This window comes from Panicum virgatum, chromosome 8N (assembly GCF_016808335.1).
Source record: "Panicum virgatum strain AP13 chromosome 8N, P.virgatum_v5, whole genome shotgun sequence".
Classification (NCBI taxonomy): domain Eukaryota; kingdom Viridiplantae; phylum Streptophyta; class Magnoliopsida; order Poales; family Poaceae; genus Panicum; species Panicum virgatum.
In genome coordinates, this window is record NC_053152.1 from 5,703,061 (window position 1) to 5,774,979 (window position 71,919).

Below are 71,919 nucleotides of genomic sequence, written 5' to 3' on the forward strand. Positions count from 1 at the left end.
CCAACATAAGTCTTTTTTGCACACTTTATCCTCACTCGTGCGCACACAGGAAGAAATTTTTTCTGCACACTTTGTCCTCACTCGTGCGCACCCAGAAAGAATTTTTCGGTCGGTTACCTATCCCCAAATTTCTCCGGGCCAAGCACGCTTAACCTCGGAGTTCTTTGGAGATCGGCTTCCGAAAAAGAAGTTGCAACTTGTTGGTATGAGTATCCTATTAATTCTATTAAGCCCTGGGTCGGAATATCACATACTCACTCTCTTAAGAGACCGACGTCCTCGTCGGTCAATCCTAAGCAAAAAAATGTTCTCTCTTGGCCACGTCCGTGCGTCCTGTGCCAACGGCGCATGTGCCACGTCCGTGCGTCCAGTGCTAACGGCGCATTCTAGATGCCCGCACACTGACCCGACACGCGCCCGTGCTCCATGCCCGCGCCCCTGAGCCGCACGCGCTCGTGAAACCGCGAGAGTCAGCTCTGATACCATTCTATAACATCCCGCCTCCCCGAGGCCGGGTCCGCTTACATCTGTCAGCTTATCCAGGACATAGACTACCCTCACAAACCAACACAAGTCTTTTCTGCACACTTTGTCCTCACTCGTTCGCACCTGGAAAGAACTTACCGGTCGGTCACCCATCCCCAAATTTCTCTGGGCCAAGCACGCTTAACCTCGGAGTTCTTTGGAGACCGGCTTCCGGAAAAGAAGTTGCAACTTGTTAGTACGAGTATCCTATTAATCCTATTAAGCCCTGGGCCGGGATGTTACATAAGGGTAAAAGAGACATTTCACTTTATCTAATAGAGAGAAAATGACTAGTTTATTTTAAAAGTTAATGGAATTGTATTTTTGGGAACGGAACATTCTTTTTGTGGTATTTTACATAAGGTAATGACTTAAATCCGGCCGGCCGCACGGTTGCCCAATTTTATGGCCAATTCGATCCACCGCTCGCGTACCATCAAACGGCCGCACGGTTGCCCGAAGGCATGCGTCGCGCCTGATCGGACAGGCCCACAAAGGAGCGTAGCGACAGCAGTTTTGTTAATTTATTCAAAACATCGGGACACGCGGTCTTCATTTCATTGCCTCCGCTCTCTCTCTCTCTAGGTTTCGTCTCTCTCTCCTTTTCCCCTCGATTCCATCCACCGGCGCATCCTTCTCCCATGGTGGCCAGCTGAATCCGGTTGCCACCCACGGCATACATCCGGCGAGGTGAGCCCCCAAAGCCCATCCACCTTGCTGCTTTCTCTCCGCAGTTTTTTCTCTAATTTGCTCTGTTTTTTGGTTCCATTGATGCGCCGATCAGCGAGGAGGGGGTGGGGGATCCCTCTGCGTGCTGCGGGCTAGGTGAATCGCAGGTCAGGCTTAGGTGAGTATTCTCTCCCACCTCTCGCAGTGCGCGCATCGCATCCCGCCGCGCACGCCCCTGAAATTTGCTCTGATTTTTTGCTTCTGATTTGTGTTTTGTCGATCCATCGTCGCGCTGATCAGCGATTTTGTGGCGGGATCCCTCGCGGTGTTTGTAGGCATACGCGCGTGGTGCGGGAAGCGTGGATCAGGCCAAGGTGAGTCTTCTCTCTGCAACTTTCTGCATGCATGTTGGATTCAGGCGAGGGGTAGGTGCGAATGTGGGTTTCCATTCATAGTTCTATGGTGTTGCTTACGATGATAGGTGCGAATGTGATATAAGCTGTGCATGTGCCCCCAGCGCGCCCATGTTTTTTATGTGTTTTTAGTGCACCACCACTTATGGTCATCTGTAATCAGGGGGGTGGAAAACACAGGTTCATAATCAGGGGTGATTAGAAGCATGGATTACCAACAACAGGACCTAGATTTTCGCTAGGGTGTGTGTTAGGGGTTGTGGGGCTAGAAGCAGATTATTGTACACTGGCAATAATATGATCTTACATAGGCAATAATGTTATATGATTCAGGCAATAATATTATATGATTCAGGCAATAATGTGTGTCGGTTTAGGCAATATTATTATATGCATTAGGCAATAATATGAACTTATACTGGGCAATAACATGATATGTTACCTAGAAGGACACACACACTTTTTCCACTTTTTTCTGTAGTTATGATATTTTTTTCTGCAGATGTGCTTATGATATAGTCTTTTTATGGGTGCAGTTTTTTTTCCTGCTTCTCTTATTTTTGTCACAATGCCGAGAGGGCAGAAGCAGCAGCGAAGACGCCTGCCGTCGTCTGATGAGGTATTTTTCGACCCCCCACCCCCTTACCCCATGTCGATAAGGATCATCCACAACTTTTTTTTTCTCCCACACTGATATGCCATATGTTTTTTTAAAGTACGAAGGCATAGAGCATCCCCGTCTAGGCTGTTCAAGCTTTACAGTACTATGTCGAAGGAGCAGAGGGATATGATAGATGGTGTCAATTTTGGCGGGCTACTGAAGATCTCTTGCCCAACAGTGCCAGCAGATCTCGCCAGTTGGCTCATGGAGGACTGTTTTGACCCTGAGTCATCAGAGCTCGTGCTCCCTGGAAGGGGAAGGATCTCAGTGACAACAGAATCTGTGGCTGATATTTTTGACTTACCAAATTGGGGCGGTGAAGTGAAGTATGAGCTTGATGTCGAAGCTATCAACTTTATACAGAGCAAGTATGATCTTGATTGTTCAGCACCCAAAATCGAAGAAATTATGAATAGGATCAAGGGAAATAAGTTTGCAGATGAGGATTTTTTGAGGTCCTGGTTGATGATTGTTGTATCAACATTCCTGTGCCCTCCAACTAGTCTGGGTATCAGTCCAAGGTGCTACCCACCATTACTTGATCTTTCAAGCATCAAGAAGTTGAATTGGTTCAAGTTTGTCATTGACCAGCTACAGGATGCTGCACGAAACTTAAACAAGAAAAATTCAGTGCGGGGTTGTGTTTTTCTACTTGTGGTATGTTTTATTTTTGCCCCCATGATCCTTTTTTTTATCCCACCTATTGTTTGATAACACCCCTCCATTTCTTTTGTCAGATTCTTTATGTTGACTCATTAGCGGTTGATAATGTACAAATCAGCACTACACCGCCTAGGGTTGCTGCATGGACGAGGGAACGTTTGGATCAGGTGATCAAGCTGGACAGGAATAATGATGGCTCATTTGGCAAACTTAAGGTACTAAATTTTTTGGTTTTTCCCCCTCTATACTTTTTGTTTTATTTTTTCCGACCTCAATTTTTTACTTGCTTATTTTGTTGTCAGATCAAACAGTCAGGCCGTTCAGTCATCCAGAATTCACTTTTCAACATGGAAGATATATGCAGATTTGTAGCATCAAAGGCTCCACAACAGATGCCATCAGAGGTTAGGCATCCTATCCATTCAAAAAGCAATTATACCATTTTTCATTGGCAATTATACTTATGCATTATAGCATCTTTTATAACTTCGATAAGCAATTTTTAGTGACACAAGTATTACTGGCTCATCTCTAGGCAAAATAAATATAGTAACTAGGCAATTATACTTATGCATTGTAGCATCTTTTTTTACTTCGATTAGCAATTTTTTAATGACACAAGTATCACTGGTCCTCTAGGCAAAATAAATATAATAATATTATTATTTTTTAGATAACATGTTTCATAATGACACAAGTTTTTTTTAGATAGGCAATTATACTTATGTTTTTTTGTGATTTTCTCTTTGTACTGCAGAAGAAGAGGAAGATATCAGAAGCTGTATCAAAGGTTTTAAGCGGAGTCACCGACTTGCTGGGTGGATTTATACAAGACATTGCTGCAGCAGAATATGCCCCTGAACCAATCTTGAGAAGATCGAAGCGGAGGAGGGGAACTAACAACTGCCAAACTGCTGATGATGATGAAGATCAGATGGGGCTGATCCAGACTATGCTGAAGACACTGAAGAGCAAAACAGCAGCACTAAAGATGACGGTTCAGATCCGAAAGATGACGATTTAGATCCGGAACTTGAGAATAAAGAGGATGGAGAAGATGCCGACGACCTTGAAGATTTAGTCGCCCTTGCAACTCGGTTTAAGAGGGCACAAACAAGTGCAAGGAAACCTGATACCGGAAGCGCAGCAGCTTGCAGTGACAGCATCATCAATGGCAACACAACAGCGGTAGCTGTGGGCCACCCAGATAAGGTCCAAGACAAATTGTACAACAGGCGGTCAAGGCTAAGGCTACCAGCCAAGGAAACAACCACACAACAGACCAGCAACAAGATTTTGGATGCTGGGTGCAGTTCCAAGGACATCAACATTGCCAATGTTTCTGTACAGCATGGGGATAAATTGATGGCTGAAGGGAGAAGCTGTAGGGAGACAAATACTAATCATTGTGCTGCTAAGCAAGCAATAAAGATTATGGGTGCAGGAAGCAGTTCTAGGGAGGGAAGTGCTACCAAAAAGAGTAGTTGGGACTTCCCTGTTCCTGACTGCGATATCATGAAGTTCATTGAGGAACCAACACCACCAAAACAAGGAATACATCATGTTCAAGCTGAAGAAGCAAGGAGCGCAGATTCAGTGTCTGCATGGTCACTGGACGGATTTGATGAAGCTGTGTATGAGTCATGGGAGGCATTGGCTATTAGGATATCTAATGAAACAAAGGCCAATAAGAATCAATCCCAAAAATCATGTGGTATTCTGCAAGGATCTAGTGACAGCAAGGAAGCACCGGGCACTCTGCAAGGTTCCAGTGACAAGAAGGAAGCACCCAAAATCAACAAAGCTGAAGTTATAGACACATAAGCATCAACCTCACAAGGTGAGGCAACTCTGCAAGAAACAAAGCAAAATCATAATGCAACAGCAAAACCGGGTTCAGGAGAAAAGTCCATCACACCTGCTTATGCACCCCCACGGATGAGGGACCTCAAGACTGCCGCTGCACTACAGTCTCCTTTCATCAATATTGGAAAGAAGATGTCAGTCAAATGCAGCAAAGATGTCTTGAGAGTATACAATGCTTTTTGTTTGTGCTCGGGAATGTCCACACGGTCAAAACAAAGGGAGTAAGTACATCTCCTGCACCTCCACTACATTTTTCTTTTTTTTCAAGCTCATTTCTCCTTTTATGCCTGGTTTTGATTTATTTTTTGTTTTTTCAATCCGCAGTGCAGTCTTCATCAACTACTTATTCACCTACGCTACCTGGGGGCACCTTGCTGATTCAATAAAACCTAGTGGAAAGCTACTCAATACCATCGCAGAGGTTCGTATATATGTAATGAATGGCAAGAAGACAAGAGGCGCAACCAAACGTATAATGCCACTTCACATTTCAGTGAGCCCCTCTTCCCCCTCCCATCCATGTGTGTCCCTTTTTTTATCAGTTTCTGTATAGCTAGTATTTTCTAACTTGTCATTACCCTCCCTCCCCTCTTGAGAAGACATTACTGCAAAGAAACGATGGGAAAGCAGCTGCACTGAGACATGTTTTCGAAAAGAGAGACGAAGGCCAAAGCCCAAACAAAGGACCAAAGGCCATGATGACTGGAAGCCCGTTCATGCACATCCACCCTCCAATGAAGCCCAAAGGACAAAGCCCACAAGATGAGATCAAGATACTTCGGGGCTAAGAAAAGCAAATAGAGATTTAAGGAAGGATTCTCCGTCCTATCCTTTCCCACGAAGATATCTCGAAGATAATGACGTCCAACGGGGTGCAATCGTGAAAGGGATAAACTCCAGAAGATTCCAGAAGACTTGGGGAGAAAGGAGAACGCGAGGCAGCGAAAGAATGGGCCAGGCTGGCCGGCCTAGGGCCTTTCCAGAGTGCCTCAGCCTCCCCTTCGACCTAGGGTTTCTTGGGGCTATTTAAAGCCCCCTCCCCGAGGCTCATGCATCAAGTCATTCGGGAGACGACGCCAAGGAGCAGAGAAGATAGAGAAACACCTTTTGGAGAGCCGAGGGTCGTGCTAGTTGTCTAGGGGCTACCCTAGCTGACGTGGGAACCTTGCAAGGAAGACCACGTCGGAGTTCTGGAGCTAGGATCATCAAGATCAAGGTAGGCCCCGGTTGTGATCTTGTGATGTACAATCATTCATGGTGAAGTTGCTTGTGATTCTGAATCCTTAGCGACCATGTTCTCTCTTTCGATTTCATTCTTTTCTTTGGGTTTGCTTCATCCTTGATCTATTATCGAGATAGATCGCTTAGCATGAGCTTGTAGTCGTGGTGGCTAGAGGTTCATGGCGGAACTACCAAAGGGGGTTCGACTTGTTTGTCATGCTTCGGGGTAGCTTAGTCCAAAAGGGGGCGTCGTGACAGGGCGTTGCTTTAGTAAGACGAGTTAACGAAGAATTGGATTGGAGATTTTGGTTTAAAGATGCTTTTCATTGAGATTCACATCTATCTTGCTTCACTACATCAAGTTTTGAACTACAACATGTGAATGATCTAGGTGATCTAGATTGGTTATCTCTAACTTTCTCTTGCTACCTTCGGTGTTTGTCGCTTTTAGTAGATTAGATTCGTTTTACACCATCTCAACACAAAGAATTCTCTATGTTAGTAGATTGTTTCTTGTATCTTTGGTTCCGTGGATTGATAAACCTTGGGGGAATACTCTAAGGGAAAAGCTACATGATCCGTGCGCTTGCGGTATACAAATTGGGGTGCTAAGGAGCGTCAACAAGCTTTTCTGGCGCCGTTTCCGGGGAACCATCGATTTAAGATCTAATCTTACTTGCTTTCGTAAATATTTCTTTTTCTTGATTTTTCTTTTTGACCTTTTTTTTGTGCTAAATAAAAAAATGGATATATTCCACGAAAATCAATCTAATCTAGAGTTTGCTTTATTTTGCTTTATTTTTCTTTTATGTTTTAGATCTTGTATATTCATCTTTTAGATCTCGTATATATTTTTCTTTTTCTTTTCACTAACCCCTAACAGGAGATGGATGGGAGCCTCTCCAACAAACCCAAAAATTTTGTGGGTGATCCAGAAAAACTTTACAGGCAAAGGAGACGCGAAGCAGGATCAAGGAAGTTGGAACTAGTAGATCCAAAAGACGAAGCCGATGGTTTATCATCTTCACCTCAAGTGACTCCACCAACAAGTCCAAGGGAGGCGCCACTTCACCAAGGGATGGCGCTACCGGAGCCGGAGCGTACGATCGGAGAGCTATGCACTCCGGACGTTCGGGACTTGCCGATTCAAAACCTCGACAACATCGGAGTTCCGTTCGAGATCAAGACTTTCAATCATAAGGATGGTGCAAAGCTCGCCCTTCACTGGAAAATAAGATGCTAATCTACATCTTTAAGCGTTCCTCCAACTATGCCGCACCTTCGACATGCAAGGGATGACTCAAGATCAAATAAGAGCGAGGCTCTTTCCGTTCTCTCTACTTGGGAGAGTGTTGCAATGGTTTCATTCTCTACCGCCGCACACGGTGCAAAATTGGGAGTCCTTGATGAAGGAGTTCATGACGGAGTTCTACTCGCCGGGCAAGACCCAAGTTTTGCACAAAAAGATTGCTACATTCGCACAAGCCCCAACGGAGACTATTGCGGAAGCCTATGAGCACTTCAACGACTACATCCGCGCCGTACCTCATCACAAGTTCTCAAGGGAGGATGTGGTCCAGAAGTTCTATCAAGGCCTCACTACTACATCAAGGGGGGTCATTGACGCATCGGCCGGAGGTTCGATCATTGAGCTCACGCCGACTCAAGTTTGCAAGCTATTCAAGAAGGTGGCGGACAATGAAGAGTGTATTGCAAGTGGAACGTGAAGAAGTGCTAGAAGGGAAGATCGACTCGCTCATGAGGAGGTTGGAGAAGATGGAGGTGGAAAAGAGAGAAGCCCAAGCTATTGATTTGAAGGCGGCCAAAGCAAGGTCTACATGTGAAGAATGTGGAGAGTACGGCCATGTCCAAAAGAATTGCCCGGAGGAAGCCAAGATGCTCGACTACATGAAGAAGGGAGAATGGATCCCGCAATCCAACTTCCGCTACAGGCAAGGTAGACCTCAATTTAATGCAAACTCTTCCATTCAAAACTCGGTGCCTCTTCGTATACAATTGAAGGAGTTCATGGAGGAGCAAGGCAAGATCAACAAGGACACCGTCACCAAGTTCAAGGCTATGGACAAGGTCTTAGAGAATATTGATGGCAAGGTGACGGAGGTCGGGAGCTCTAACCTTCAAGTACTCAACATGATGAAGATGCTAGAGACGCAAGTAGCCCAGCTCGCCGGATGCTAATCTAGCAATGAAGGGAAATTGCCCGGGCAACCTCAAAGTCCGGAGACAGCAAAGGCAATTCAAACTCGCTCAGGAAAAGAGACCGAAGAACCCAAACACACGGCGGGAGCAAGGAAGCCTAAGCCAAGAGTTGAAGTGGAGACCATCATCAAGGAGAAGGCACCTACTCCTATGCCGGAGATAGTCACCGAAGAGCCGGAGTTTGAGCTAGATGATAAAGACACCAAGATTCTTCCGCCAAGGCCACGATACCGCAAAGGTAAACATGAAGATGAGCATTTCGACAAATTTGTTGACATGGTACGCAGGTTGAGCATCAACATGCCGCTCTTGGATGCTCTACAAGTTCCAACATATTCTCGCTACTTCAAAGACATCATGGGAAACAAGCGCGAGATACCGCCAAAGACGTGCCCGTGAAGATTGGAGAACACTTAGTCCCCATTGACTTTGTGATTCTCGATATGGGAGAAGGGGGCAAGGCGCCTCTCATACTTGGGAGGCCTTTGCTCAAGACAGCAAGGGCGAACATCGACATTGGCAAGAGCGAGATCAAGTTCGACATCAATGACACCACAAACGAGTTCAAGTTTCGTTCACGCCTCGAGGTATGCAACATGATCAATGTCAAATATGTTCCGCCTCACCACCGTGACACAGAGGAGAAGTCAACGAAAGAGAAGGAGCCGAACAAGAAGGAAGCGAAGAAGGAGAAAGAAGTCGTTGCGTCTATCGCGACGAAGAAGATCGCTACACCCATCAAGATAAAAGCTAGAAGCCCGCCTGTGAAGACCAAAAAGACGACTAAGCCGGAGGACAAACCTGCACCAAGGGGTGTGCGGAAGTGGGTATCCAAGACTGCAGCGCCATCACCGAGCGTTGGTCCGAAGTGAAGAAGAAGAAAGTCTAGCTATAGACTATAAAGCTGCCGGGAGGCAACCCGTTCGTCGAGTCAAGAATAAAGCTGCCGGGAGTTCAACCCGTTCGTCGAGTCAAGAATAAGCTGTCGGGAGGACAACCCGTGAGAGGTTTGGGTAAGTGAGTCGTGAATTTTGCTACGCAGGAACATGATAAACTTTTGAACAATTGGTCGTTCGGTCGAACAATTTGATTTGCATTTTATTCGCTCGGTCATTTTGATTTTGTCTCTTATTTTAAACCAATGACATGAACCATTCTATGATTTATTTGCCTCTTCTTGAGAAAGCCACATCCAAATTTCCATACCTATTTTTGGCGACCGTCCTCTCCATGATGGCCGAACCAAGTTGAGATAAAAAGACATGAGTAGAGCCGCGCTTTGTGTATATTATTTAAATTCTTGATGCGTAGGTTCGCGCAAATATAGAGAGAATTTTCAGTTTCATTACCATAGGACTAGAATTTTCCTAACTTTATTTGTTCCCTTTTTCAAAATTTCTCTCTCATTTTGGCAAAATTTGATCCTAAACCCAAGAGCCACGGTTGAATTCAAGATTGTTCGCTATCAATTCATGAAAGTGAATAGTTCCGGTACAACCAAAAATTAATGTAGTCGGAAAATATTTTATCGACTCACAAATGTAAAGATGTTTTGATTCCCCTCCGATTATTTATTTAAGCTCATTGCATGCTTCGAGTTAATTCTGAAATTTTGAAGTTAGAGGAAGATTCAACATCTAAGCATGATTTGGAGAAGGTTTATGTGCTTGATTAACATCTATTGATCAAAGTGAATTCACGGGAAGAGATTGTGCTCTCTACCTACCACCACATGCAAATAATCCAAAGAAGGGAGCAGCCATGCATGGGAAGGACATGAAATTTTCAGCAAAGATGGCACCATGTGATGAATGATGAAGTATGGGACAAGTGAATGACACAAAGTGAAGAAATAATATTGCAAGTGGAAAACAAGGACAAGGAAGGAGTGGTGCACGGGTTTTGGATGGTGGAAAGCATAAAAGATGTACTGGACAGAGGCAAGGAATTGCAACAGGAAGTCACCAGAGAAAGATGAAGTCGAGGAGGGCCAGGAACACCCTAGGCCGGCCGGCCTGGCCTATTTTTATGCCCTCTGGTGCTCCTGTTTCACAGGTATGCACCTCACTCAATTCCTTGTTCGTGTTCTTCAAGTTCATTACCCAGAAACTTAAGCTAGAGCTCTGAAAAAAATTTGTTCACCAAAATCAACTCTAAAAATTTCCGAAGATTCGCCACAAATCCTAGTTTGCTCCACTCCTCGATATATTGTTCTCCCACCGGCAAGAAACCCCCGGTGTGTTTGTTTTTGAGTGTGTGCAGCAAAGAGTCACCATGAGTGGCTTCATGAAGTTCGTCACCGGGAGGAGAAGGATGCGTTCATCAACATCCGACGCATCGGAAAGTTCTTCGCGGAGGCACCCGGTCGCCAAGTCTCTGCGGGGCATGGAGGTAGACAACCCCGCACCGAGGAGAGACATGTTACTCCTTGGTGGGATGAGAGACCCAAGAAGTTCCTCCATGAGATTCACCAAAGGCGCGCCACCTCCTCCACGGCATTCGACAAGATCATCCGCACCACCGCCATACAAGCCCAAGAAATCCGAATACGGGTTTACCATCTTGTCAAAGGAAGAAGAAGAAAGGCTCAAGTTCATGGAGGGAAAGCTCTGAGCAAACTATGATTTCGATGATGAAGCATTGGAAAAGTTGGGATTCCATCATGACATCTACAAGCTCTTGGAGAACATCGGTTCGAAACTATTTTCCGACGGTGTTACGGTAGACATGCAAGAAGAAGTGGCTTTGGAGATGTTCATGACACTAAAGAAAATAACAGAGGTGGAGGATGATGAAGAAGTGCCATGTCTGAAATTTCGGCTCAAGAATGAAGAAAAAGTCATCACTTATGGGGAGTTTTCTCGGGTTCAAAAGCAATGCAAGTGAAATGGTGGAAGTCGAAGATGGAGAGCTCGATCAGTTTTGGACGAAGATAGCAAAAGATGTCAATCACCAAAGGAAGAACATAAGTAATGTGATCCTCCAAATATTCCACTCTTGGGTGAGCAAAAGAATCCTCGGGAGGATGAGAGAATCAAAGGTCACCGACCAAGAATTAAATTGGATGTATGCAGCATTGGTGAAAAAGCAAGAGATTGATCCCACCTACATCATGGTTGATAGATGGGTTTGTGAAGCATCATCTGGCACGAGAGAAGTTGGTTTGGGGTGTTATCTCACACTAATAGCCCGAGCCATGAATCCGAGTTAGGGGTGATCCAAAAATTTTATGTCCCGGGAACGGATATAGGGATTGAACATTTGAGGCAAGGTCATTATATTGGAGGGGATGAAAAGAAGGGATTCATTATTTCCGAGACTGATATTTCCCTCCCTGATCAAAGGCTAAAATTATTCACAAGAGGAAGGACTGATTTGCGAGTTGAAAACATTGGAGCAAAAGTGAAGAAAACAAAAAGAGAAAAGTTGATTGAAGGAACATCGGCATCGGCACGACAAGAAGATTTGGAGGTAAAACTTCCACCACCAAGTTCCACTTATTGGAGAAATGAATTTCAAGGTACATCAAGTGGACAAGGACACCCGCAAGAATGGACGAGTCAATGGGAAGGAAACCAAGATCAAGCATGGGGGCATGGTGCGGCGGCACCCCCACCATTTAGCAACTATGGCTACCCACCCCCATCATACCAAGGAGAGATACCCAACCCGTCATTTGGAGCACAATTTTTTGACCTCCCTCAACCGGAACAAGGAATGAGGATCATGGGTGCCTATGCAAGAAGAAACATGGAAGACATAGACGCCATCCAGAGGCACACGAGCCAACTAGAAGATGGAACCGCGGGAATTGCATATCAAATGGGATTACTAGGCCTAGCGCCACCGGAACAATTTAATGGAGGAGCATTTCAACAATATTATGACCAAGGATACCACGTAAGAGGCAATCAAGGAGAGTGATCGACGACAAGACCATGAATAAAATGCTCGCATGTGTGGTTTGGATTTTTCTATTCCTTTTCATTTATTTTCAGCATGTGTGCAAGTTTGTGTGTGCGTAGCAATTTTCTGTTTTATTTTTCAGCATGTGTGCACTTTGTTTTCTTTTGCTTTCATCACCATGATAAATAAATGCATCACCCATGCTTTAATGTTATGGTTAGTAATGATGATAGAAAATTTGTGTCATGTTAAAATATGATGATCGTTGCTGCCTTGTCTACTTTCTTGTGCTTGGTTTATGCATGATTAAACTAATGCTCTCTCTAATATGATCTGAAAAATTAATTAAATGCCGGCTAATTCTTTTGTGGAGGTTACGATAAATTAAGACCCATATCTTTTTATTCTTTCTCTCTTACTTAAGCTTGTCAAGGAAAATTTAATTTGGATTTAATTTTGAACTAACCTTGTCAATGATACCTTTTGCAATTGCTCTACCCTTCTAAAAGCCTAAATGATATATCATGACAAACCATAGTGCAAGATTTATTTTCAGGTGAATTAATTCAAGATTTATCTTCTTTGGTACGTGACTAATAAGCTGACCATTCCGTATTTTTGTGTACCTCTCTTTTGCTAGCCATTTTATCCATGCATTGTGAGTTTCTACACCAGGAACATCGCAAACCTCGCTGGATATCCACCCTTAACCAAAAACACCTTTTTGTGAAACACCTCCTTGACGACAACCTATATATTGAGTATCTATTATTATTTCGACGGAAAAACAGTGGAATCAAGAGCAAATTTCAGTAAAACATAAGCTTGGGAAGCATCAAAGAGTTTGGAGCAGAAAAATCTGAAGAAGTGGAGGCCTACAGGCAGTAGGCCGGCCGACCTGGCCCTTCTACTCCTCTGTTGGCTTCAATATTTTACGAGGAGATGCCCCCTTGAATTCCAAAGTTGAGTCCAGAGAATTGATACGAGTTATGTGCACTCACTCCATCAGGTTATCATCACTTCATTGCTTGAGGACAAGCAAACGTTTAATCATGGGGGGAGGTGGAGTAAGTGCATTGTGTTGCCAATGGTTCTGAGGAGCAAAAAGAAAGAAAAAAATGAATGATGATGAAAAGCTCCTCAGTTCCTTTAGCTTCATTAAACTCCAGGTACTTTGAAGATTATTCCATACTCAATTATTCCAACCATGTGCAATCCGATAACAAGGACTTCAGCTGTGCCTTGGGATCAACCGTTGTCATTTGCACATGTCCACCATCTAAAGTGTGTGTTCCATTCTCTCCCTCTCCACAAGAAAATTATTTTCCAATGGTCTTTTTGATGAGTCTCGGTAAACCCATAAGAAGTATTTCTTGTTTTAATAATATCTTGATTATAATATCTTTTGTTAGGACTAACCTTTCCAGAGCTCCAGATAAAACCTCACACATACATATGAGAGAAAGAAAGGAGAAAGTTCTAGCAAGATTGAGAGACAAGATGAGCTAAGAGTTTCCATGAGCAAATTGCAATGAGGTTTAAATTATTGATCTTGGTTTAGCATTACTTATGGAACTTACTTTCTTAAGTCTGAGACTTGTTTAATTTTGAGAGCATGTGCTTAATAATTGTGGGGAAGCATTTAACTTGTATCTACCTTCTATATTGAAAAGGCTGGTTACAACTTGAACTATTAACTGCAAAATATTTTTGGGAGCATTGTGTTTTCTCGTGTATGATCAAGTGCAGGGATTGGACACCGAAAGGCAACACTGATTTTTTTTATCAAAGACTTACTCGAGGACGAGCAAGGTTTAAGCATGGGGGAATGTTGGCGCTCCTTAAGTATCCATTTTATCCCCTATTTAACTTTGATAATGGCATGAATTTAATATCAAAATCACTAACCATCCTAACCTCAGCCCAATTATTGGTCGTTTTCACATTTGCACATATATTTTGGAGGTACTTTATTTTTGCAGGTTTTTGGCCAATTTTGGAGCATGAAATGACGAGGCCCATGATCACGCGGTAACACGAAGAAAGATGAAGGCCAAAGCCCAAACAAAGGACCAAAGGCCATGATGACTAGAAGCCCGTTCATGCACATCCACCCTCCAATGAAGCCCAAAGGACAAAGCCCACAAGATGAGATCAAGATACTTCGGAGCTAAGCAAAGCAAATAGAGATTTAAGGAAGGATTCTCCGTCCTATCCTTTCCCACGAAGATATCTCGAAGATAACGACATCCAATGGGGTGCAATCGTGAAAGGGATAAACTCCAGAAGACTCCAGAAGACTTGGGGAGAAAGGAGAATGCGAGGCGGCGAAAGAATGGGCCAGGCCGGCCGGCCTAGGGCCTTTCCAGGGTGCCTCGGCCTCCCCTTCGACCTAGGGTTTCTTGGGGCTATTTAAAGCACCCTCCCCGAGGCTCATGCATCAAGTCATTCGGGAGATGACGCCAAGGAGCAGAGAAGATAGAGAAACACCTTTCGGAGAGCCGAGGGTCGTGCTAGTTGTCTAGGGGCTTCCCTAGCCGACGTGGGAACCTTGCAAGGAAGACCACGTCGGAGTTCTGGAGCTAGGATCATCAAGATCAAGGTAGGGCCCCGGTTGTGATCTTGTGATGTACAATCATTCATGGTGAAGTTGCTTGTGATTTCGAATCTTTAGCGACCATGTTCTCTCTTTTGATTTCGTTCTTTTCTTTGGGTTTGCTTCATCCTAGATCTATTATCGAGATAGATCGCTTAGCATGATCTTGTAGTCGTGGTAGCTAGAGGTTCATGGCGGAACTACCAAAGGGGGTTCGACTTGTTTATCATGCTTCGGGATAGCTTAGTCCAAAAGGGGGCGTCGTGACAGGGCGTTGCTTTAGTAAGACGGGTTATCGAAGGATTGGATTGGAGATTTTGGTTTAAAGATGCTTTTCATTGAGATTCACATCTATCTTGCTTCACTACATCTAACTTTGAACTACAACATGTGCATGATCTAGGTGATCTAGATTGGTTATCTCTAACTTTCTCTTGCTACCTTCGGTGTTTGACGCTTTTAGTAGATTAGATTCGTTTTACACCATCTCAACACAAAGGATTCTCTATGTTAGTAGATTGTTTCTTGTATCTTTGATTCCGTGGATTGATAAACCTTGGGGAATACTCTATGGGAAAAGCTACACGATCCGTGCGCTTGCGGTATACAAATTGGGGCGCTAAGGAGCGTCAACATATGCACAGAATGCAACAACACAAATTTTACCCTATGTTATTTTTCTCCATTTTTTACTTTTTTTCTTCTTCTGCTCACTGTCCTGCTTTTCTCGGTTTAGTAATGCCCTTCTTTTATTGTTGTTTGTGGCAAAACATACACAGATTTTTTTTCCCTGTCTTGCAAAGGATGGTTCGCAACGGACAAGAAATAGGGCACTATTTTCTGATCGTGCTCAACCTGGGCAATAACAGGTTTGAAGTCCTAGATTCCATGAGGTCAATGGAAGACAAATCATTGGAAAGCTGCTACATCACCATCACCTCCGGAATAAAAAGGCTGTGGGAGATGCATTACGCTGGCTCAAGTAAGGCAATCGGCGATTACGAAATTACTGAAATTCAAGTCCAAAAACAAAAAAAACAAGTATGTGTCTCCTCACAGCTCATCATCTTTCTTCCTTTTTGCTTCCCACTTTTTTTCACCCCCCCTACTGATTTTCTACATTTTTTTGCCCCCTGTGGATGCAGCCATGATTATGGATTTCATATGCTCATGCATTGCCAACACTGGGATGGCCGTTCTTCATGCAACCTCGAAGAAAAGGACATTCGTGCAATCAGAATGGTATTCACACAGAAGTGGCTCAGATTTGAAGAAAATGATGCAGACTGGGACAACATCTTAAACCTGAAATAGGTAAGTTTCTTGCATCCCAACATAAACTCTTCTCAGAGATAGCTTACAAGCATTTTAGGTATAGCTTACAGGCAGTTCAGGTATAGTCTACAAGCATTTTAGGTATAGCTTACAGGCAATTCAGGTATACCCTACAAGCATTTTACGTATAGCCTACAAGTATTTTAGGTATAGCCTACAAGCATTTTCTGCAGCGATACGTTACAAAGTAGATATACCAAGACACATTTTTCTCCTAAACAGCAGCTCCTCCATATTCTGTTAGTTTTTCAACTTTTTTGGGGGCATTTTGCAGCATTATGATCAGTGGATTTGCAAATGCTGCACTTGTTCTTTCACTTCGATTGAGCATTCATCCCCTTCTTAAGCCTCTTCTCCTTCTTGCGCCCTTTGACTATCAATCTCGGTGGGTTGCCTACGATATCCAGCACTGCACCTGTACCAGCAACACAGGCACATTATTTTTTCAAGATATGTATAGCACAACTACAAGGCACTGCACTAGGGGTTTTATTTTATTTTTTCATGTTCTTTTATACCTGCTTGCATTGTTGGCAAAAAAACATGTACTTTCAACATCAACCACACTAGATGGACCAGAATGCACTTCAGGATCAGGAGCAACAACACCATGTGTGCTAGCAGCAGTATCATTAGCAAAAATAATAGACATATTAGGCACTCTAGAGGGCTCAGGGTTTGCAGAGACCTTCTGCTTGCCAGGCCTCCTCTGTTTTTTAATGTCATCCAGCTCAGAGCACATCATTTTGATGTGATTGTCCACAAGAGTATAAGTTTCTTTTGAAAGACAACCATCAATAGCCAAAGCTGCAAATGCTATAGACAGATTGGTGAACCACAAAGTTTTCTTATTATTTAGGGGCATCCCATGGGCTATGAAATCAGCAGGCAAATGTGTGTTAGAATTAGCATCTTCATTCTCAGGAACAGCTTCTTGTGTCCACCTTTTTAGAATGTAGCGTTAAGGTATTGCCTTCACACCCAACCTTGTTAGTATCTTCATGATGTGGCAACAAATAATCCCATCTCTATCAAATTTGCTGCATTCACAGTAATAGCTCCCCTCTTCCTCAAGTGCAGTCACTAGATATGTCCTCTTGCCATGTCCATAGACATAGTTGTTGTTAGGGACTAGCAAAAATTGAAACTGGCCTTCAGGTTTCACATCATATTTCGCTGTCTTTTCAAACTCTTTTGAGAACCTGTATAATAGGTTCTTAGTGTACACAGTAGATGCGTGCTTCTCAATAGGGTATCTAGACCACCTTCGTCAATCCCTATCATCTGTCTTAAAGTCTTGCCCATCTTGCTCAACCAAACACTTATCTTGAATTTTCTGGTATTGCCTCACAAAGTGCAACACAGACATATGTGGGTTCACATATTTCTTCAGCACAGCGTTAAAACCCTCACTCCTTTGAGTGGATTGCAAGAACGGGTAGAAGCAATGAATGTAGTATGCTGGTACAAAACTGCTCCTGAGCGCGTATAGGCGCTGAAAATGCTCATTGTTTTGTAAACCATACTTGGCCACCATAGCTTCCCATGCTATTTCAAATTCACCGGGGGTCACAGTGTGGTTCATGCATTCTTTGAAGTCCCCCTCCAGCTCTTCATCCTTTTCTAGGATAGGACCTATCATACCAGTAAACTTGTCGAAAATGTTCTAGCGGCAGTTTCGGTGTTTTGTATTTGGAAATGTAGAAGCAATTGCACTCCTCATGGAAGCATCTTGGTCGGTGATAATGCTCACTGGTGCCTTACCTTTCATTGCCACCAGGAATATTTCAAATAACCACTTGTAGCTAGGTGTCTTTTCATCCCTTAGGAAGGCACAACCCATCATAAAGGACTGTCCATGCCTGTTGATCCCAATGAAGGGAGTAAAGGGCATGTCATACATATTTGTCATGTAGGTTGCATCAAAAGACATACAATCATGGTATGACTCAATGTAAGCATGCCTAGCTGCTCCATCAACCCAAAAAAAGCTGTCAACCCTATGCTCATTATCAAGTTTGATCTTGTAGAAAAACTCAGGATCTTCATTTTCTAGCTCTTTAAAGTAGTCTAAAGTCTCTTGCATGTCCTTGTACTTTTCTGTTCTTCGGATGGTGGAGCGGAAGTTGCCAACATCCTTCCCTTCATACGGAACTAGCTGCGCAGACCCATAGAACTCATTCATCAGCTGCATTATGCGCCCAGTGCTTAAGTTGCAACAATGTAATAAAATCCTTCTCTGTTTTAGGGATACCTTTGTGAGACCTCATGAAATTTTTCAAGGAAGGTTTCACAATAAGCTCATGGTTGTGATTTGGAGCAAAGAAAATTACATGCCATCTATCAGCTATCAGTTTGATAACCATCCTCGCCTTGCAATCTGTATGATGCATCCTCTCCCTTTTCCGCTTCTTTCCACCAACCAACTTTTTTCTCTTCTCAGCATCTTCATCGCCATGTCCTTTGTTGCTATTCTCAGGTTTGAAGCCCCTCTTTTCATCATTGCTGTCATCAGATTCATCAGCAGGATCGCCCTCTTTTGCTTTCCTCCCATGCCCTTCTTTGTTACAAACAAATATGACTTTATGCTGCTCCCGCGTCAAACCTGACAGTCGTGAAGTGCTTGTACGAATTGAGAAACCAATCCTTCCTGCATATGAGTTGTAGAACTTCCTAGCTTCCAGCTTACTTGAAAAGATTTGCCCAGTGTATGGAATTGGAGGTGTTGACCAAACCTTTTCCACATCTGCTACTCCTGTGGTGGTATCAGCAATTATTTGCACATCTTCAAGGTTTTCAGCCAGATTACAGTTGTCAACAATAGCTTCAACTTTGCTCAAAACTTGATGACTTGTAACCTGCACAATGTCATGCTCTCCCCCCAACGTTGTAGCTTTGAACTGCCTGAGTACAATATGAAGGATTTGCATCTGAGCAATCCAAGAAATCATAATAAAATTCTGGTGGGATTTTGTTTAGATCCATTTTTATCGTCCTGCTTCTCTCTTTATAAACCTGCAGCATACAAACTTTTTTCAATTAGACAATTTATGTATGAAAGCAATTCACAAAACCTGCAGTTTTTAATCCCCCAAACTGCACAAATTACAAACCTGCAGTTTTTTAGACTTTAGCGTCATTTATGTATGAAAGCATTAATTTAAGACATCTTTTTTAAGGCAATAATGTTTGGTCATAATGTTTCTACAAATAGGTAGATCATGTGTTTTCTATGTTGAGGCAATTCTGCATGTTACTATTTCAGATTTTCTCCCTAAAGACAGAATCCAAAACCACTAATGAATGTCTGTTCTTCTGAATCAGGATGACACAACAGTACATAAGGAGATGGGGGGCAACAAGGTGCATCAGTACAGATTTTTCGACAGTAGCATCTCAATTTCTGTGGAAAGCAAGTTTTCCAGCATCACAAAACAAACAAATCTGTGGTGGTTTTGTGTTCTTGGGGGGGTGAGGGTGGGGATGTGCTTTTTGCCCCCATCGACAGATGATCTTGCACATACAAAAATGTCTTTTTCGGAGGATTTGCGTGTACCTGGTAGATCTGCCTTTTTGTTGCAGACCATGATCTTGCTATTCTTTGTCTTCTACGTTGTTGTCGCTTTTTCTTGCAGCGCTTTCTCTAGTGGCGGCGGCGGCAGAGGAATTGCCGAAGCAATTTTTTTCTAGCGTGTCCCCCACGGGTGAGAGGGAGAAAGGGTTTTGTGGGTGGGGCCAAAAAGATTCCCGAGGGCGCGCGCGCAACTCTGGTTGGCGCCAAAAAGAGTCTGGGGTTTACCCGGGCCGCGTGCTACTTGTGGGGTTACCGAAACAGGTACTGCCAAATATAGTATATTTTCCAAATATGGATGGGCTTTACAACTAGGTATTATTACGGCCGGTCGTAATTAGCCGGGTCCTTTACATAATGACGATCTTTCAATGGTATTTTCCGGAAATGATGATCTTTTGATGCTATGAAATCAATTTTCTCTACTAGAAAATTTCTTGAAAGCTATTCTAGTTTCATATTTTGTGGGAGGGTGCCATGTCCATGCCTAGAAAAGTCGGAAGTTAGGTCAGTCAAGTCCACTGGTGGCTGGCATTTTCATCATCTCATGGTACCGGCAAGCCTCCTCACAACGCACCACCATCGGCTAAGCTGGTAGAAAATAGGAAAGCAGCTTTTGACTAGATGTACCATATCGATTGTGGTTCCAGTATATTCCTCTGCTCTGATCCTCAAGTACATACATTAGCATGTTTGATAGATCGATGCTAATCAGTGGACAGGTGAATCAGCATAGACAATACAAGATCATGGTGGCTCTATCGACCGTAGTCCGAAGATGATGATCAATCTCTGATGGCCGGCTTTTTGTGGTGCCTCCGCGCCCAGTCGCCTTTGCTCGGCTTCGAGCGACCGCCTAGAGGTATGCATCTCTTGCCTAACCTTATCAGCTTCAGTTCATGTGTGTGATTTGTCTTGCTCCGATCAGCTTTCTGCCTACAAGTTGCACGCATGATATATCTCCTCCTCTATCGCCGCTTCTCGGACACCTCTTCCTCTCTCTTCGTTTAATTTTGCGCTAATCACGGCAGCCTCCTGTTGGGGACGCCACCTTCGCCCGTCGCCGAAGGCAGTCAGCTGCGAACAAGGAAGCGGAAGAAATGGCCAAGCAAATTGTGAAGGCGAGGAGTGCGTGCCCGGAGGCCCAGGAAGCGAAGGGTACCGAGCGAAGGCCAGTCCCGCCCGAAGACAAGCGAAGAGGCGGCGCACACGACGAAGGGACGTGTGACGAAGCGGCTCCTAGGGCCTCTTCTCCGAAGTAGCGAAGACCCTCGATTGGCGAAGGGACTCAAAGTGAGACAGCCCCACTGTCAGAGATCTATACGGAGTGTCCAGCTGTAATTCCACTAATTTTGTGTCGACTGTTGTAACATTGCAAATTTGCCCAGAGAATATTCCCAGATGCTGGCGGTTAGGGGGTAGTTAGGAGATTTTGGCCAGGGAGTAGTTGAGATTTTGGGCTATAAATACCCCCTATTTGAAACTGTGGAGGAGGATTGAATACAGTGCAATTACTCCATCGCTTTAATTTTCACGCTGCCATTGTGCCGGTTTCTCCCTTCTCAAGGCTTCGCCTTCCTTCACAAGAGCTGTTGTGACCTCTTCGTCCTGGAGAGTGTTTTACACTAACACCTCCCGTGCGGCGTAGCTCGTTGCTCAGATTGAATCTTGACAAAGCTAAGTCTTCAGTCGAGTTAGCATCTAGTCGGCAAATTTTTCAAATCATTGCACCATAGGGCAAGATGAAATTCAAGTCTTCGGATAAGTCAGCAACCTTCCAAATCATAGATCGCACGCCATAAGTCCTTTGTCTCGAACCATGTCATCTTCTTTGACTGGTCAACCGCACAGTCACCATTTTATTTTTTTATTCTAACGGCTGAAACCTGTTTCGTGTCACTTATCTGTTTGACTGTTTCTAAGATAACTCCTCTTTGGACCTTCTTATCTGTGTCGCTGCTCTGCCTTTATATGAACTTAACCCATGGCATTTGATGTATTTATCTTAAGGAAAAGTCCGATTTACATACTTAAACTATCGCAAAAGTCTGATTTTCAACCTTCAACTATAAAACCGGTCAATATAGGCTGTCCAACTGTCAAAACCAGGCAAATTTTGCCCTTAAGGTGGTTTTGAGGGTGGTTTGCATTTTCTTAAAAAAATCAAATTAGATCCTCGGTGGTTGTAGTAGTGGTCGCCGGAGGAGCGCCCTCAACGGTGGCCGTAGGCACCGGAGGCGCGCCCTTAGCAACCAACAGCATCCTCGCCAGCGCCAAGGAGAGTGTCGTGTCGTCGTTAGTTCTGTCCACAGGGAGAACAGAGCCTGCTGGTTTAGCAGGGACATTGGTGAAACCTGACACTGTGGCCTGCACAGTGTCATGACATCAACAACCACACCCACGGGGGATGCGGATGCCAGAGTATATTGTTTTAATTCCAAATTTATGTAATGATATGCACATAAATGAATTTTGTTAGAAATATGTTTGTTAGCGATCAATTAGCCAACTAATGATGTCAATAGAGTTGCTAATGGCGATGAGACACAATCATTCTGATGCTGTCATTCCACCCCCTTTGACATGGATATACATGTTATCACAGCTCTGGTCGATACAATGAATGATTCTTTTTTGTGATTTGTCTCCCCTTACAATCTCGTTTATTACTTTCAATGTGGTAGTAGCATGCTCTTTGAGTGATTGGTGCGAGAACAAAACAATTCGGTCAGAGTTGGATAAGTTTGACTTACGACAAAACAAACACTACTTTAAAAAAATGAAGGGAATAACTGATTACAACTCACGTTATTGTAGGATTCTGAAAAAAGTCCATACATCTAGATATCAAGTTGGTCACTCAAGGCTGCAGTTTTTATACTCACCATTCAGAGGCTCAACTTCCACTTCTGTTGGATTTTGCTGATGGAACAGAAAGAATATCTGAAGTCCAGATAGTTGGAGGAGATCCTTCAGGTACTTTCTGTATCAAAAAAGAATTTTCTAAAATTTGCTGGCTGTCTAATTAATTTATGTCTCAGTTGTATTTATCATATAATCAAGCTCTGAATTTGTGCAAGGTTGCTCACCATGGAGACTATCACAGTTGGGCAGCTTCTCTTTCTTCTAATTATTTCCAGTGCAAAAGTTGTCATTGGCTCCTTCAATGGCAATGAGACAGATCGTCTATCATTGGTTGAATTCAAGAAGGCAATCACTCATGATCCACAACAAGTCATGTTGTCTTGGAATGACAGTACTCACTTCTGTAATTGGGAAGGGGTCTTGTGCCGTGTGAAGAATCTACATCATGTCACTTCCCTTAACCTCAGTGGTCGTGGCTTAGTAGGGAACATCTCTCCATCAATAGGAAATCTAACTTTCTTAAGATATCTATTTCTTCCAAACAATGGGTTCATGGGACAAATCCCTTCGCCTCTAGGTCATTTGCGTCGCATCCGGTATATCTACTTAAGTAGTAACACACTCCAAGGGGAGATACCTGTCTTCGCAAACTGTTCTAGTCTCAAGGGGATATGGCTGGATGACAATTGCCTCGTGGGACAAATGCCTACATATGCTAATTTGCCTCCTCTCATTGAGGCACTGCAGATTTCCTATAATAATCTTACTGGAAAAATTCCACCATCTATTTCTAATATTACAGCATTAATTCGAATCAGCATTGCATCTAATAATTAATATTGATGGAGAAATCCCAAGCGAAATTGGGAAGTTTCCAATGCTACAAGTCTTTTACTCTTCGGGGAATAAGCTATCAGGAAGATTTCAACCAGCCATCCTTAATTTATCTTCTCTTGTAAAACTCAATCTTGCCTCCAATTATCTCAATGGAGAGTTGCCATCCAATATTGGTAGTTCCTTACCCAATCTACAAATGTTTGAATTATATAACAACCTATGTAAAGGGAATTTCCCAATTTCATTGGTAAATGTGTCTAAGCTATTCGTGCTTGACATGTCAAAGAATAATTTCACTGGGGTGGTCCCTAGTTCTATTGGCAAACTGAAGGAACTGTCCTTGTTAAATCTTGAATTCAATCAATTCCATGCACATGACAAGCAAGACTGGGATTTCATGCATAGCCTATTTAATTGCACTAAGTTACAAGTATTGTCATTAGATGCGAATAAGCTTGAAGGAAAGATACCAATTTGTTTTGGCAACATATCCATGTGGCTTCATACTTGCTTCTTGGAAGGAACAAAATATTGGGGAGTTTTCCTACTGGTATAGAAAACCTTCGCATCCTGATAGCTCTTGGGTTGGAGGAAAATCAGTTTACAGGTCCCATTCCAGAAGGGCTAGGAAACCTGAACAAATTGCAAAAATTCTCTTTATTCAACAATATCTTTACAGGGAGTATTCCGTCCTCCCTTTCAAACTTATCTCAACTGGGAGAGCTCTTTCTGGACTACAACAAGTTGGATGGGGAGATTCCCCCAAGCCTGGGAAACCTCAAAGTCCTCGAAGTATTGGAAATTTCAACCAACAATCTTCATGGTAGCATACCAAAGGAGATTTTCAGCATTCCTACAATAAGAAAAATCGGGTTATCTTCCAATAGCCTAAGCAGACCACTTCCTCTTGAAATAGGCAAAGCCATGCAACTACAAAATCTGTATCTTTCAACAAATAACTTGTCCAGCACTATCCCTAGCGCATTGGGCAACTGTGAAAGTTTGGAAGACATTGAGCTGGATCAGAATTCTTTTGTTGGCAGCATTCCAGCATCATTAGGTAACATATGCAACTTGAAAGTACTCAATATGTCTCGCAATCAATTATCAGGATCTATACCCAAGTCTTTTGGTGATCTGCCATTTGTTGAGCAACTAGATTTGTCATTCAACCATCTTGAGGGTGAAGTCCCAGAAAATGGTATATTCAGGAACGCAACTGCTATACATATCGATGGAAATAAGTGGTTATGCGGTGGGCCAGAAGTGCTACACCTACCAGCGTGTTCTATTACACATACAAGTTCTGCAACTAAGAAAAAAGGATTGATAGTGCTAAAAGTAGTGATCCCATTAGCCAGCACAGTGTCACTTGTTGCGGTCATTGCAGTTCTCTCGCTATTGTACAAGAAAAGACAAAAGAGAAAAATTATGACCATCCCTTCTTTTGGTAGGAGTTTTCCCAAGGTTTCCTATAATGTTCTTGCCAGAGCGACTGATGGGTTCTCAGCATCCAATTTAATTGGCAGTGGAAAATATAGCTCTGTATACAAAGGTGAGTGTTTTCAAGATGGAAATGTGGTTGCTATAAAAGTTTTCAGCCTACCCACAAGAGGGGCACAAAAGAGCTTCATAGCAGAATGCAATGCTTTGAGAAATTTGAGGCACCGCAATCTAGTTCCTATCCTTACTGCATGCTCAAGTATTGATTCTGAAGGAAATGATTTCAAAGCTCTAATATACGAATTCATGCCAAGAGGGGACTTAAACAAAGTGTTATATCCAAATGGAGGTGATGAAAACTCTTCAAATTTAAACCACATTACGCTAGGTGAAAGATTAAGCATTGTCCTGGATGTAGCAGATGCATTGGAGTATCTCCACCATAATAGCCAGGGGAGTATGGTTCATTGTAATTTGAACCCTAGCAACATTCTTCTGGATGAGAACATGACAGGTCATGTTGGAGACTTTGGACTTTCAAGGTTCAAAGTTGACCCTACAGCATTATCTCTTGGTGATTCAAACTCAACTTCTTCAATTGCAGTTAAAGGAACCATTGGATATGTAGCGCCTGGTAATGACAACTTTTTCTTATCTATTCTTGCTTTGTTTCCTGTTTAGACTTATTTGATCATGTACATGTGAATTAAGACACTTGGTGTCAGCCATCTACAGAATATGGAGGGGGTGGCGAAGTGTCGACGGCAGCAGATGTTTACAGCTTCGGAGTTGTTCTCCTCGAAATATTCATTCGAAAGAGGCCAACGGATGACATGTTCAAGGACGGACTGAATATTGTAAGTACAGATGGCCATTCGGGCCACCCGGCCCGGCCCTGGCACGGGCCCGCCCTAGCCCGCTCTTTACCGGGCTGTGCCTAGCCCGGCCCTATATCATAGCAGGTTGTGCCGTGCTAGCTCACGGGCTTCCCCGACGGCCCAGGCACGAGCCCGTGGGCCTGTTTCGCGCCGGGCCGGCCCGACAAAGCCCGGCACTACAGGTAAAGCCGGGCCGCCCGGCGCCCGAAGGGGAGAGGCGGCAGGCCGACAGCTGATGCGGCGGAGTCCGAGGAGGAGGCGGCGGCGTCCCGGCGGGCCGGAGATGACGAGGCGGCGGCCGGCGGGCGGGGCGGAGAGGAGGCGGCGGCGTCCCGGCGTGGCGGGGAGGAGATGACGAGGCGGCGGCCAGCCGGCGGGGCGGAGAAGGGACGGCGGTGTCCAGGACTCCAGGCGGGCCGGAGATGACGAGGCAGCGGCAGATGAGGAGGTCGCGTCTGGCTGGCGGGGCGGGACGGGGGGCGGGGGGGCGCTGCGCCTGCGCCCTGCGCCGGCTGCGCGGACGAGGTGCCGAGGGGGGCACGGGGCCAGCCCGAGCCGGCCAGGGGGCTACGCGGATGGGGGCTGCGCCGCCTAGGGTTTGGGGGCCACATATATACCACTCCTTGGCTGTGGGGTGGGCTGGCTGTTGGAGTTAGTGGGCCGACATCGGGCTGGCCTGCTAACTCCGTGCCGGGCCATGCCAGCCCACGGGCGGGGGTGGCGGCCCAGGCCCGGGCACGGTTGACGGGCCGTGCCAGCCCGGGTCCGGTGGGAAGCGGGCCGTGCCGTGCTTGGGCCGGGTCAAATTTACCGTGCTTTGGGCGGGCCAACGGGCTGCGGGCTGCATGGACAACTATAATTGTAAGTTTTACAGAGATGAACTTCCCTGATAGGGTATTGGAGATTGTTGATCCCCAGCTGCTACAAGAATTGATCCTTGGTCCAGAAACTCAAACAACCATCAATGAAAAAAATCAGTGTCTGACTTCTGTGCTAACCATTGGGCTGCATTGCACAAAGACATCCCCAAGTGAACGCATCATTATGCAGGAGGTGGCTGCAAAGCTGCATGGGATCAAGGATGCATATCTCAGGGGAAACTGATAAATAATTTCAGTAATTTTAGTAAAATCTCAATAAGATGCTGAAGACTTATCAATAAAACTCACACAGAATGTGTGTACTGCCAAGTGATATTGAAACTGTTTCTGATATTCGCAAGTGTGGTTATTTCAACTTTCAACCTTTGTAAGATCTTCTCCTTGAAGGTTCTGCATTACATTATTTCAGCAGTCTAGTACTACTGATAAAAGAATAGACCTCAGACACGTTTGCTAATTTGCATTTACAAATGGTATTTTGCAGGGTGCTTATTCTGAAGAAGATAATCTGCAACCATCAATTGTTTGCGATGTTAGCATTGTACGAGCATGATAAGACATTGTTGAGTTCAGATTTGCAGTGCTTGGACCAAGCCATATGATTTCAAAGCCTTGGTCTATGAGTTCACATGCATTACTGTATTTGAATCAAGATGAAGCAAACACTTCAGCTATGGGCTGCATTAAGTTAGCTCAAAGGTTAAGCATTGTGGTGGATGTTGCAAATGCATTAGAGTACCTCCACCATAACCACCAAGAAACTATTGTCCACTGTTATCGGAAGCCTAGCAACATTATTTCGAGGAAATAGTCCATTTTTGACCATCCAACCATCGCCCGAGTTTGATTTTGGCCATGCAACTCCAGACCATCAAACTATCAAAACCGTTTATATTTGATCATTCGGCTGTTTTGAAAGATGGTTTCGCTTACGTGGATGACACATGGCAGTGGGCCCACATGTCAACCCAGTTTCCTCGTCTCTCTCTCTCTCTCTCTCTCTCTCTCTCTCAGCCCCCTATTCGCGGCTCCCAGCAGCGCGGCAGGCGGAGTCCGGCTCCTCCCCGGTGGCGGCCCACTCTCCTCCCCTATCTCTCGTGGCCGCACGATGAGCGGGCGGGCCACGTGCCCTCCCAAGAGGGCCTCTCCCGATGGCGCGGCAAGCAGAGGACCACAGAGGTGGTCGAGGCAGGTGGCGGCCCCTCCTGCTGCTCTATTCTCCCCGGCAAGCAGGGGCTCGGAGTAGGGACAGAGCAGCCACCGCATCCATGGACGACTCCCTCCCTCCTCGGCCTCCTCCATGTCGCCGCCTTCCCCTTCCTACTCCTGCGCGGGCCGGTCGATTCGAGCTCGTGGCCGATGGCAGAGGAGCGGGCCGGATCCCAGCGGCAAGTGCCTCGTCGGTCAAGCTGCGGGGAGCTAGTCGAGGAGCAGGGGGGGCTCTGCTGCAGGGGCGGAGCTCGGCGGGGCAGGGATGGAGCTCGGTGCAATAGGGATAGCACTCGCGTGCAGAGCAGGGGTAGTGCTAGGTGGCGGGAGCAAGGGAGGGAAGCTCAGATGGTGCGGAGGCGGAGCTCAAGCATGAGCTTGGCAGCGCAGGGGCAAAGCTAGGCGGCGTGGGAGAGGGATCGTGGCGGGAGGGAAGAGAAGCCACGGACGAGGGGAAGGAGATCAGCGGTAGGGGTCGTGGCCGCGGTGCGGGAGACGGCGACCACGAGGCTGGACACGATCGTGCTGCTGGAGGAGGGGATGGCAGGCCATGGGCGGGATTGCATCATCGACATTCGAGTGAGCTCAAGCTCCACCGCGAGCCAGCTCCGCTGGGCAAGCGAGCTGCTGCTCCACCGCGGGCCAGCGCCGCTGGGAAAGCGAGCTACTGCTCCACCGCGGGTTAGTGCCTCCGGGCACGCGAGCTGCAGCTCCACCGCCGGCCAGCGCCGTCGGCCGGGCGAGCTGCAGGTCCACCGAGGACCAGTGCAGCTAGCCGAGCGAGCTCAAGCTCCACCGCGGGCCCGCACCATCGGGCCAGCGAGCTGTAACTCCACCGCAGGCCAACGCAGCCGGGCGGGCGAGCTGGAGAGATGCGGAGGGAGGGCGGCGGCCGGTGCAGGGTGAGAGGAGAGGAGAGGAGAGAAGATAGGGAGAGGAGAGAGGAGGGCTGTTATGTGGGCCCACTGCCACATGCCATCCACGTCAGCGAAACTACCTTTCAAAACAGCCAAATGATCAAATATGAACGCTTGTGATAGTTCGACGGTCAAGGATACCCGATTTTGAAGTTGCATGACCAAAATCAAACTCGGACAATAGGTGGATGGCAAAAAATGAACTTTTTCCTTCTTTTGGATGACAATATGACAGCATGTATCGGAGACTTTGGTCTTGCAAGGTTCAAAGTTGATTCAATAGCATCATCACTAGGTGAATCGATCTCAACTTCTTCAGTTGCTATAAGGGGAACAATAGGATATGTTGAACCACAGGTAGTGCTAATTGTCATAATGCTACGTGGTTCCTCTACTTAACTTTGGACTGAACATTCTTGTTTTCTATCCACAGAATATGCTGCAGGTGATGGAGCTTCAACTGCTGGGATCTTTATAGCTTTTGGATTGTGCTACTCGAAATATTTTTGCGCAAGAGGCCAACTGATAATATGTTCATTGATGAACTGAACATTCTGAGATTTGTTGAAACAAACTTTCCTGACAGGATATGATGTTACGGATTGTAGATCCTGAACTACAAGAAGAGCAGCAAGATTTCTCGCGAGAAACTTCAGCGTCCATAGAGAAGAGCTTGGAGTGTTTACTCTAGTGATAAACATTGGACTTGACTGCACTAAGGCATCCCCAAACGAGCGCATGGGAATGAGGTAGTGGCTGCAAAGCTGCACGGAATTAAGGAGCCATATCGGTAGGGAAACTTAGGTAGGATACATTTTATTCCTGTAATAATAAGGGAAAAGTCTGATTTTCGCATTCGAACTATTGCAAAAGTCCAATTTTCAACCTTCAATTATAAAACCGGATAACAGAGGTCATTCAACCGTTGAAACCGGACAAATTTGGCCCTTGGGGTGGTTTCGGACGTAGTTTACCATTCTGTGAGAATTAAAAATATTTATATTAATATAAAATTTCGTAATTAATTTACTTTAAAATAAAAAATATGAAATGGGTATTGAAAGTTTTCTGAAAATATAACCAATCTATTGCATGATACTTGTCTGTTATTCAAATCCCACTTTTATATTCATAATATTTGGTTGGTTGTAGTTATGAGTATTATTTTTAAATAACTAATATTCAAATATAGAAGTAATAGATATGTGGTATTTTTCTAAAAAAAATTGGTACTAGTTTCATATTTTTCTAATTTAAAGAGAACTAGTTTTAATTTTTTAGATCTAATTAGAATTTTCTATTTTTTAAAAAAAAAACCAACTTCAAAACCTAAGGGCAAAATTATCCGGTTTGGATAGTTGGGTGGTCTCTTTTATCTGGTTTTGTAGTTGAAGGTTGAAAATTAAACTTTTGCAATAGCTTGAGGGGGTAAATCTGGCTTTTCCCATCCCAAAAAATAATATGATATGGTTTTCTTTGTTTACACAAGGATTGTCCCGATGAGCGCGGACAACTGACTCTGAGCCTTGCTCCTTTGCAGATCGGTCTGGTTAGTAGGAACGGAAAATGGGGCTGGTGACTGCTTGAAGCTTCAGCACCGAGCATGTGTTTCGCTGTATTACAATTCACAACTGTTACTTCAGCACCCAGGTTTTCTAGGTCTGAACAGAACATATCGAAGGCTCCGTGAGTTGACTTTCAACGGCCAGAACGGAGTAACAAATACTGGCTCACGCTTATCTGATCCCGAAAAAAAAACATCCTAATTGTTGCTCAGCTGTGCATGTGTGAAACCTCAGCATGTGAAATGCCGATCGTAGTCCTTGTGTTCACTTCTTGTGAGTGTTTATTTCGCTGTGTGTACTTCTACTATATGACCTTTTTATATGTCGGACTATAGTACCGCTCTTCCAAATGTCGTCCTCTAATCTACTTCACGTGCTCTGAAGTCTGTATGAACCCAGACGCTGTGCACTGAGAAATCCATGGCGAAAAAGAAAGGGATGTATTAAACATATATTCGCAGGATCGCGAAGATTGCCAGCTCTCCTGCGTATTATAGAAAAAAAAAGGAGAGCCGTCGATGTTGACAGCAGGAGTCCACTAAGAAATCGTGAGAAGTCAGAACTGGTTGACTTTAGATGCGTAGCGTACCCGAAGAGACTAGTACCTTATTAGATCTTATTTTGTTTAGTTCGCGAAATTTTTTTGAGTTTTGGTACTTTCGTTGTTATTTAGAAATTAATATCTAATTATAGATTAATTAGATTTAAAATATTCGTCTCATTGTTTACAGTTAATTATGTAATTAATTATTTTTTTCAACTGCATTTAATACTCTATGCATGCATGTATCCGAAGATTCGATGTGATGAGTACTCTAGGAAAAATTTTAGGAACTAAATATGACCTTACTACCTATCGTCATCTATAAAAAAACACATAGAAAATAGTCTAGTACGGCATGATCCCAATGGAGATGAGATGTGGTCGCCGCGAAGATGTACTGAGCCTCCTCTTCTTTCGGCGATCGAGCCGGAGACGTTGACCGCCGGCAGAATTGCCCAAAAAATGCATGCTGAGCTAGCACCCATTCGAGCGTGTGTATCAAGTACTAGCACTCAGGCAGCAATAAGCTGTAGTCAAGGAGTTCAGTGACTCGGACTGTAACCCTGCAGCTACTGCTTCGCCGGCTACTGCTCTACTGATCAGCAACTGTAAGCATCTCATCTTCAAGTAACCTTTTTCTGCTCATCTCATTCGTCTAGCTTGAACCTCCTCCTTGATGCTTCAATACTTCATTCCATCGTTCACTTTAAATAAAAAGTAAAAGCTTTGGTTCCTTATGGTTCTGAAGAAAACCTCTTTCGTTGCAGTGGCGGCAATTTCCATGTTTCGTGAAGCCAGAATCTTGCTTTTCTAGAGGGATAAACACAGATCAACTACGGTGTGAACTCACTCAGGTATTTCAAGTAACCAGTAACTGAAAGCCAGCGGCCCACATTTTTCCAGCTATCTGAAATTTTCTCTGTTCATGTCCATGATTCTAGGTATACGTAGTAAAGGATATCTTAACAAAATTTTGGAGCTTGTCACCATGAAGGCTGCAGCAGTTGGACAGTTTCTTCTGCTGATCATGGCCTGCAGCGCTGTCACCTGCAGCTCCGCTGATGCAAACGAAACAGACCTGTTATCACTGCTTGACTTCAAAAGATCAATCACGCTTGATCCACAGAAAGCCTTGGCCTCGTGGAACCACAGCACCCACTTCTGCAGCTGGGAAGGCATCCTCTGCACAACCACCATCCCACGCCGTGTCGCTTCCATTCGCCTTGAAAGGCGAGGCCTAGTTGGCCGAATCTCTCCTTCGCTTGGCAATCTCACATTTCTAAGGAACCTCTCCCTTGCGACGAACCGGTTCACCGGAGACATCCCTGCATCCCTTGGCCACCTCCAGCGACTGCAGTACCTGTTCCTGAGCAACAACACGCTGCAGGGGACGATACCGAGTTTCACAAACTGTTCGAGCCTCAGGGTGCTATGACTGCACCGGAACGGTCTTGTTGGGCCGTTCCCAACAGAGTTGCCCGCTGGCCTTCGCCAGCTGCAGATTTCAGTCAATGGCCTTGCTGGAACCATCCCTGCTTCTCTTTCCAATATCACAATGCTGAATGCGATTAGCTGCGCTGACAATGACTTTGAAGGCAGTATCCCAGATGAGTTTGCCAAGTTGCAAAACCTGCAGCAGCTGTACTTGGGTGCCAACCAGTTGTCAGGCAGGTTTCCTAGGGCCATCATGAATCTTTCTGCCCTCACTGACCTCAGTCTTGATCTCAATCAGTTTAGTGGGGAAGTGCCCTCACTGACTTTAGTTGCTGGAGTTGCCTGTCAATTTCTTTCAAGGTCAGATCCCTCCTTCATTGACAAATGCTTCCAATCTGTACTACATTGAGATATCCAGGAACAGTTTCAGTGGAGTGGTACCTAGTAAAATTGGCAGACTGAACAAGCTGGAAATGCTGAATCTTGAATATAATCAGCTGCAAGCAGAGAGCAAGCGAGATTGGGAGTTTCTTGACAGCTTAGCCAACTGCACAGAGCTAATAGATTTCTCGATGACTGGGAATCTTCTACAAGGCCAGCTACCACCTTCAGTAGGCAACCTTACCAATCAGCTTCAGTATCTATACTTTGCAGAGAATCAGTTGTCAGGGGAAATTCCTCCTGGTATAGCAAACATTCATAACCTGTACATTGTATCACTGGCTGTGAACCAATTTTCAGGTATACTTCCTGAATGGCTTGGGTCTCTGAAAAATCTGCAAAAGATGTCACTAGGCAGCAATTTCTTTAGTGGGACCATTCCATCATCCTTTTCAAATCTAACTCAACTGACAGAACTAAATCTAGAGTCGAACCGATTGGTCGGAAAGATACCCCCAAGCTTCGGAAACCTTCCAATCCTTAAAGTGCTGAACATTTCCAATAACAAGCTTTATGGAAGCATACCAAAGGAACTATTCAGAATCCCAACAATCGTGCAGATCAGCTTATATGTCAACAACTTAGATGGAATGATTCATCCCGACATTGGCAATGCCAGACAACTCACAGATTTGCAGCTTTCGTTAAATAATTTGTCTGGAGAAATTCCTATCACCTTGGGTAACTGTGAGAGTTTGGAAGGCATCGAGTTTGATCACAATGCTTTCAGTGGAAGCATCCCAGTTTCATTACGAAACATAAGAACTCTAAAAGTTCTCAACTTGTCTCACAACAACTTAACTGGGTCAATACCAGCATCTATCGGAAACCTACAATTTCTTGAGCAACTAGATTTGTCATTCAACAAACTTAAAGGTGAGGTACCAACAAAAGGGATATTCAATAACAGAACAGCCATGCGGATTGATGGAAATCAGGGGCTTTGTGGCGGGCCACCAGAGTTACACCTACCGGCATGTCCTGACGTGGCTTTGGATTCAGATAAGCGCAAACTTTCGATTATACTGAAAGCAGTGATCCCAGTAGCCATAGTAGCAACACTTGCTGTGGTGATTTCTGTTTTGCTGTTGTTGCGAAGGCGAAAACAGACGACCAGATCTATTTCTTTACCCTCATTCGGAAGAGAAATCCCGAAGATTTCTTACAGTGACCTTTTCAGAGCAACAGAGGGCTTCGCAACATCCAATCTAGTTGGTCTGGGAAGCTATGGTTCTGTTTATCAAGGGAAACTGTTTCAAGATGAAAATGTGGTTGCCATCAAGGTCTTTAATCTAGAGACAAGAGGAGCACAGAAGAGCTTCATCGCAGAATGTGATGCTTTGAGAAATGTTCGGCACCGCAATCTAGTTCCTATCCTTACTGCTTGCTCAACTATTTATTCTAATGGAAATGATTTCAAAGCCTTAGTATATGAGTTCATGCCACGAGGAGACTTGCATAACTTATTGTACTCGACTCGAGAGAGTGAAGGCTCTTCATATTTGAACTGCATCCCCCTCAATCAAAGGTTGAGCATTCTTGTGGATGTATCTGATGCTTTGGCGTATCTACACCATAGCCACCAAGGAACCATTGTACATTGTGATCTGAAACCTAGCAACATTCTCCTGGATAATGAAATGGTAGCCCATGTCGGAGTTTTTGGGCTTGCAAGGTTCAAGTTTAGTTCCGCAACATCATCTGCTGTTGACTCATATTCAACTTCAACAGCTGCAATCAAGGGAACCATTGGATATGTCGCTCCAGGTATTGTCCCTAATCTTTTTTTTTTCTAGTGAAATAGTGGAATTCCTTCATTATTACTCTGTTTATCTGAACCAAACCATTCCGGCATGCAATTTACAGAATGCACAGGGGGAGGTCACGTCTCAACTGCCTCAGATGTCTACAGCTTCGGAGTTGTTCTCCTCGAGATATTCATCCGACGGAGGCCAACAGATGACATGTTCAGGGATGGGATGAGCATTGCAAAGTTCGTAGAGATCAACTTCCCTGAAAATGTGTTGCAGATTGTTGACCCACAGCTACTGGAAGAGATGGACCTTAGCAAGGAGACTCCTCCAATGGCCATCAAAGATGGTGGAGCACAGGCTCTACAGTCTGTGTTGAGCATTGGACTCTGCTGCACCAAGACATCGCCCAGCGAGCGCATCAGCATGCAGGAAGCGGCTGCCAAGCTGCACGGGATCAGGGATGCATATCTAAGAGGAAACTGAATGACCAGCTCAGTAAATTATGTTCTCAAATCTTAATGAATGCCTTGCAGAATATTTTGTCATGTATTATGTTTTTCTTGTTCAGTTCTCAAAAGTCTGCATTATGCTTCACAAATTCTGCAACTTGAGCATGCCAACAACAGGCTCACATAGTTCTCTTCATATAACTGTCAGTAGTCAACTGATAAAAGCAAAGATCGTAGCAAGCGTGTGCTTGCAACAAAGAAAAGAATGTATACAACAACATAGCCTTTTTTTCCCAAACAAATTGGGGTAGGCTAGAGATGAAACTCGAAAGAAATAAGTTCAAGGTTCAGGCACATTGATAGCTAGTCTCCAAGCGCTCCTATCCAAAGCTATCTCTTTAGAGATATTCCAATCCTTAAGGTCTCTCTTAACCGACTCATCACACATCAGTTTAGGTCTACCTCTACCCCCTCTTTACATTATCGACCCGCTCAAGAACCCCATTACGTACCGGCGCCTCAGGAGGCCTTCGTTGGACATGTCCAAACCATATCAGCCGATGCTGGGTAAGTTTCTCCTCAATTGGTGCCACTCCGACCCTATCCCGAATAACTTCATATCGGACTCTATCCCTCCTTGTGTGCCCGCAAAACCACCGCAACATCCGCATCTCTGCTATACTCAGTTGCTGGACATGTCGCCTTTTTGTAGGCCAACATTCAGCACCGTATAGCATCGCCGGACGAATTGCTGTCCTATAGAATTTGACTTTTAGCTTTTGTGGCACCCTCTTGTCACAAAGGATGCCAGAAGCTTGAAATTCTATGCCTAACATCTTCATCAATGTCGCCATCCTTTTGTAGCACCGATCCTAAATACCGAAAAGTATCCTTCTGTACCACCACTTGTCCATCTAGACTAACGTCTCCCCCGTCATGCCTAGTTGCGCTGAAATCGCACATCATGTACTCGGTCTTGGTCCTACTAAGTCTGAACTCTTTCGACTCTAACGTGCGTCTCCACAGCTCTAACTTTCTATTAACCCCTGCCCTACTCTCGTCAACTAGCACCACATCATCAGCAAAGAGCATACACCAAGGGATCTCACCTTGTATATCCCTTGTGACCTCATCCATCACTAAAGCAAATAAATAAGGGCTCAATGCTGACCCCTGGTGTAGGCCTATGTTAATAGGAAAGTCAGTGGTGTTGCCATCACATGTCCGGACAAACGTCATCACATCCTTGTATATATCCTTAATGAGGGTAATGTACTTAGTTGGGACTTTGTGCTTCTCCAAGGCCCACCACATGATATTTCTCGGTACTTTGTCATATGCCTTCTCAAGGTCAATGAAGACCATGTGCAAGTCCTTCTTCTGTTCCCTATATCTCTCCATCAATTGTTGTATTAAGAAAATCGCCTCCATGGTTGACCTTCCAGGCATGAACCCAAATTGGTTTTGGGTCACACTTGTCACTCTTCTTAGGCGATGCTCGATAACCCTCTCCCAAAGCTTCATCGTATGGCTCATCAGCTTAATCCCACGGTAGTTAGTACAACTTTGAACATCATCCTTGTTTTTGAAGATAGGTACTAATATACTTCTCCTCCATTCTTCCGGCATCTTATTTGACCGAAAAATGAGATTAAAAAGCTTAATTAACCATACTATTGCTCTATCTCCTAGGCATCTCCACACCTCAATGGGGATACCATCAGGGCCCATCGATTTACCTCCCTTCATCCTCTTCAAAGCCTCCCCGATCTCTACCTCCTGAATTCTCCTCACAAAACGTCTGTTGGTATCGTCAAAAAAGTCATCTAACTTAAGGGTAGGGCCCTCACTCTCCTCATTAAACAACTTGTCGAAGTACTCTCTCCATCTATCCATGATCTCCTCATCCTTCACTAGCAGTCGATCTGTCCCATCCTTAATGCATTTGATTTGGTTGATATCCCTTGTCTTCCGCTCGCGGATCCTAACCATCCTATAAATGTCATTCTCCCCTTCTTTCGTGCCTAGCCGCTGATACAGGTCATCATACGCCTTACCCTTTACTACATTCACAGCTCGCTTTGCAACCCTCTTCGCTAATTTATAGCCCTCGATGTTGGATGCACTCTTGTCAAGGTGGAGGCGCTTGAAACACTCCTTCTTCTCCTTAATAGCCCTTTGCACCTCGTCATTCCACCACCAGGTGTCTTTCCCCTCCTGTTTGCCTCCCCTACTCATGCCAAACACCTCTGAGGCCACATTCTGAACACATGTTGTCATCTTTAGCCACATATCATCTGCGTCTTCTTCTTCTTCCCAAGACCCCTCATCTAGCATCCTTTCCTTAAACGCTTGTGCCGCTTCCCCTCTAAGCTTCCACCACTTTGTTCTCGCAATCTTGGCACATTTGTCCCGGTGGACACATACCCAAAGACGAAAGTCCGCCACCACAAGCTTGTGTTGAGGGACAACACACTCCCCAGGTATCACCTTACAATCTAAGCAATCACGTCTATCCTCCCTCCTAGCAAGGATAAAGTCGATCTGGCTCGAGTGTTGTCCACTACGAAACGTCACAAGATGATATTCCTTCTTCTTAAACACGGTATTCGCTATCAACAAGTCGTAGGCTAACGCGAAGTTCAACACATCCTCCCCCTCTTGACTCCTGCTACCGTACCCAAAACCCCCGTGCACTCGCTCGAACCCTACATTAGTCGTACCCACATGGCCGTTGAGATCTCCTCTTATGAAGAGTTTCTCGCTGGTAGGCACGGTATTAACCATGCTATCTAGATCTTCCCAGAACTGCATCTTGGTGCTCTCACTAAGGCCTACCTGAGGGGCATAGGCACTGATCACATTCAAAACCGAATCTCCAACTACCAACCGGATTAGGATAATCCGGTCGTCTTGCCTTCTAACCTCTACGACTCCATCCTTAAGGCTCTTATCAATCAAGATGCCTACACCATTCCTACCCGGAGTTGCTCCCATGTACCAAAACTTGAAGCCAATATCCTCAACCTCCTTCGCCTTCTGGCCTTTCCATTTAGTCTCCTGAACCCATAGAATATTTACACACCTCCTAATTGCTACATCAACTAGCTCTCGCAACTTACCCGTTAGGGACCCTACGTTCCAGCTACCTATACGAATTCTAATTGGCATCGAAAACAAAAGTAGAAAAGAATCTATAATCACTTTATTATTTGATACATGACATCGAATCAGATAGAAATCAGGATTCATGAAATCAGTAAGTATAACAAAGCTCTTTGTTTTGTAAGCTAGAACAACACAAAGCTACACAATCCTGTCCATATAGGGTGGATACCTCTACTACCACCTGTCATAATAACTTGCCAACACCTGAAAATTGTTGGGAAGGTAGCAAAAATTGACTTCAATGGGAGCTTTATGGTATATGTGTGGGGTGATATACATGTGGCACAAGCGGCTAGCTGCTGCCACCCTTTTGTTTTAGGGTAATCTTGTCTCCTAAGCTGAGCGCTATTCCTTGGGTCTTGCTCCTAATTCTGATGTAGCCGCTCAACTTGCCATCGGGCTGCTTCTCAATGCTGATGTTCACCAGAGCGTCCTCGCCAAACACACTCTTGGCATAAAGGTTTGCAGCAAGGAACCCACATTCTCCATCAAGTGCAGATCTGATGTCAAATTACCATATACAAAAGCAGAAAAAAAATGAGAAATCATTAGCAAACTTAGTTAAGTTAAATGTAAAGAAATAAGCCTTCACATGATCTAGCCTCAGAACTTTAAAACTCCCACATCTCAGCACTCCGTGAAAAATTAGCAATGTTCAGTGAAACAATTTTCCAGTTTTCCAACAACATTACCACCATTAGAAACAGTCCAAGTGAAAACACATGCAAGGCAACATGCCATATCAATCAACCATGCGCTTCCAATAAAGCAGGTACATGTCTTTTGCTAATGATCGCTGAGTGAATAGGACATTTCTATGTACCATCAATGTTAAGGGGTATTTGGATATCTTAAGGAATAAAATGTGAAACAGTCCATACCTACAAGCAAGGAGAGAACAGAGACAAAAAAAAAAAAAGGAAGAAGGGGAAAAAAACTAAAAAGGAAGAACACACGCTCACCCCTTCCTCCCCAGCATGAACAGCATGCAAGTTTGTGTGATTTCTGCCCAATTATTAGTCGTAGCAGGAAGAAAAAAAAGTAAAATGACCTACTATGCTTCCAGGCTTAGGAAACAGACTAGAAACCATATTGAGCCTTTGATCAGCCCTGTATGCTGAATACAGCAACGTGATTACTCTATATAGGTTATTTGGCATATAGAAAAGTAATAATGTCATCAATTTACATTTATGGTAGTATTATTGACAAAACTATGATTTAGCTATTTTTTGGCACTTTACAGGGGTCTGAAACTCCAAATGGCTATGACACCGCAGATAAATATTTTTTTCAAAAAACTAGCACAGATGAATCTAGTATTTATATAAAAAGGGCAGGTGCAATTCTAGTATATGGTCCAAATTAATTGGAACTTACAGTGGTGTTAGACACTTCATGTTTGTTGACTTGATAATATGATCTAAGAACTCCTTCTCATCCTGAATCACTGTATTCACCGCCACCTGATAAACAAAGAAATAATAGTCATAATAATAATTAATAAGGCAAACGAATCAGATACACACAATGAACAGAACTATCTCTATGTATTATTTTAAATCAACCATATCTAATCATTTCCCATCCAGAATATTAAGGCAATTGATACAACAAAAGTAGAATAAAGCAACCTATTAACTTGTCCAGCTTGAACATAAAGGACCAATAGAGATGATGATTATGGTAATTCCTTGTCCTAAAGATTCTTTCAGTTATGCTCCACATTCAAACACCCCCAAAGTCGTTACCAAGTAGATGCTTGATATTAATCAATGACTTTTAGAAAAACAAAATTAATCGTGCAGAGGTATTTTGCTCAAATGCTCATTTATGGGAACCTATATTATGGCACAATTTCAGCAAAGATAACAACTAGCTGACACAAATACTAGCAACATCATGTGTCAAAAACAATATATATTATCTTGAAAAAAGCAGACAATTTAAAAAAGATGCATATTACCTTATTTTCCCACTCAAATTCTGCCCACATGTTCCGGAAAGCAACATCAGCACATGTTGCAGGTGAGATGTAATCCATGATATCAATGTGAATATCGTTTAGGACCACCACTGATCGTTCCATCACATTTGATGTTTCATAGACTATGTTACCGAATATAACTCCAGTCTCTGTTGATGAAACCTTGATATTGGCTCGAATTTGCTTGCTTGACTCTGGGGCCAATGTATAGTTTTGGGGGCGGTCAACAAGTTTTAAGTCGCCCATTGTTGCCAACTCCAAGCACAAGTTCTGAAGTGTCTCTTTTGTTCGGTTTATGACTGTTACATCAAGTACAATATCATAATGATGAACAGTTACAAATGCTTCAGCATAGACTGGATCGCTGAATCCGGTCAACTGAAGAATTCGATTTAGTTTGTTGGTATCATCTGCATCCTTAGTGAATTGACCGGTTGCAGCCTTCAAATCATCTTGAACTGCATCTTCCAACTCAAGTTGGCTCATTCCCTGCAAGAAAAATGCCAACTTTAGCAGTGCATGAAAGAAAATCAAGGGTGTATCCAGTGCTTAAACTTTATATAAAATTATCATGAATCCAGAAAAGGTTGTGCTTATGGTTTTCCTTTCATGTTCATTAAATAAGATCAAATATTTATGCCAAAACAAGTTGTAGTCAAAGGAAGATTTTACCCACAATATTAAAGATGAATTAATAACAAACTTTTACATAGTATGGACCATCATAAGTAGGAAACTGTTGATATCAGTTTCTACAGAATTATGTTTAGATATGCACATCCTATTATTCATTGACCCAATAAAGACCAAGGTTTTAACTTGAGTCTACTACCTTACTAGAGTAAAAACATGTTTCAGCATTTACAATGTGTGAACCAGAAAAATAGAAAAACAAACAATACCTCCATATCCATGAGACCATGACCCTACTTACTAAGAGAGTAAGAGACTCAATTTAAGACCTATTGGTTGGTACAGGAGAAAAATGTTAGCTTTTGTTGTCTACAAATACATAGAAAACTAAATGCTTTAGGTTATCAGTACCCACACTAGACAGAGAACAGAATATAGAGTTTCAATAGAGGACAAATAAAAATAGAAGAGTACACTCTCACCATCCTGCTCTTTAGGTGATAGAAATCAATAAGATCATCTGGTTGGGCATGAGATATCTGTGCCTTAGCCTTCATCTCCTCAGTCTCCCTAAATTGCTTCTCAGCAAGCATGTTGACAAAGCTCTGGCGACATGACTGCAACCAAACCTTCCTAACATCATCACCAGGATTGCATAGAATCCTCACACAGAGAACAATCCTAGCATGTGAATCATTGTCAATAGGGTGTGGGAGGTAAGATGACTCTCCCAACTGCAGAATGGACACCATGATCAACAAGGCTCCAGTAGAAGCCTTGTTTGCTTCAACCTTTGATGGCTGAACCTCCTCCAGCCTCAACACAAGCTTGGTCAGATTACTGGCAACAGCAGCAGCCAAAAAGAAATCACCAGACAGAATAAGAGATCTGAGATTTTGGGTGGAAGCCAATGACCCAAGAGACGCTGCTGGAGCTGAAATAGCAGTCTCAGTGGCAGCACTCTGTGTGGCATAAGTACCATCAGCAAGAACAGCAGGCCTTCTTGAAGACACAGTGACAGAGTTCACCACTGGCTGGGATGGCTTGGAGGAATCAGTTGTCTCTCCTTCCTCAGAGACAGTGTAGAACGGGAGATCCCCAACACATTGCTTGATAGTGGAAATGGCGCTCTCAACCTCAGACAGCGACAGGGCGTACTCTGCAAGGATCCAGAGAGCACAAATGCAGACACGGGATGCCCGGATCTGATAGAATGTGTCAATTAGCCTCTGGATAATGGATACACGGAGCTTGGGGTTGGTCTCTATGATCTCACGCACAAACAAAACAACATCATGTGCCGCAGCAACATTAGGGTCCCCAAGGAAGTCCATGAGCAGATGCACAACTGATGCAGCCACCTCTGGGTACTTCTTGGCACAGGAATGAATGGCCTGCACCAGCATCTGGCGGTATTCACCACCCTTCTCAACCTCAGCAGCCTGCGTCTTAACCACCTCCTTCTTGAGGTAGAGCACCACCTCCTCCACATTCCGCGGGGTGAGCAGATCCAGCACTAAGTCAAGCACCTTCTTCCTGACATCCACATTGGGGCTGCCCAGTGCACGCAGCACATCCATGACCACATCCACCATCACCTCCCTATGCGAGGCGCGCAGCTCGTGCAGACGGTCCAGGATGATGAGCTTCACATTGTTGTCGCTCTGCGAGGAGAGCAGCTGGCAGTATGTGTTGGCGGCGGCACGCACTGCGGTGGGCGCGGAAGAGAGGGACACGAGCGCCCCCGCGCACTCATAGACGACGGCGGAGCTGGGCGCTGAGAGGAGGGAGATGATGATCTTGATATACCTCCCCTTGTCGGCTCGGCCCCCCTTGGGGCCGCAGACCTTGCAGATGAGGTCGACGGCGGCCATCTGCAGCAGATCGGGCCACTCCGCGACGCGGTCGGCGTTGGTGAGGAGGTAGGCAACGGCGCGGTCCTGCGCGCTGGCGAGGAGCATGAGGAAGGCGTTCCTGCGCGCGGCGGCGTCCTGCTCGGAGGCGAGGGAGCGCTCGACGAGCTCCGGCGCGTCGGGGATGAGCTGGTCCCCGTGCTGGCGGCGGTAGATGGCGGCGACGGCGGAGAGCGCGTGGCGGCGCACGAAGTGGTGGCGGTGGTCGAGGTTGGCGAGGATGGAGGGGACGAGCGGCTCGAGCAGCTCGGGCTCGGCGAGGCGGCAGAGGAAGCGCAGCGTGACGCCGCGGATGTACTCGTTGGGGCTCTGGAGGTTGTTGCGGAGGTTCTGGCAGATGAGGATCATCTCCGGGAGGACCTTGCCCGTGGCGGCGTCGCGCTTGTCGACGGTCTCGAGGTAGAGGAGGAGGAGCTTCTGGACGGCGTGGTCGTCGCAGGACTGGACGTAGCGGACGACGGTGATGAAGAGGTGCGGGAGGGGCTCGCCGTTGAGGAGGAGCGAGATGGCGCGGCGCATGGCGTCGGCCTTGGCGGGGCCGTCGCCGGACTCGAGCTCCGCCTTGATCTCGTTCGCCATCGCCGGCGAGCCCTTATCGAAGTGCACCAGGAGGGTGCACGGCTTCTCCATGGCCGCCGGATCGGCCGATGTCGGGGGATCTGGCTGGGCCTCCTCCAGGGAGGGGAGATCGGATCTGGGACGGACGAGGAAGACGAGCGCGTGAGATTGGGAGAGCGCGGCGGACCCGGTGATGGAAGTAAACGGGTTGCTTCGCCTAGTCGAAATGGGCCTTCTTCGAAAGGCCCCCAGTGAAGACAATGGGCCGCCACAAATTAACAACGAAATCCTCGGAACGTGGGATTGTTTGTTTTATCTTGTAGAGATTTCAAAACGAAATCCGATTGATTTTGTGTGCTATTTTTTCATTTACTTTTTTCAATATAAAAGATGAAAGAATTGAATACAATTCTAACCCACTCTAACCCACCCACTCATCTCACAAAGTACCTCTTTTAGACCTACATGGAAGATCTTAGTGCTTGACCAAACCTCAAAACACCGTCAAGGAAAATGTTTCTGTCCAATTTCTTAATTTTTTTGTCACCGCGCCAATTATATACCCGCCCGCGTATACCCACGTTGCTAATTTTGGTAATGCGCAGCAATTCAGGTGGCAGGCTTAATTTTTTTCCATAAATTGTTGAGGCTTAATTTTCTTTCTAAAATTAGGTGAAGCAGCAAATCAGGTCCGCTGCCTGCTCCCTCGTGACCTGCCTCCCCCCGCCCCCCCCCCCCCCCCCCCCCACACTCGAGCTCGCGGCACTGCAACCCCGTCTGCCTCCCCACGTTTGTTTCCACGTGACTGGAGGGACGGCAGTGATCCCCTCGAGCTTCAACAGCGAGGCCCGGGACGGTGGCGACCCCTATGATCGGAGCGACCTCGGTGGCCGGAGAGACCGTGGAGATGTTCGCCGGGAGCGAAAAGGCGAAGGGTGGTTCGACGACGTGGCCACGCGGCGGTGGCGGGGAGGAGGGAGCGACCGCCGCTCACCCACGACGACAACTGCGGCTTCCTCAGCTTGCTCCAGGGTTCGCCTTACCGACGGTAAAGCGATTTTCGCCAACTAGCGGTATCGGTAAACCGGCGGTAAATCGCCGGAAACCGCTAGAAACCGCTCGAAATGACAATTCAAATTCAAAAAACCGGTAACCGTTGTTTACCGACCAGTAATCGCTGTTTACCGACCGGTAACCGTAGGTTTTAACCGGTAAACACCGTATGACTTTGGAAAATTGAACAGATTAACATGAACAAATGAACACACATATAGCTAAAATATATACGTACATATGAACAAATGAACACACATAAACAAATGAACAAATGAAAATATATGTACATATTTGAAATATGAACACACATATATACATATAGCTAAAATGAACAAATTAACATCCAACTACTATGAACAAATGGATCCATATAGCTAATATGAACACATGTTTTTGAATATAGCTACACAACAAACATCTAAAAATCAATGTAAAATCAAGAAATACTCACAATGCAGTGGTTTCCGGTCCAAACGCGCCGATTTCCGCTCGAAAAACGCCGAATACCGCTCGGAAAACGCCGAATACCGCTAGGAAAACGGGCCTTAATGGGTTCCGAAAGTTTTTTTTATTTTTTTGAGTGCCCAAACAGTCAAATATTTGAACATGTTCTATATTAGAATGATGTATGTCATCTCTACTTTCTTACCATATTTTTTCCTTTTTTATTTAAATTTTTTTTGAAAATTTTAAATTTCGGCGAAATTTTTTAAAATTTACCGCCGGTACGGGTTACCGCCTATTAGCGGTATCGGGAAAATTTGGCGGTAACCGCCGGTTACCGACCGGTAAGGTGAACCCTGGCTTGCTCCGCGACAAGAAGGTCCGATCGATCCGTGTGTGGATGATCATTAATTATACCGAGAAAAAGAATAAATATCCATGCATCATGCATCATCGATCTAAACTGCCCGTGCTCACGGATGCATGTTGCACACATGATGAGGTTGTGCTGCTGTGAACTGATCGACATGTATGGTGAGACTGGGCGTGGAGGCGGCGAAGGTGGAGGTGCGTTTGAGAGGATGACCGTGTGGAGGCGGATGTGTCCGGGTGGGCCGCTGCGCCGAGCCAACGCTGTTCAACTGCACCATCAACGCCGCCCAGGTAACCAACCAACAACGCCGGCGGGCCGCACGCTGGATCCCGTCATCATCTATTGTTGCTAGCTTCCCATGGCCATGCATGCTGCTACGATGTGTTTGCTTCGCTCCTTGGCTCTCTTCTGGCTTTGTCTCTTCTTCTTCCTCGGGTACATGCTGCAACTGCAAGGCAGTTTCTTTTTTGTTACTTTTCAAAAAAGTTTCTTTTTGTTGTTTTTCTTTTTTTTCTTTTTCTCTATTTTATTTTAATCTTAGAGAGAGATAGAGATAAGAAAGAGAGAAACGAGACGATGTGTGGTTTGGTGACACACGTCGAATGGATTGTAGGTCCGTTGAGGTCCGTGTAGGTTAGGCACCAAAGATCGAAGCTTTTGAGCAACAAGTGCATGAGGAACAAGCTCGATCGACGAGAATATAGTTAGTTAGCAGAGCAGGCGCCTCTATACAGTTAGTTAGCACTTAATTAGCAGGCTTACTGTGTCCGTTTTATCAACCATTTATCCCATTTAATCACTGTTTACTTTGTTTAAATGGCCGTTTAGCCTGGATAAACAGCTAAACAGTAGGTGACCGTTTAGTTTGTATAAACGTTAAGGCTAACACTGGTTAATACTGTAGATTGTAAACTAATTTTATAGTATGTCATCACTCAAGTTAGAGCTATGATGTTTGTGTGATGCAGTCTTCTCTCTCTCTCTCTCTCTCTCTCTCTCTCTCTCTCTCTCTCTCTCTCTCTCTCTCTCTCTCTCTCTCTCTCTCTCTGTTGCTGCATACGTAAAAATATGGCTTCTCTGCTTGTTCTTACCTATGTGCCTTGTAGTAATGTGAAGACCGATGAGGTGCAAGATGCGGGCTAGATTTCAGTGGATTACTTATTGTTTAGGGAAATCTGACTCGTTCTTTTGAAAAATGCTTTTCCTTTGATGTCCTAAGTCTTTGTGAGAATAAGATGATTTTACAAATTTTCAAGCAGGTTCTAGACATATTTATCTTTGCCTAGAAGCATCGTTCTGGCATTACTTCTTGATTGGTGCATTTGTCTTGCTTATTGTAGTTCTAAGGTTTATTGTTTAGTTTAGTTTTGTGCAAGTTAAATCATAAATATGTAAGATATGATTGGCCTTTTGTATATAAGTTGATGATTATATATCTCTGCAAATAATATGTACAATGGCAAGATTGCTGGGTGCATATGTTCAGAGATGCAAGCTTTAGTATGAGAGATATTAGCATTGATTTTTCCATATTGAAATTTTCTTTGAGATACTTTTACTAGCAATCTTGCAGGATCTGATTGGGTTGGTCACACAAGGCAAAATGCCTGCTTCCATGGTCCACATTCCATTATGCGCGCAGAATATAATTCAATTAAATGGAAACGATAGCCTACTCTTATGTGAATAGAAATATAGTATGAGATTAGATGATAAATATGTTTTATGAGATAGGTTGTACCAAGTTAATTAAATTCATGTAATCATGTAAAATAAATCTGAACTGCAATAGCATTATGTAACAAATTTGTTTTCCCCGTAGCAACGCACGAGCTTTTAGCTTTCCTATAAATGTTTCTTTTTGAGTAGGGTTGCAATAGCATGTATGCAATAAATCGGATTTTTTTTCTTGCTATAAAGAAAACCCCTCTAATGGTAGGGATATAAAAGTAATGTATAATGTTCCTTTCCTTTGGATTTGCTTGCTCTGGCACTATATGAAATAACAAAGTTTCTTTGTTATCGTTCACTGCATTAAGTATTTTTTTGGTTTTGATATATGAATATAAATTTTTGTTTAACAGTTTTTTAAAACATGTTCTTAATTTTTGAATATAAATAATTATGTATAGGTTAAGTTTTTTGTTACCGAATTTAATCCGTGTGATACTAAATTATCAATTACTATATTCTTGTTTTCAAATTTTCTCTTAAAAATATATCCTCGCCACATGAACATCTTTACTATAAAACATAAAATTATCATTTACTAGACTTTCTATAAATGTGAAATTTCTATTTAATAGGTTTTTTAATACACGTGCTTGCGGCACGTGCATCCCTACTAGTTTACTTTTCAACAGATTTATCCGATTTTTCTCTTCTTTTACTTTGTTTCCATTTCCATGTGTTCTATGTTCAGCATTTTTTTTGTTATTAGTTATTACTAATCCATCCCGAGCATTGGTGAGGGTGGTTAACAAAGTTTGACAGCTGGTGGTAGCTAATTTTCTTTCAGGCCGCTAGGGCCCTGTCCGATGGGAACTTTACTATCAGACGCTCTGTTGCAATATCGAAATAACATATATGTGCAACATAAAAAATCTATAGGTGCAATATCGAAATATGCGAAAAGACTAATTAAATCGTTTGACTCTCGGATGGAAAATTCCCGTCGCAACATGAACACTATATTTCATGCAACATTCACTGTGAAACATGCAAAAATAATAATTGCAACATCGAGAATCAAACTATTGAAACACATATCGCAGCGTCTGAATTTTCTTCCCATCCGGAACTTGTGTCTTAGGCCCTGTTTGGCAGGGCTCCACGAGCGGCTCCAACACCAGCTCCGGCCGGAGCCCTGCCAAACGGGTGCTTCACCCTCGGCTCCAGCTCCGGAGCCCCGCAAATCACAGTCACTGGAGCACTTTGGCCTTCGCGGAGCTAGAAAATCATGGCTCCGCCCGGCTCCATGCGGCTCCAGCAGGCTTTTGCCTGCCCTGCCCCCGGGTGGGCATGCGGTCGGCGGCCACCAGAGGGAGCTCGCGACGGTGGCGGAACCGAGGCGGCCGTCTGGGACACGGGCTGGCGGCGCTGGCTAGGGAGCAATGCAGAGCGGCGGCGCCGGAGGCACGACCCGCAGGAAGGAGGGAGCTTGCGGCGCTGGGTGAGGGAGCTCGCGGCACCGGAGGGAGCTCTGACGGTGGCGGAGCCGAGGCAGCCGGCGGGGTCACGGCCGGCGGCGCGTGCTGGGGAGCGGCCCGCGACGTGGAGGCGGCGATGCAGAGCGGCGGCGCCGGAGGAACGGCCCGTGGGGAGGAGGGAGCTCGCGGGGATGAGGGATGCCGGCGGGGAGGATGGAGCTCGCGGGGAGGAGGGAGGCCGGCATGGGAGGAGTAAAGGGGCCAAGCGGAGGTGGATGGATAAGGAGGAGAGGAGGGGGAAAAAGAAAAGGGGGTGAGAAAAAGAAAATGAGAGGAGAAAATGAGAAGGGAAAAAGAAGAAAAAAAAGATAAAAAGAAAATATAGGGAAGGGTAATTTAGATATTTTACAACATCAATCTAACAGGTGAAGCTGTTTTGCCAAACGTTTTCTAAAACGGCTCCAGCTCCACCAGAGAAGCCGGACCAAAGGAGCCGGAGCCGGAGCTGTTTTTGAAGGAGCCGGAGCCCTGCCAAACAGGCCCTTAGCATTTCCAATTTTCTTTTGGGGGTAGTGGAGACTGTGTGTTGCGATGGGAGTTACCGAGTTACCATGAATTTAAATTCGTGTGTTGAGTCACTATGAATTTATTTTTAGTTTTCAGTACTATTTGTTTCAAAAAAAAGTATGTATTTACTATGACTAGTCATATCGAGTTTAGTGTAGACATTTTAGTGTATTTAATTTGGGAAAATACAAATGTTCAGTCTGAATCTTTGTGTAATGTAGTTTTCCATTTGTGTTCCATGATTCGTTCTTGTACTATATGAACTTTCTATTCCCTGATCCAGTCTTTTGTTTAGTTTATGATTCAGCATTCAGTACGTGTCCTTTTTTTTCATTTATCAGTATGGATTTACTTTGACTAGTCAATGAACTCTGTAATCTTAGTAATTACCTCATTTCTATAATCATGGTTATGCTATCCAGGTAGGCTAAAACTTGAGTTAATAATTGACCTGAATCTCAGCTCGCAACTGAAGTCTCCCCCGTTCTATCTCCGCGGGCTTAAAAGTTTGTTAACAGATAATACTATGAGTACACGAACTGTGATGGAAAAAAATACTTTGAGCTTCAAAAGATGTTTTTGGTCCTTGACAGGCTGCATACTCTCTGGGAATATAGTAATTATTTATTCTCGATCAATATTGTCAATACTGAGATGAGATGTGCTTAGCTACGGTTACATCAAACAAGTACATGAGACGATAAAAATAGGGGTGAGCTATAAAATCTCCGCAACATCAAACAAGTACCTGAGATGATATAAAAAATTCAACATTTGTATGAAGAAGCAAAAAATAAAATTATATATGGAGGTAAAATGAACTGAGTTGCATAGTTTAGGGTGTAAATTAAACTAAGTTATAGTTTAGGGGGTTATTTAGACTTTGGCTATAGTTAATGAGAGTAAATTGAACTTTTTCCTATTGTAAAATAGGTTGATCACTTATTATTGAATTTATGGTAAAAGGAATAAGTGTAATAATAAACAAAATTATTTATATAACGCTCAATGTGTGAAAAAAAATGCAGAAACGCTGAAATTCCAAAACTCCGGGCTCCGGATAGTACTGGAGATTCTTGTGAATGACAAAGAACGTTCATGAGGTGTTCGACAGATTAGGACTAAAGTTTCGCCGGTGAATGGTGGTATGCTCTGTAAGGATCACCGGACTGGACGACTGACAGTAATGTTCTGGTCTTGATGTTGAGCTTGATCAACCATGCCTTCCGGTCCTCGCAGCTGCTGACGAAGTGGTAGTTGGTGACCAGCAAGCAGACAACGTCTGGATCGTCCAGGCTTACGACGGGGCACTAGAGGTTCGCCCGCGGGAGGCCCTCGTAGTCCGGAAGGCCCCAGAGCTCCTCGCAGTCCATCTCGCCGTCTTCCACCCACGCCAACGGCCCGTCCATGGTGTTATATTATGATCCAAATTCTTTGTACAAGAAAAAACCAACTTCCGACGGAGCGGAGCGGAGGCCCGGTAAAGCCGAAGACTGGGCCGGAGCGTAGTGGTATGGTACGGTATACATACCCTTTAGGGTTTGCTGCTCGCTGATATATTCCTCTTGTAAGCCGGCGCTAGGCGTTGTAAACACACATCCGATATAGTGAAGTTTTTACTGGCTGGCGTTCGTGGTTTTTACCCTTCGCATTGGAGGGATTTTCCACATTAAATCCTCGTGTCTTTTGTGGTTTGATTTCTTTGTTCTTCGTTGTTTTCTCTCCGTCGCTTTTAACAAGTGGTACCAGAGCCGTGGTTTCAAGTTAGGGTTTCGTGATGACATCGATGAAGTATGATCTACCGCTGTTGGACTACAAGACGAGGTTCTCGCTCTGGCAAGTCAAGATCAGAGCTATTCTAGCACAAACCAATGATCTCGATGAGGCGCTGAAAGGTTTCGGGAAGAAGAAGAAGGATGAGTGGACCGATGAGAAGAAGCGCAAGGACCGTAAGACTCTATCTCTGATTTAGCTTCATCTATCTAATGATATTCTGCAAGAAATGCTGCAGGAAAATACTGCTGCAAAATTATGGCTGAAACTAGAATCGATATGTATGTCGAAGGATCTTACCAGTAAGATGCATATGAAGTTGAACATGTTCACGCTTAAGATCCGGGAGGGTGATTCGGTGTTGAGTCACCTATCTGTCTTCAAGGAGATTGTTGCTGACCTACTGTCGATGGAGGTTAAGTATGAAGATGAGGACTTAGGTCTTCTCTTATTATGCCCTTTGCCAAGTTCTTATGCAAGTTTTCATGACACCATACTATTAAGTCGTGATGAACTAACCCTTGCAGAAGTTTGTGAGGCACTCCAGTCTAAGGAGAAGATGAAATACATGGTGCAGACTGATGGATCGTCCTCAAGGGGCGACACTTTGCATGTTAGAGGCAGATCAAAGCAAAGATCATCTAGCGACAACAACGATCGTAACAAGAGCAATGACAGTAGAGGCCGCTTCCAGTCCAAAGGTCCCAAGAAGAAATGTTGTAAGTATTGCAATAAGAAATCTCATATGATTGAAGATTGTTGGAAACTGCAGAATAAGGAGAAGAGGAAAAATAAATTTGATGCTAAGGCTAGTGTTGCTTCTGCTGTTGATAATTCTAAGTCAGATTGTCTGGTTGTCTTTGCTGGTTGTGTTGCTAGTCATGATGAGTGGATACTTGATTCTGCATGTTCCTTTCATATCTGCACTAACAGAGATTTGTCCAGTTCCTATGAGCCTTTGCAGAATGGTGATTTTGTGTGCATGGGAAATGATAACCCGTGTGAGATTGTGGGCATCGGCTCTGTTCAGATCAAGACTCATGATGACATGATTCGCACACTGAAGAACGTGAGGCACATAGCAGGGATGAAAAGAAATCTGATCTCGTTGAGCACACTTAATAAAGAAGGACTCAAATACACCGGTTCAGGTGGAGTTGTGAAGGTATCAAAAGGTTCTCTTGTATGTTTGCTGGGTGATCTCAATCCTTCAAATTTATATGTTCTCAGAGGTTGTACTTTGCATGGTTCTGTTTCTGCTGCTGCTGTTACTAATGCTGAACCTAGTAAGACTGACTTTTGGCATATGCATCTTGGACACATGAGTGAACTCGGTATGGCAGAATTGATGAAGAGAAACCTGCTGCATGGATATATCTTGAGTAGCAAGAAGTTCTGTGAGTATTTTGTCTTTGGTAAGCACAAGAGGGTCAAATTCAATACCTCTGTTCATACCACAAAAGATACACTTGATTATGTTTATGCTGATTTATGGGTCGTTATCGTAAGTCTTCATATGGTGGTGCTCGTTACATGCTTACCATTATTGATGATTACTCTAGAAGAGTCTGGTCTTATTTTTTGAAAAACAAATATGATACTTTTGCTGCTTTTACAGAATGGAAAGTCATGATAGAAAGGCAAACTGAGAAGAATGTCAAAGTGCTTCGGACTGATAATGGTGGGGAGTTCTGTTTGGATGCTTTTGATGATTATTATAGAAAAGAAGGCATTGTTAGGCATCACATCATCCCATACACTCCGCAACAGAATGGTGTGGCCGAGCGCATGAACAGGACCATTATCTCGAAGGCACGTTGCATGCTGTCCAACGTCCGCATGAACCAGTATTTTTGGGCTGAGGCTGCTAATACTGCATGCTATTTGATCAACAAGTCGCCTTCTATTCCACTCAACAAGAAGACTCCTATTGAGGTATGGTCTGGTACACCTGCAGATTATTCACACTTTAGAGTTTTTGGCTGCACTGCTTATGCTCATGTTGATAATGGAAAATTAGAGCCTAGAGCTATTAAATGTCTGTTTCTTGGTTATGGTTCAGGAGTAAAAGGATATAAATTTTGGAATCCTGAAACTAGAAAACTTTCATGAGCAGAAGTATAGTTTTCAATGAGTCTATGATGTTTACTGACAGTTTGTCCACAGATGATGCTTTAGTTGAGAAATTACAGTCACATGTTAGTGTGCAGGTTGAGCTTATGGATGACCAGAAAAATGAATTTGTTGTTAATAATGTTTCAGATAATATTCTTGATACTGTTCAGCACTCACCTCCAGTTTCACAGCCTGTTTTGCAGCAAGAGGAGAATCTAGACTTACCTATTGCTCTTCGCAGATCAAAGAGGAGTTGTGGACGTTCAAGTCGTTTAATTGAGGAGTGTAATCTGATTCATTATGCTTTGAATTGTGCTGAACAGGTGGAGGATGCTAGTGAGCCAGCAACATATACTAAAGCCATTGATTTTGTTGATAAGGAGAAGTGGATCTCAGCTATGCAGGAGGAGATGTAGTCTCTTGAGAAGAATGGCACATGGGAGATTGTGAGCTTGTCCAAACAAAAGAAGTCTGTTCGCTGCAAATGGGTCTTCAAAAGAAAGGAGGATTTTATCTCCTAGTGAGCCTTCAAGATTTAAGACAAGGTTAGTTGCTAAAGGCTTTAGTCAGATTCCTGGTGGTTATTATAATGATGTATTCTCTCCAGTTGTGAAGTATAGTTCAATTCGGATTTTCTTTAATATTGTTGCTATGCATGATCTTGAGCTTGAGCAGTTAGATGTGAAGACTGTATTTTTGCATGGAGAGCTTGAGGAGGAAATATACATGGATCTGCCAGAAGGATTCATAGTGCAAGGCAAGGAGAATTTTGTTTGCAAATTGAAGAAGTCCTTTGTATGGTTTGAAACAGTCCCCTCGTCAGTGGTATAAAAGGTTTGATTCATTCATGTTGTTACATGCCTTTAAAAGATCTGAATATGATAGCTGTATTTACATTGAGATTGCTGTTGGATCACCTATATACTCGCTTTTATATGTTGATGACATGTTTATTGCTGCCAAGAGCATAGTAGAAATCACTACATAGTAGAAATTGTTGAGTAGTGAGTTTGATATGAAGGATCTTAGTGCTGCTAAGAAAATTCTAGGTATGGAGATTACTAGAGACAGAAAATCTGATTTATTATTTCTTAGTCAGCATAATTACATTAAGAAGATTCTTTATCGTTTCAATATGAATGATTCAAAGCCAGTTAGTACTTCTATTACACCTCACTTTAAATTGTCAGTCGCTTAGTGTCCTAGTTCTGATGAGGATGTTGAATACATGTCAAGAGTTCCTTATTCTAGTGCTGTTAGTTTTTTGATGTATGCCATGGTTTGCTCTCGCCCAGAATTATCGTATGCTATGAGTTTGGTTAGCAGATACATGTCTAATCCTGATAAAGAACACTAGAAGGCAGTTTAGTTGATTTTCAGGTACCTTAGAGGGACCGCAGATTCTTGTTTAAAGTTAGGGAGAACTGATCAGGGACTTATTTCTTATGTGGATTCAGATTATGCTGCTGATTTGGATAGACGCAGGTCACTCACAGGATATGTGTTCACTGTTGGCAGTTGTGCTATGAGTTGGAAGGCTACTTTGCAGCTTGTTGTTGTTATGTCTACCACAGAAATAGAATACATGGCTATTGCTGAAGCGTGCAAGGAGTCAGTTTGGCTACAAGGCTTGTTTGCTGAGTTGTGTGGAGTTGATTTTTGCATTGATCTGTTTTGTGACAGTCAAAGTGCTATATGCCTCACCAAAGATCAGATGTTCCATTAGAGGACTAAGCATATTGATGTCAAGTACCATTATGTCCGTGATGTGATTTCACAAGGTAAATTGAAGGTACGCAAGATCAGTACTCATGATAATCAAGCTGATATGATGACTGAACCAGGTCCTGTAGCTAAGTTTGAGCTTTGCTCAAGGTTAGTTGGTTTGACAGCTTAGCCCAAGAGGTTATTTGGTGCCAGGAGTTTTGTTTTTTGTTGTGTTCAGGTGATGATTTGATATATGCTACAAGAAGGAATTTGTCTAAAGGTGGAGTATGTTATATTGTGATCCAAATTCTTTGCACAAGAAAAAGCCAACTTCCGACAGAGCGGAGCGGAGGCCCAGTAAAGCCGAAGGCTGGGCCGGAGCGTAGCGGTACGGTATACATACCCTTTAGGATTTGCTCCTCGCTGATGTATTCCTCTTATAAGCCGCCGCTAGGCGTTGGAAACACACACCCGATATAGTGAAGTTATTGCGGGCTGGCGTCCGTGGTTTTACCCTTCGCATTGGAGGAGTTTTCCACGTTAAATCCTCGTGTCTTCTGTGGTTTGATTTCTTTATTCTTCGTCGTTTTCTCACCGTCGCTTCTAACATATCCGATAACTATACCAACTTTGCCCATAGCACGTACGAGCATATTTGCAATCGAGATTATAATCGGAACCTGAACAAATCAATCTGAATCCCAATCGAAAACTGGACAATCAAAATCTCACGCGGTCACAACAAATTTTGTACACGGAGTGAAAGAGATAATAAATTGATGGTCTCATATATATAGTTATAGGTAAAATTTATATTACCCGTAGCAACGCACGGGCACTATACTAGTCTAATCTAAATCTAAAAAGAAGAAATTACGTCTATCTAAGCTTATAGTTATTATATATCCTTATTGGAGATTATTCTTTTTGATGCCATGATTTTCTACCAGTCACCACTGAAGTTTTGCCTGTGGCACATAACGGGAGGAGTGTGATCTCCATGGATCAGCAGTGTACTGGATAGCTGCCAGGATGGCCTTCCTCCTCATATTGACCTCGATCATCCATGTCTTCTTGTCCGCGAAGCTGACGACCTTGAAGAAGACGACGTCAGGCTTCTCCGAGCTCACGACGGGGCACTGCAGGTGCACGCGCGGGATGCCCTCGTAGCCCGGCATCACCCAGAGCTCCTCGCAGTCCATCACACCGTCCTTCACCCACGCCACCGGCTCGTCCATGGACAGGGCCAGCGTCCACGTCGTCACCGTGAAGGCGTGGAGGGAGCGCGCGCGGGCACGCGCTCCGCCCGAGGCCGCCGCAGCAGCAGCGGGGCTCGACGGCGACGTGCCTCACGGCGGTGCCGGCGGCACCCAGGGTGTAAGAACCGGTCAGGGGACACAGGTTGTCGGTGTAGTAGTTGTGATCGTAGGGCGGGCCTGGCAGAGGGACGTGCCGGAGATTGGGGCTCGCCGCGTCCGCCATGTCGCACAAGATGAAGCAGCGGAGGCCGACCCAGCACAGGAACCGGTCGCCGACGGGGATGGCCACGGCGGGGCCCGTCAAGGGTCCCATCACCTCGTCGCCGTCCTCGTGAGCGACGGGCACCAGACACTTGAGTTCCCACTGGCTGCTCCCTAGGCGGAGCACGCAGAGGTTGGCCTTGCCGCGCCCTCCGCTGCAGAGCACCTCGATCCGAGCCACGAGGAACTCGCCGCTGCCGCCGCGTCGCAGGATACCGGTGACATCGGCGAAAAGCGGGCGGCACTTAGGTTCCACTGTGTCTTCCTCATACCTCATGCGAACCTTCAGGGCCGGGAGAAGGGACAGCGACGGCGGCCCGGCGCCGTCGCCCGCCCTGTACACGAAGTGGTCGAACGGAGTCGCCGAAACTTCGCGGCGGCGTGCCATTCGCAAGAGGACGGATGTTGGAATTAGTCCCACATTGGTTGTGGGGGGAGAGTTGAACCAACATAAAAGTGGGGTGAGTCTCTCACCTCTTGAGCTAGCTTTTGGGGTGTAGCAGGATTTCCCCCGGGTGTGCGCCCTGTTGGGCCGACTCTTCTGGTTTTTGGGCCGACAATTGGTATCAGAGCTGGGTCCGCAATCTCCTGTGCCCGTGCACACTCGGGTGGTGTAGGCCCTAAGCCCAGTGACCTGTGGGTGTGAGGCCCCGTGTGTGCTCGTGTGTCGAGCCGGTTAGTGGTGGACCGCGGGTGTGAGGCCCATATGTGCTCGTGTGTGGAGCCGGTCACTGGTGGACTGTGGTGTGGGCCCAGTCAGTGCTAAGGGGCACCAATGTGTGACGGGGGAGATTGTTGGAATTAGTCCCACATTGGTTATGGGGGGAGAGTTGAACCAACATAAAAGTGGGGGGAGTCTCTCACCTCTTGGGCTAGCTTTTGGGGTGTAGTGTTGGAACCGGGCCGCCGACGCACAGCGTGCCCGCCACACACCCCAGGCTGTCGGGCCGCGGCATACGCGCCCGAACGCACAGCAGCGGGTCTTAGGTCTGTTGGGCCACCACTCCCCCCCCAAAAAGCTAGCCCATTAGGGGGTTGCACCCTCAACCTTATAAACCATGCCTGCCCACCCACAACTCACCATGTGGGACTATTCCCAACAATCTCCCCCTCACACATGGTGAGCTCCCCTCATGCATTGGAGCCGAGATTCCGCTGGGAATGCACTGGGCCGACCTGAGCTCTGATACCAAATGTTGGAACCGGGCCGCCGACGCACAGCGTGCCCGCCACACACCCCAGGCTGTCGGGCCGCGACATACGCGCCCGAACGCACAGCAGCAGGTCTTAGGTCTGTTGGGCCACCACTCCCCCCAAAAAGCTAGCCCATTAGGGGGTTGCACCCTCAACCTTATAAACCATGCCTGCCCCAAAGCTGGGTCCGCAATCTCCTGTGCCCGTGCACACTCGGGTGGTGTAGGCCCGAAGCCCAGTGACCTGTGGGTGTGAGGCCCCGTGTGTGCTCGTGTGTCGAGCCGGTTAGTGGTGGACCGCGGGTGTGAGGCCCATATGTGCTCGTGTGTGGAGCCGGTCACTGGTGGACTGTGGTGTGGGCCCAGTCAGTGCTAAGGGGCACCAATGTGTGACGGGGGAGATTGTTGGAATTAGTCCCACATTGGTTGTGGGGGGAGAGTTGAACCAACATAAAAGTGGGGGGAGTCTCTCACCTCTTGGGCTAGCTTTTGGGGTGTAGCAGGATTTCCCCCGGGTGTGCGCCCTGTTGGGCCGACTCTTCTGGTTTTTGGGCCGACAATTGGTATCAGAGCTGGGTCCGCAATCTCCTGTGCTCGTGCACACTTGGGTGATGTAGGCCCGAGGCCCAGTGAACCGTGGGTGTGAGGCTCGTGTGTGCTCGTGTGTCGAGCCGGTCAGTGGTGGACCGCGGGTGTGAAGCTCATATGTGCTCGTGTGTGGAGCCGGTCACTGGTGGACTGTGGTGTGGGCCCAGTCAGTGCTAAGGGGCACCAATGTGTGACGGGGGAGATTGTTGAGATTAGTCCCACATTGGTTGTGGGGGGAGAGTTGCCCCAACATAAAAGTGGGGGAGTCTCTCACCTCTTGGGCTAGCTTTTGGGATGTAGCAAGACTTCCTCCGGGTGTGCGCCCGTTGGGCCGACTCTCCTGGTTTTTGGGCCGACAATTGGAATGTTGGAACCGGGCCGCCGACGCACAGCGTGCCCGCCACACACCCCAGGCTGTCGGGCCGCGACATACGCGCCCGAACGCACAGCAGCGGGTCTTAGGTCTGTTGGGCCACCACTCCCCCCAAAAAGCTAGCCCATTAGGGGGTTGCACCCTCAACCTTATAAACCATGCCTGCCCACCCACAACTCACCATGTGGGACTATTCCCAACAATCTCCCCCTCACACATGGTGAGCTCCCCTCACGCATTGGAGCCGAGATTCCGCTGGGAATGCACTGGGCCGACCTGAGCCCTGATACCAAATGTTGGAACCGGGCCGCCGACGCACAGCGTGCCCGCCACACACCCCAGGCTGTCGGGCCGCGACATACGCGCCCGAACGCACAGCAGCGGGTCTTAGGTCTGTTGGGCCACCACTCCCCCCAAAAAGCTAGCCCATTAGGGGGTTGCACCCTCAACCTTATAAACCATGCCTGCCCACCCACAACTCACCATGTGGGACTATTCCCAACAATCTCCCCCTCACACATGGTGAGCTCCCCTCACGCATTGGAGCCGAGATTCCGCTGGGAATGCACTGGGCCGACTCTTCTGGTTTTTAGGCCGACAACGGAGTCGCCGTGGGCGGCGACGACTCTAACGGGCTGGGCGTGCATGTCTTCTCCCGGTCCCGTTGTAAGGAACCAGCCCAAGTTGATCCCGCCTAATCGAGTTATCGTCCATTGATCAACTTGATTAGAGGGAACCAACCCCGGTAGTCCTTGGAATGTGTCATGAGCACCGCCCAGGATTTAAACACACTCCACGAGCACAACAGTAACACCATTACATAGGCACGTCCAACACACGAGGTATTACAAAGCGGTTCAAAGTTTAATACAACAAGTCTTCAGAGTTTTTGCAGCGGAAAGTTCTACTACTAGCACTCCATACATATCGCAAAATAAGAAGGTAACACTATATGCTGATAATGCCCTTCACATAGCCACCGGCCATCTACTCCTCACCCGCACCTCCGTCCGCAGGGTAGAAGTAGCCGAACACGGCCTCCGGCTGCGCCTCACCTGCATCAACTTAACGGCAGCACTGTGAGTACAAAGGGTACTCGCAGGGCTTATCCAATATGGGTATATAATATCCCGACCTCAAGGAGAATGCATTTGGTTAGTAGCAAGGATAGGGTACAATATTTAACTTTTGCATAAAAGCATCTAACTTTGATCAAGTTGTAATAAGCAAAAGACAGAGCATCTATGATCTCTAGAGCATGCATCAAACAATTACATAAGTAAAGTGTTCATAAATCATAAGCTCAATCTTCCATGAACTTCCTCGGTAACTCTACGTTAAAGTCAAACTACAAGAGCGTGCTTAATGTCCGAGAGCGCGGCTATTGCAATAGATTGAAAACCCTGCAGGGGTGTACAACTTTTCCTACATGAGAACAAGACCAACGACCATACCCACGGCCAATGATAAGTGTTGATTCATGCCTCAACCTTTCGCACAAACACAGTTGACTACGAGCGAACGGTCGAGAAGGACAAGTGCACCGGAAACGCCTATCGCACTCCATCACAACTCGCACCGAATCCGATCAAGGCAAGGTGTGACTTATGTTAGTTGGCTTACCATACCATTATATGGTATGTAGTTTGTACGGAAAGGTGCTCAAGTATCAAAGCGATTACACATCGGTCCTTAATCAACTCAAGCAAGACTAACCATGTGAGCTCCATCCCAACATGGCTCTATCATACTTGCCCAAGTCCGAATCATCTTTCATACGATCTCCGGTTCAAGCTCCTCTTGCTCCGGCGTCACGGTCTCTACACGAGTGCAATGATGCATAATAAATAATATGCCATGAATGATTGACATGGTATGCAAATGGTATGAGAAGGTATGGTTTAACATTGCAAAACTATGATAAAAGGGGCTAGACATATAGTACATATGTGGAAAATCATAGCTAAGTGTAAGGGTAAAGAACAACTAAATGCAGACCGTCCGGCTTGGGAGAAGCGGACCGTCCGGCTATAAACGGCGGACCATTTGGCGGACCGTCCGCCGGTCAGGTGAGGACCGTGTTGGGTGAAAACATGCTCTCTGACTAAATCGCGGACCGTCCGTGTGGAATGAGCAGACTGTCCGGTCTGAACGGCGGACCGAGCGGCGGACCGTCCACGGTCAGTCGCGGACCGTGCTGGGTGGAAAACATGCTCTCTGACTAAATCGCGGACTGTCCGGTTGGGTTAAGCGGACCGTCCGTCTCTCAATTTGTGAAAGGCTAAGAATCGTGTAGAGGCTCTGTTGATTTGGTCAGGAGCTGGCGGACCGTCCGGCCATGTCGGGCGGACTGTCCGCGACACGGCCGAGGCTCACCGGCGAGTTCGCCGCCGGTGATTCCGGCCACGGTTTGGGGTGGGGTTTGTTCCTAGAGGTTCCTGGGAGTCTAGGGAGTTCACTTTGGTGACTGAATCGCACATGCATTAGGGTTTCGAAGCTCTAGGTCATCAATGGTGATTGGGCTCTAGGTGAGTTTCTTGGCTTCAATCCTAGGACAATGGGGAATGGATCGGGAGGGGAAACACTCACCGGCGTCGAGTAGGATACCGGCAAGGGCTTCAAGTCATCGGAGAAGGCTTGGAGTAGCTCGGGGTTATCCTCCTTGCTTGTGGCTTGAAGGAGAAGATGAAGTGGAAGAAGAACTCGTTGGGGAAGCTCCTCTCCAAGGAAGAAGATGAAGGTTGGGGTGGTGCAGCTAGTCGGCGTCGTTCTCCGGCGTCCTCCGGTGGTGCTCCGGCGAGGTGGAGGGGCTTCAAAGGTGGGGAAGATGGGGGAGCTCCTCCATGGCTTGGAGCTTGAGAGAGAAGGTGAGGGGAGTGAATGGGATGAGGGAGAGAGAGCACGGGGTGCTCTGGTGGAAAAGGGGGCGTGGCTGACGAGTGGGGTCGGGGTGCGACGTGGCGCCCAGACTCTGCGCGCGTGACACGCATCGGAGATGCACTAGCGGACCGTCCACGAGTGAGGCATGGACTGTCCGTGGGTAGGGTGACATGGCAGGGAAGTCGATGCATTCGAGGTTGACCATGGTCGGCCACGTGGCAGAACCGCAGACCGTCCGCCGTATAGTGGCGGACTGTCCGCCACTGCCAAAAATAGTGTATTAACCTAAGGTTTAACTCTCTCCTTAAGGGGTGAGCTAATTATGTTTAAAGCTTAATGTTGCACATGATGCCATGTTTAATTAGCTAATCAAGATAGGGTTGTTACAAATTCTCCCCCCGTTGGAAAAATCTCGTCCCGAGATTTGGCTAAGGACCTAAAGAGAGGGCGGACTGTCCGGTCCAGATATGCGGACCGTCCGCAGTTGAAAGGCTGGAAACTCTAAGGTTTCGGGTTGGTTCTGTGTAAATTTGGCGAGTCTACTGCGGACCGTCCGCGACACATTTGCGGACTGTCCGCCGGCTAAACCAGCGAAACCACAAGTTTCGGGGAGGGTTCTGGTACAATTTTTGGAGCTACGGCGGACTGTCCGCGGCAAAAGCCAGACCGTCCGCAGGGGATTTCGGCTGAGGAACATAGATTACAAGCTCTCTGGTGGAATTTTGGATTTGTACGGCGGACTGTCCGCTGTAAAATGCCGGACCGTCCGCGAGTCACGAAAAATGCCCAGAAATGGCACAACTGAGAAGTGGATTTTCTCAAGACATGAAGCGTCCAACAACAGAAATTTTTCAGATTTTGTGACAATCAACTTAGAATCAATAAGAAGATATTGAACAAGATGAGTGGGAGGTTTGTGAGTGCACATACTCGATTCCAAATAATTCGGGATAAGATTGCCGAAATCGGTCTTCTTGCTCCCATGTCGCCTCACGCTCGGAATGGCGACTCCATTGGACTTTCACGAACTTGGTGGTCTTGTTCCTAGTTTTGCGCCCCGCTTGATCAAGAATTCGAATAGGATGCTCTTTGTAAGAGAGATTTGGTGGATATCGATATCTTCATAATTGGTGGCTTCTATAGGGACTCTTAGGCATTTCCTCAATTGTGAAATATGAAATACATTGTGGATTGTTGATAGAGATTGTGGCAACTCCAATTGTTAGGCGACAGCCCCACGTCTTGCCAAAATCCGAAATGGACCAACATAGCGGGGAGCAAGCTTGCCCTTCTCTTGGAATCGTTGTGTCCCCTTGAAAGGTGTAACCTTGAGATAGGCATAATCACCAACTTTAAAATATAGCTCCCGTCTTCCTCGGTCTGCATATCACTTTTGGCGAGATTGAGCTGCTTGTAATCGCTCTTGAATGGTTTTCACTTTTTCCTCGGCCTCCATAACAATGTCCGAGCCAAAGTATACTCGCTCTCCGATTCCGACCAATTGAGAGGAGTTCTACAACTCCGCCCATACAAAGCTTCAAATGGAGACATCCCAATGCTTGCTTGGTAACTATTGTTGTATGAAAACTCAGAAAAGGGCAAACATTCATCCCAACCTTTTCCATAAATAATTGCACACGATCTGAGCATATCTTCAAGAATTTGATTGACTCGCTCGGTTTGTCCACCGGTTTGAGGATGATAAGCTGTGCTAAAAGTGAGATCGGTGCCCATAGCATCATGGAGACTTTTCCAAAATCGAGCGGTGAATTGAGGACCTCTATCGGAGACTATAGATTTAGGAACTCCATGAGGACACACAATCTTGGTGATATAAAGCTCTGCATATTTCTCAACTGAGTAGTTAGCCTTCACCGGAAGAAAGTGAGCGGATTTTGTGAGTCGATCCATAATGACCCAAATAGCATTGTATCCATGGAGAGTACGAGGAAGCCCGGTAATAAAATCCATGGATATATTCTCCCACTTCCAAGAAGGAATAGGAAGAGGTTGGAGAGTTCCGGCCGGCTTGAGATGTTCGGCCTTCACTCTTTGGCAAACATCGCATTCGGCAACATAGCTTGCAATTTCTCTCTTCATGCAAGTCCACCAAAATTTCTTCTTCAAATCTTGGTACATCTTGTTGCTACCGGGATGGATAGAAAATTGAGATTCATGAACTTCATCTAGAATTTTCTTTCTAAGCTCAAAATTCTTGGGAACTACTAAACATTTTCCAAACCAAAGGATTCCTTGATCATCGAGCTGGAAACACTTGAGCTTGTCCTCATTGATTCTAGCTCTAAGCTTCATCATGCCTTTGTCTTCAAGTTGAGCCTTCTTGATTTCATCAATGAAATTGGAAGTGATAACTAAAAAAGCGAGTGACCCATGCTCTACCATAGAGAGATTTAGCCTCCGGAATTCTTCACAAAGAGTGTTGACTCCGGATCGAGTGCGCAAGCAATGACATTGGATTTTTCGGCTCAAGGCATCGGCAACTACATTGGCCTTGCCGGGATGATAGTGAACTTCTAGTTTGTAGTCCTTGATCAATTCCAACCACCTTCTTTGCCTCATATTAAGCTCCGCTTGAGTGAAGATATACTTGAGGCTTTGATGATCGGTGTAGATATTGCAAGAATTTCCAAGAAGATAATGACGCCATAATTTGAGAGCATGAACAACGGCCGCAAGTTCAAGATCATGGGTAGGATAGTTTTCTTCATGACGCTTCAATTGTCGTGAAGCATAAGCGATGACTCGGCCTTCTTGCATAAGAACACAACCGAGTCCGATTCTAGATGCATCACAATATACATCAAATCCCTTGGTGATATCCGGTTGAGCGAGAATCGGAGCAGTGGTGAGCTTGGTCTTGAGGGTTTGAAATGCATTCTCACAAGCATCGGTCCACTTGAATTCCACACCCTTCTTTGTCAACTTGGTCATAGACTTGGAAATCTTGGAGAAGTTATCAATGAACCTACGGTAATATCCCGCAAGTCCAAGAAAACTCCGGATCTCACTAACATTTTGGGGTTGCTTCCAATCAAGCACATCCTTCACCTTGATTGGATCCACCGCCACACCATTCTCTGAAAGGATATGCCCAAGAAAAGCCACTTCCTTGAACCAGAACTCGCACTTGCTAAACTTGGCATAGAGACGATGATCACGGAGCTTTTGAAGAACAATGCGAATATGCTCGGCGTGCTCTTCCTCGGTCTTGGAGAAGATAAGAATGTCATCGATGAAAATCACCACAAAGACATCAAGCTCTTCAAAGAAAATAGAATTCATGAGATACATGAAATATGCCGGGGCATTGGTTAACCCAAATGACATAACTGTGTACTCATAAAGCCCATATCGAGTAGAGAAAGCAGTCTTGGGAATATCCTCCATAGAGAAAGCAGTCTTGGGAATATCCTCCACTCGAATTTTAATTTGATGATATCCCAAGCGAAGATCAATCTTGGAAAAGAATTTAGCACCCACTAATTGGTCAAATAAAATATCAATCCTAGGAAGAGGATATTTGTTCTTCACGGTCACTTCATTCAACGGTCGATAGTCCACACACATCCTTAGGCTACCATCTTTCTTTGAGACAAATAGAACAGGGCACTCCCAAGGTGAGGAGCTCGGACGAATAAATCCCTTGTCAAGAAGAATTTGCAATTGTTTCTTCAATTCAGCTAGCTCATTGGGAGGCATACGATAGGGCCTTTTAGATACCGGGGCCATTCCAGGGAGTAGCTCATTGACAAACTCGACTTCCCGGTCGGGAGGCATCCCCGGTAATTTCTCGGGAAATACATCTAGAAATTCGCACACTACCGGAATTACCTCTAACTCTGGCAAAATAGTGGCATTAAGAGCATGAAGTTGAGAATCAAGTTTCTCATGAAGATAAAGATTAACTCGCACTCCGGAAGGGTGCCTAAGTTCAATAGAGCGAGGATCGCACCGAATAATCCCGTCATGTTTACTCATCCAATTCATTCCAATAATGACATCCAATTCTTCTAGATCAATGACTACAAAGTTTACCATGAAATTCAGCCCCGAGACTTCAAGTTGAGCTAGGTTGACCACTTCTTTAGATACTAATGTTGTTCCGGGAGCATCAATGATAAATGGAGTAGGCACTACCCGGATAGAAAAATTATGTTCTATGGCAAACTTTCTACTCATGAAGGAATGACATGCACCGGAATCAAATAATGCTCGAGTGGGTTTAGAATTGATAGAGACCATACCAACAAGAACTTGCATATCCTCACTAGCTTCTTCCGCCGTGATATGATTCAACTTGCCACGTTTGGAATTTTGACCATTCCTCCCATCTTGGCGAGGAGGAGGAGTTGGTGGATTTGGAGTATTGCCAGCTCCACCCTTTCTTGGAGAGGGACACTCACGAGAGATGTGGCCTTGCCCGCCACAATTGAAGCATGGCCCACGAGAGGTATTTCCACCACCGCCTCCCGGCTACCCCATAGCACGAGGAAGTTGACCTTGGGGAGCCGGAGGATGGCGTGCCATCCACATGGGTTGAGGAGCACCAAAACCCGGCGCACGGGGTGGAGGAGGAAGTCCCGTGCGGGGGCGTTGCGGGTTACCACCGGTTGAAGAAGAGGCAGCCCGCTTGTGGTTCTCCATATCAATTTTCCGATTCTCATATTCAAATGCACTCATCTTGTACTCGGCCTTGATCGCCTTGCTAACCATGTCATTGAAATCCCGAAAATCCGTGGTAGAGAGATGAGATTGAAGCTTCAAAAACAACTCATTCATGAAATGATCTTGCTTCTTCTCATCCGTGTTGATATCCTCTAAAGCATATTGGGCAAGATAATTGAAGGTGTTGACATACTCCATCACGGGCTTGTTGCCTTGGCGCAATCTACGGAACTCATCCCTCTTAATGTTGAGCACACTCTTGGGAATGTGGTATGCACGAAAAGCCTCACGAAATTCAGCCCAAGTCACTTGGTGACCTTCACCAACTTGTGCCATGTATCCATGCCACCAAGCTCCTGCGGCATCACGAAGTTGATGAGCTGCATAATTGACCTTCTCTTGATCATTGCACTGAATAAGACCAAATTTTTGCTCTATGGCACGCAGCCAAAAATCATCATCCAAAGGCTCCTTTGATCCACGAAAGATAGGAGGGTCGGTGGCCATGAAAGCGGAATGACCATGGCATTGACCACCATGTCCCTGCCCACCCAAGTGTTGCACAATGACTTGCATAATCTGATTTTTTGTCGGCTCTCCTCCGACCTTCTAAGGATCTCCACAAGGGTTGGGTGCAAGGGAGGAGGAGGAGGGGGAGGCGGTTCGCCATTCTCACCACCGGCATCAAGGTTTTCGGCCATCCTGCCACCAACCACAAAGGAAGTTAGCGACCGGGAGAAAGAAAAATTGATATAGTACAATTGCACAAAGAAAATTGGACACTATGTAAGATATCAACCACAAATGTGTGAGAATAGAATTTGACATCATACATAGGATGGATCAAGAAACAATGAGACTAAAGGATTTTGGACAGCACTAATGATCACCCATAGAAAGTAACCATAATTAAATATCTAGTACCCCCCATATTCTTAAAAGAAACATGCATGAGTGATGATAAATGATGACATGTCGCAGCCATACGCATAAATAACATGGCACACAACTAACATAACGGAGGTCCACATAGATAATATATAGTAGTACATTACATAGGCATATAGCTAACTAGTGTCTCACACGGTCTCACCAATTAACTATTCGATTACATAAAATAGGCGATACATTACAATGAGTTATATAACTCGAGGAGTCTCATAACCGCCATAGGATTACATAAATATTTAAAAGGGACCATAGGGACCTCTCGCGAAGTATGGTGGGAAGTCATCAAGAAGGTGATATTGAGGGGATCCGGTGTCTTCGGGGTTCTCCGGATGAGTGAGGGGTGCATGTTCACCTCCAAAGATGTTCTCTCTAGTCAAAGTTGTGGGGGCAAAGCGGCGCACACGCAGCCCATTGGACATACATGCTTGCCCCACCACATGTTGAGGAATATATATGCCTTGAACTAAAGGAAAGCGAAGCTCCAATGGTGCCGCCTCATGTGGGGTGTAATCATTGGGCCCATACAACACATTTTGAGGCACGCGGCCCATGCGAACATACACATCCACGGTGCATTGCAACTCATTGAACCGACGTCTTGTTTCCCTTAACTCCGCTCGAATGCAACGGAGGCTTCGGTCTTGCGTCACCACCAACTCGGACATACGTCTTTCATACAAGCTAGCACCTCCCATTCCCATCTCAAACACATTCACACCTTGCAATGGTCCTTGAATTGGGAAGTGAGTGAATGGGTGACGCTCCAACTCGATCACTTCTTGGCGGAGAATCGCCATAGCCTTGTACGCCACTTCTTGGATTGCCATCTCAATTGAAGTTCCATGAGCTGAAATATTGTGAGCTTCCGTGACCCCTTCAACAAAGCGTCTTGGGATGAACACGGTGGCAACGTAGTCCACCATGCCCGGCCCAAGTCCCCTCGCAAAGACCGAATACTCCGGCCTCCGCGAGAAGTTGCCTCTCCAAAGCATCTTGGCAAGGAGTGGAGGAAAGCCTTCCGCCTCCTTGGCCCGAGTCACCATGACCAATTGGCCCAAGTTCCCATTCATCTATCATGAGCAAGACAAGATAAGTTAGTGAACATATTTATAGCAACTAATGTGCAGCCCATAAGGTAAGAATATCAGCTCTAGGAAAGGTACGAGTTATATACACCATATAAGAAATATAACCTTAGATAAGTCACACTTTTATAAGTACTTCATAATTAGTGATTACCATTAGGTTTCTAAGCGTGCCTCACATCAAGTTTTAGTAGTAATCATGCATGGAATGCAACCATAGCTCTGATGCCACGCTGTGAGGAACCAGCCCAAGTTGATCCCGCCTAATCGAGTTATCGTCCAATGATCAACTTGATTAGAGGGAACCAACCCCGGTAGTCCTTGGAATGTGTCATGAGCACCGCCCAGGATTTAAACACACTCCACGAGCACAACAGTAACACCATTACATAGGCACGTCCAACACACGAGGTTATATTACAAAGCGGTTCAAAGTTTAATACAACAAGTCTTCAGAGTTTTTGCAGCGGAAAGTTCTACTACTAGCACTCCATACATATCACAAAATAAAAATGTAATACTATATGCTGATAGTGCCCTTCACATAGCCACCGGCCATCTACTCCTCACCCGCACCTCCGTCCGCGGGGTAGAAGTAGCCGAACACGGCCTCCGGCTACGCCTCACCTGCATCAACTTAACAGCAGCACTGTGAGTACAAAGGGTACTCGCAGGGCTTATCCAATATGGGTATATAATATCCCGACCTCAAGGAGAATGCATTTGGTTAGTAGCAAGGATAGGGTACGGTATTTAACTTTTGCATAAAAGCATCTAACTTTGATCAAGTTGTAATAAGCAAAAGACAGAGCATCTATGATCTCTAGAGCATGCATCTAACAATTACATAAGTAAAGTGTTCATAAATCATAAGCTCAATCTTCCATGAACTTCCTCGGTGACTCTACGTTAAAGTCAAAGTACAAGAGCGTGCTCAATGTCCGAGAGTGCGGCTATTGCAATAGATTGAAAACCCTGCAGGGGTGTACAACTTTTCCCAAATGAGAACAAGACCAACGACCATACCCACGGCCAAGGATAAGTGTTGATTCATGCCTCAACCTTCCGCACAAACACAACCGACTATGAGCGAACGGTCGAGAAGGACAAGTGCACCGGAAACGCCGATCGCACTCCATCACAACTCGCACCGAATCCGATCAAGGCAAGGTGTGACTTATGTTAGTTGGCTTACCGTACCATTGTATAGTATGTGGTTTGTACGGAAAGGTGCTCAAGTATCAAAGCGATTACGCATCAGTCCTTAATCAACTCAAGCAAGACTAACCATGCGAGCTCCATCCCAACATGGCCCTATCATACTTGCCCAAGTCCGAATCATCTTTCATATTTGCTCAACTTTTATCCATACTTGACTAATCATGTAAATTAATCAAACATCCTATAGCTCGCGAGTGGTGGTGACCTTGCCACCTCTCGTCTTTTACCGTAGCTAAGCAAGGCTAAGCATATTGTTCGTGACACCTATTCAAGCATACTCATCTAAAGATGATATCCTAATCAAGGTTGATAATGCATCAAATAGGTTCTATGCAATCAATGATATATATATAATAACTCATGCGCAAACAAGACACATATACTTCATTGATCCAAAATAGGGTGCAAGAAATGCTTAGGGGCCTGCCTTGAGTCTCGACGGGAGTAGAGTCTCCAACGATCTCCGGTTCAAGCTCCTCTTGCTCCGGCGTCACGGTCTCTACACGAGTGCAATGATGCATAATAAATAATATGCCATGAATGATTGACATGGTATGCAAAAATGGTATGAGAAGGTATGATTTAACATTGCAAAACTATGATAAAAGGGGCTAGACATATAGTACATATGTGGAAAATCATAGCTAAGTGTAAGGGTAAAGAACAACTAAATGCGGACCGTCCGGCTTGGGAGAAGCGGACCGTCCGGCTATAAACGGCGGACCATTTGGCGGACCGTCCGCCGATCAGGTGAGGACCGTGTTGGGTGAAAACATGCTCTCTGACTAAATCGCAGACCGTCCGTGTGGAATGAGCGGACTGTCCGGTCTGAACGGCGGACCGAGTGGCGGACCATCCACGGTCAGTCGCGGACCGTGCTGGGTGGAAAACATGCTCTCTGACTAAATCGCGGACTATCCGGTTGGGTTAAGCGGACCGTCCGCCTCTCAATTTGTGAAAGGCTAAGAATCGTGCAGAGGCTCTGTTGATTTGGTCAGGAGCTGGCGGACCGTCCGGCCATGTCGGGCGGACTGTCCGCGACACGGCCGAGGCTCACCGGTGAGTTCGCCGCCGGCGATTCCAGCTACGGTTTGGGGTGGGGTTTGTTCCTAGAGGTTCCTGGGAGTCTAGGGAATTCACTTTGGTGATTGAATTGCACATGCATTAGGGTTTCGAAGCTCTAGGTCATCAATGGTGATTGGGCTCTAGGTGAGTTTCTTGGCTTCAATCCTAGGACAATGGGGAATGGATCGTGGAGGGGAAACACTCACCGGCATCGAGTAGGATACCGGCAAGGGCTTCAAGTCGTCGGGGAAGGCTTGGAGTAGCTCGGGGTCATCCTCCTTGCTTGGGGCTTGAAGGAGAAGATGAAGTGGAAGAAGAACTCGTTGGGGAAGCTCCTCCCCAAGGAAGAAGATGAAGGTCGGGGTGGTGCAGCTAGTCGGCGTCGTTCTCCGGCGTCCTCCGGTGGTGCTCCGGCGAGGTGGAGGGGCTTCAAAGGTGGGGAAGATGGGGGAGCTCCTCCATGGCTTGGAGCTTGAGAGAGATGGACAGGGGAGTGAATGGGATGAGGGAGAGAGAGCACGGGGTGCTCTGGTGGAAGAGGGGGCATGGCTGACGTGTGGGGTCGGGGTGCGACGTGGCGCCCAGACTCTGCGCGCATGACACGCATCGGAGATGCACTAGCGGACCGTCCGCGAGTGAGGCGCGGACTGTCCGCGGGTAGGGTGACATGGCAGGGAAGTCGATGCATTCGAGGTTGACTATGGTCGGCCACGTGGCAGAACCGCGGACCGTCCGCCGTATAGTGGTGGACTGTCCGCCACTGCCAAAAACAGTGTATTAACCTAAGGTTTAACTCTCTCTTTAAGGGGTGAGCTAATTATGTTTAAAGCTTAATGATGCACATGATGCCATGTTTAATTAGCTAATCAAGATAGGGTTGTTACACCCGCGGTCTCCGTGCAGTCGTAGTAGAGGAGGGACCTCGCCGTCGGCGGCGCCAGGTCGAACGCGACGCGCAAGCGCTGGCCTGTGGAGGTGCGGCACTCGGCGACGGTCTCGTCGCCGTCAAACAGGGAGTCGTTCCAGCGGCAGCCGCGGGTGTTGAGCAGAACCCAGCGTGGGTCGTCCTTGGCGGCTGCGGCGGCGGGCGACGGAGGATCAATTGTGATGAGTTCCGTCGGACGGCCGCAGCCGGGGACGAGATGGATGGATCGCAGTCGTAGGCAGTGGCGGACGCAGAGTTTCAACTTAGGGGGGGCTTGGTTCTTCCTCCTCCCTATCTCCACTCATTTCTTCACCTTTTTTTCTCTTTTTCTCTCATATTTCTCTTTTGATTTCAATGGAGGTTTTGGGCAGTAGGGGGGCTAGAGCCCCCTAGCCCCCCCTGTAAATCCGCCCCTGGTCGTAGGCCGATAGAACCTGGCCATCTGGAGAGGCTGATGAAGCTGAATCCGTCGCGGCCACCGGGAGCAAGCCGTGTTAGAAGCTTCATGCTTGTTGGGCCGGGGCTGGTTTGTGGCTATGGAATGTGCGCCGGCGATGAAGTCGATGACGATGCTCGATCACCAATGGCGGCTGCCTGCGAGCCCTAGCAGCTAGCACTACCTAGATCATGATTAGGGAGTGATTGACTAATGGGCTCGGACAAAACTTGTGACCTTGGCCGGCCCAGTAAACGCGAACGGAACTGTCCAGACCAACCCGTCTGAATCGGAAATCCAATTTTGCACGCGAGCGCTAGCGAGCTTGCTAGCGCTCGATTTCCCGACCGTTCGTGTGCCTCCACGTGTGTGGGTCCCAAACACTAGTTTGCTTTTAATTTCATTCCCAGTTGGAGGACACGTCTCACATTTCTTCCACCTCTTTTTTTCACTTTTATTCTTCACATCAGATGGGTGGGAAACAAAAATCTGCATGCGGTGACATGCTTCGGGTGGCTCCTCTTCTAGCTCCGTCGGACACCTTGAAGCGTGCTCCTCCCCTGCTTCCTCTTTCGGCGAGTCGAGCCACGCGGCGTCAGCTCGAGCTCATCGAGCTTTTCCTTTTTGTTTTTTCTTTGTCTCCTGAAAAGTTGGTACAACACATACATAACCTTATTATTGGAGAAGTTA

The 71,919-nt window shown here is 45.7% G+C and overlaps 2 protein-coding genes and 2 pseudogenes across 3 annotated transcripts; 2 read left to right on the plus strand and 2 right to left on the minus strand.

The window, feature by feature from the left end:
* Positions 1-16,389: 16,389 nt before the first annotated feature.
* LOC120684709 (protein FAR1-RELATED SEQUENCE 12-like) lies at positions 16,390-19,005 on the minus strand. Its single transcript, XM_039966603.1, has 5 exons — positions 18,409-19,005; positions 17,840-18,233; positions 17,443-17,710; positions 16,625-17,019; positions 16,390-16,490 (listed from the first exon to the last, which is right to left on the minus strand). Exons 1-5 carry the CDS (start codon positions 19,003-19,005, stop codon positions 16,390-16,392), a joined length of 1,755 nt encoding a protein of 584 aa, XP_039822537.1.
* Positions 19,006-24,322: 5,317 nt separating this feature from the next.
* On the plus strand, positions 24,323-29,470 carry LOC120684710 (annotated as a pseudogene).
* A 2,250-nt stretch (positions 29,471-31,720) lies between these two features.
* LOC120684479 lies at positions 31,721-34,949 on the plus strand (annotated as a pseudogene).
* A 141-nt stretch (positions 34,950-35,090) lies between these two features.
* Positions 35,091-43,291, minus strand: LOC120684477 (coatomer subunit beta-1-like). 2 transcript variants are annotated; one of them, XR_005679313.1, is made up of 5 exons: positions 41,134-43,291; positions 39,998-40,507; positions 39,412-39,497; positions 38,058-38,531; positions 35,091-35,130 (listed from the first exon to the last, which is right to left on the minus strand). XR_005679313.1 is itself a non-coding variant. In XM_039966330.1 (4 exons), the coding sequence occupies exons 1-4, from the start codon at positions 43,192-43,194 to the stop codon at positions 38,324-38,326; spliced, it is 2,865 nt and encodes a 954-aa protein (XP_039822264.1). In that variant the 5' UTR covers positions 43,195-43,291; the 3' UTR covers positions 38,047-38,323. The 2 variants fall into 2 exon arrangements, 1 of the variants encoding a protein (XP_039822264.1); XM_039966330.1 differs by lacking the exon at positions 35,091-35,130 and having other exon boundaries at positions 38,047-38,531.
* Between the last annotated feature and the right edge of the window lie 28,628 nt (positions 43,292-71,919).

What these genes read in the sequence shown, in the direction of transcription:
- LOC120684477 (XM_039966330.1), bottom strand. Translation starts at nt 43,194, where the DNA reads ATGGAGAAGCCGTGCACCCTCCTGGTGCACTTCGATAAGGGCTCGCCG. An exon ending in AATTTGAGTGGGAAAATAAG is followed by an intron (nt 39,498 to 39,997) that starts GTAATATGCATC and finishes TTTGTTTATCAG; the next exon opens with GTGGCGGTGAATACAGTGAT. An exon ending in ATGAAGTGTCTAACACCACT is followed by an intron (nt 38,532 to 39,411) that starts GTAAGTTCCAAT and finishes ATTTGACATCAG; the next exon opens with ATCTGCACTTGATGGAGAAT.
- LOC120684709 (XM_039966603.1), bottom strand. Translation starts at nt 19,005, where the DNA reads ATGCAAATCCTTCATATTGTACTCAGGCAGTTCAAAGCTACAACGTTG. An exon ending in TGATAGCTGATAGATGGCAT is followed by an intron (nt 18,234 to 18,408) that starts GTAATTTTCTTT and finishes GGGTCTGCGCAG; the next exon opens with CTAGTTCCGTATGAAGGGAA. An exon ending in TAGTGTGGTTGATGTTGAAA is followed by an intron (nt 16,491 to 16,624) that starts GTACATGTTTTT and finishes TTGCTGGTACAG; the next exon opens with GTGCAGTGCTGGATATCGTA.